The 70,869-nt window shown below is 33.6% G+C and overlaps 9 protein-coding genes across 13 annotated transcripts; 7 read left to right on the plus strand and 2 right to left on the minus strand.

Annotated features, from left to right (window-relative positions):
* The first annotated feature begins 3,971 nt into the window (after positions 1–3,971).
* On the plus strand, positions 3,972–4,670 carry LOC115695342 (extensin-like). Its single transcript, XM_030622415.1, has one exon. It carries the CDS (start codon positions 3,972–3,974, stop codon positions 4,668–4,670), a length of 699 nt encoding a protein of 232 aa, XP_030478275.1.
* An 8,865-nt stretch (positions 4,671–13,535) lies between these two features.
* Positions 13,536–19,388, plus strand: LOC115725011 (uncharacterized). Of its 2 annotated transcripts, none has more exons than XM_030654412.2 (11): positions 13,536–13,850; positions 14,707–14,767; positions 14,882–15,257; positions 15,369–15,502; positions 15,945–16,148; positions 16,237–16,404; positions 16,816–17,178; positions 17,583–17,662; positions 17,887–18,253; positions 18,377–18,589; positions 18,937–19,388. In XM_030654412.2, exons 2-11 carry the CDS (start codon positions 14,723–14,725, stop codon positions 19,264–19,266), a joined length of 2,280 nt encoding a protein of 759 aa, XP_030510272.1. In that variant the 5' UTR covers positions 13,536–13,850; positions 14,707–14,722; the 3' UTR covers positions 19,267–19,388. The 2 variants fall into 2 exon arrangements, with proteins under 2 accessions (XP_030510272.1, XP_030510274.1); XM_030654414.2 differs by having other exon boundaries at positions 13,554–13,850; positions 16,819–17,178.
* Positions 19,389–19,947: 559 nt separating this feature from the next.
* Positions 19,948–22,129, plus strand: LOC133039321 (uncharacterized). Its single transcript, XM_061118188.1, has 4 exons — positions 19,948–20,184; positions 20,292–20,360; positions 21,040–21,102; positions 21,209–22,129. The coding sequence occupies exons 1-4, from the start codon at positions 19,948–19,950 to the stop codon at positions 22,127–22,129; spliced, it is 1,290 nt and encodes a 429-aa protein (XP_060974171.1).
* Positions 22,130–22,184: 55 nt separating this feature from the next.
* On the plus strand, positions 22,185–22,964 carry LOC133038878 (uncharacterized). Its single transcript, XM_061117331.1, has 2 exons — positions 22,185–22,512; positions 22,592–22,964. Exons 1-2 carry the CDS (start codon positions 22,189–22,191, stop codon positions 22,832–22,834), a joined length of 567 nt encoding a protein of 188 aa, XP_060973314.1. The 5' UTR covers positions 22,185–22,188; the 3' UTR covers positions 22,835–22,964.
* Positions 22,965–23,945: 981 nt separating this feature from the next.
* Positions 23,946–25,273, plus strand: LOC133038876 (uncharacterized). The gene is made up of 3 exons (XM_061117329.1): positions 23,946–24,063; positions 24,207–24,697; positions 24,797–25,273. The coding sequence occupies exons 1-3, from the start codon at positions 24,016–24,018 to the stop codon at positions 24,990–24,992; spliced, it is 735 nt and encodes a 244-aa protein (XP_060973312.1). The 5' UTR covers positions 23,946–24,015; the 3' UTR covers positions 24,993–25,273.
* Positions 25,274–25,488: 215 nt separating this feature from the next.
* LOC133038877 (uncharacterized) lies at positions 25,489–26,214 on the minus strand. Its single transcript, XM_061117330.1, has 2 exons — positions 26,008–26,214; positions 25,489–25,914 (listed from the first exon to the last, which is right to left on the minus strand). Exons 1-2 carry the CDS (start codon positions 26,212–26,214, stop codon positions 25,489–25,491), a joined length of 633 nt encoding a protein of 210 aa, XP_060973313.1.
* Positions 26,215–26,352: 138 nt separating this feature from the next.
* Positions 26,353–27,164, minus strand: LOC133039322 (uncharacterized). Its single transcript, XM_061118189.1, has 2 exons — positions 27,044–27,164; positions 26,353–26,927 (listed from the first exon to the last, which is right to left on the minus strand). Exons 1-2 carry the CDS (start codon positions 27,162–27,164, stop codon positions 26,353–26,355), a joined length of 696 nt encoding a protein of 231 aa, XP_060974172.1.
* Positions 27,165–37,947: 10,783 nt separating this feature from the next.
* On the plus strand, positions 37,948–38,415 carry LOC115695343 (uncharacterized). The gene has a single exon (XM_030622416.1). The coding sequence runs from the start codon at positions 37,948–37,950 to the stop codon at positions 38,413–38,415; it is 468 nt and encodes a 155-aa protein (XP_030478276.1).
* A 16,014-nt stretch (positions 38,416–54,429) lies between these two features.
* On the plus strand, positions 54,430–60,677 carry LOC115725473 (uncharacterized). Of its 4 annotated transcripts, none has more exons than XM_030655006.2 (14): positions 54,430–54,688; positions 55,950–56,001; positions 56,083–56,437; positions 56,550–56,736; positions 57,251–57,485; positions 57,565–57,633; positions 58,120–58,221; positions 58,364–58,404; positions 58,796–58,929; positions 59,513–59,576; positions 59,668–59,764; positions 59,855–59,976; positions 60,057–60,079; positions 60,168–60,677. In XM_030655006.2, the coding sequence occupies exons 2-14, from the start codon at positions 55,956–55,958 to the stop codon at positions 60,259–60,261; spliced, it is 1,569 nt and encodes a 522-aa protein (XP_030510866.1). In that variant the 5' UTR covers positions 54,430–54,688; positions 55,950–55,955; the 3' UTR covers positions 60,262–60,677. The 4 variants fall into 4 exon arrangements, with proteins under 4 accessions (XP_030510866.1, XP_030510868.1, XP_030510867.1 ...); XM_030655008.2 differs by having other exon boundaries at positions 54,465–54,688; positions 55,912–56,001; XM_030655007.2 differs by having other exon boundaries at positions 54,466–54,688; positions 55,886–56,001.
* Positions 60,678–70,869: the final 10,192 nt, after the last annotated feature.

Below are 70,869 nucleotides of genomic sequence, written 5' to 3' on the forward strand. Positions count from 1 at the left end.
TTCAGGATTCACTTGCCAATTCGAGATTCATGGGATTGCTAGCTTGGAGCCAATCTTCAACCAATCTCACCAAAATAGGAATTTTAACTTACTTCTCCTATTTTCTAAGAATTAAATGTATTACCTTTCTTCTATAAATAGTGAGGTCATCTGAGGAAGGGACAAATTTTTTATACTTGGAAGAGCAATTACTCTGCAAAAATACATGTAAGCTTTCTTGAGATTATTAAGAAACTCACATAGTTAAACCTTGTGATCTTAATAATTCACTACTACATAAAGGGGTGTTAACGACGGTCCTAAAATGCCTTTTTGGGAGAACAGTCTAAAAAAATTAAGCGAGTGTTTAAAACTATTAGGAAAAAATAGAGTATTTTTGAATTCTTTAAACGACCGGGAGGTATAGGCAGCGGTTTTAAACAGTCGACAATTCCCATACTTAAATTTAACGCATTTTAGATCTTAAATTTTATTTTCCGCATCTTGAATTTCAAAATTTCACTCCCCCATCTTAAATTCATTTCCCTCATCTTAAGATATAATTAAGCGCCCCAAAAAAAAATCATATCTCATTTTTTCAAAGTCATTTGTAAATCTCATTTCATTTCCCAACTCTTACTCCTCCACAATCACGAGTTGCGCTGTCCCTCTCCTCCACTTTCTCTTGCTTCGTCCTTCTCCTCTGCTCTTTTGTGGCAGCACAAAGGTAAGCACAATATTTTCTTATTTATTATTTAAATTTATATTAGCCACGATTAGGTTTCTTGATCTTGATCTTTTTGTGTGCAAAAGAAATCCAAAGTTTGCAATCTGAAGAAAGTTTTGAGGATCGTCAAGTGAAAGCAATTTGAAACTTGTAGAAGAAAGTTTCGAGGAGGATGAGGACGAGCACAGCGACGGTGGAGGAGGATGAAGCTTTTAAAGAATTTGGAGCTACTGCGACATATGCGAGAAGTAGTTTCGAAGAGGATGAAGATGATAGTTTATGTGGGCATCCATTATATGCGGCAATTTAATGCCGTCAGCTATACTATAGGTTGACAGTTTTAAATTATGGCCTATAGTATCGACTATAGCCGATAGATTTTGCTGTTACAAATTCTTTTCCCCGACATTTTTTTGTTATTGCCTAAACTACCCAATTTTTGTGATAGTCGTATAGGCGACGACTTCATAGACCATCAGGAATTCTTTACCCGACAGTGTAAAGTTGTTAGGGATTCTGGGTTTTTAGTAGTGCTTCTCTAAGTAATTCAATAAAAGGGAGAGTAGGCTATTACCATTATCACGGGGTCGAACCTCTATAAATTTCTTATGCTCTTATTTGCTTTGTCTTATTATTAATTGATTATTCAATTCAATCGCTTTAAAGACTCAACGTCGTTGGCTAAAAACGAGGTAAAAAAAAAGATGTTCTCCCATTTGATATCCAGGACATTCCCTGTCATTTCATAGTACTATTCTTGGTTAGCAATTTAGGGTAAAAATTCGTTATTCTTACCCAAAAAATAATACTATCCAACTTCGCATCCCGCCAATTGCCAGACTCAAGCCACTATTCTCCAAGAAAAAGACTTTCATTAAAAGTCCAAGGCACTCTTCCTATAACTCTCTTACGAAGAAACTCATCATAAAAGGTAAATCCAACATAAGTATTACATTCCTCAAAGGCTAAAACACGAACATCCCATCCCTTAGTCACTTCCCATATAGTATCAAACACTATTTGAATAAAATTCCTTTTACATTTACGTTTATAGATGATGATCCTCCCAACTATAGACATGGCTTCCAAGTCTTCGGTCAATGAATCGTTGCACTCCCAATCATCCTCATCTTCAACAGACAACAGACCTGTTACATTAATATTTTCCTCCACCATAGTTTCCTTACTTGTAACAGAATCCATAATAACAGTACAAAATAAAGTTAGAGGAGTTACCGAGAACCACTATTAAATACAATGTTACAGAGAACCATCGTTATAGGTACTTTGTATTTTAAGATCGACATATTTCAAATTTAGTCACAATGTATAGAAAATACCATATATTGAGTTTCATGAATGATAGGACTATCATTTTTTATCCATTTTAAGTTATAATACTTAGGGAATCAGATTTATTATAATCATATTTATATATATAAATTTATAGGGGAGCTCTATTTGAATCCCACAAAATGATAAGTATATTTCAATATTTTTTTAAAAAAATAAGCTTAAAATAATTAATAAAAAATTTCAATACTTATTTTAATTTTATTTTCATAATTTTCAAAATCATGTATAACTTTTTTTCTAATAAAATTTTATATAATTTTTTATTTTATTTTTTTTGTTGTAATATTTAAAATAATTTATTTTTATTTGATAAGTATATTTATTAAGAATATGAGTTAAAAAAATATTTTAATAAATTCATATAATTAAAGATATATATTTTATATAAAATAAAAATAATTAAAATAGAGTACATTTATAAATTTTTGATGTGGAAATAAAATTCTACAAATACAATTTTATTTATACCCAGGGGCGGAGCCACATACACCCCAACAGGGGCTGTGGCCCCCCCAAAATTTTTTAAAAATTCATACTAATTAGACATAATTATATATATAAATACACTATTTTTAATAATATTACATATAATTTTATTATAAATGAATTTAAGTATCATAATTATATTATTCTTTTTCTATATTTAATTTGATTTGTATTAATTTTAAAAATATATTTAATAAATTGTTTAATTAATAATAATAAAATTAACCAATTATATTATTCTTAAAATCAATATGATTTTTTTTTCTAAAGAAACTACATATCATTATTAATTTTGGTAATATTAAATTGAACTCCATCAAATTTTAAACTATCACTCGTATTTTATTTTTAATTTAATTATTTGATTATTTTTTAAAATATTTATAAAGTTCAAAAATCATAATATTTTCCACAATTGACATACATCCTTAAAAGATATTTTAATCACCAAAATTTAAATTTGTTGTATACTGTGTTGTTCGATATTGGCCCCCCAACTATTTAGTTCTGGCTCCGCCCCTGTTTATACCATTTTCAAATTATAAACTACGTACTCGATAATTATTATGGAGACACAGAAAGAGGTATACCATTGCTACGACACAATGTACATGTTCCCATACTCATTTGACAGTTGACACACATTATTTCTTCTTCTTCTTCTTCTTTTTTTCTGAAAGGTGACAAACATTATTTCTAGTTAATTAAGAATTAAAACAATGAAATGTTGATTGTTCAACAAAAAAAATAAAAGAATTAATTTAAGCAAAATAATTTGTTGCATGCATAAGTGATTTCCTAATATAAATTCGAAGGTGGGGTAGTTAGATGAAAATAGTTATATAATATGCTAGTTTTATACAATTTTGGTGTTATTAATAACAGCTACGTCACTCACTAACTACATACATTAATATAGATATAAAGAAATCATTCAACTAATGATAGCTATAGGGAGCTTTATACAACCTTTATACAACCTTCATGTGCATTTTTCTGAATATGTACATATACTAGGATTTCAAATGTTATATATAGCAGCCCCTTGTGGAATATATATATAAATATATATCATCAACAACTAATAAGTACTGATTTTTAAATTCTCAAACAGTTGGATTCTGTATTTGTTTAATGCTTAGGTACATACATTTACAACTACTATAGACTCAACATTGACCCACGACAATTCCAATTCTTTTATATATTATTATTTCAATTCAATTTAAAAATATAGTAGATTAAATAATTATAATGACTCCTGGGTCATATATCTGGAGGCTTTCATGATTTGGTGCCCTCACAAACTAGTACAAATAGCTCCATATTACTCTCCACAATCATATCATCGATTCTAATCTTAATCTGTCCTCTAATTTCTACATAAATATACTTCATACATCACTAATAATCATTTGAAAAAATGAGCTACTCTTCCCAATCTCCACCACCGCCAAGCCCCTCATCACAACCACCTCAATATGGTTATCAAAAACCACCCCCACCACCACAAAAAGATACTTATTCTCCTCCAAAACCTTCATATCCACCAAAGTCATCACCTCCTAATAATGCCTCACCACCAAATAATTATGCAAACCCACCTAAACCAAGCAAGACTACTCCACCGGTTCAGCCACCAAAACCTCATTATCCCTCTAAGCCAGAAAAGAACTCTCCTTCGGCTCAACCACCCAAGCCCTATTCAAAACCTCCCCCTAAAACGCCTTACCCCGGCTCACCGATGGCCCAGCCACCCACCTTCCATGGCTACGCGCCAACTCCACCAACTTTTGGGTCGCCTTCACCTACCATTAGTGGCGTCCCGCCTTCCTCTGCCATCTCTACCCCGCCTTCGGGAGGCAACCACACAACTGTTATAGCAGTATGCGTGTCCCTTGGCGGTGCTTTCTTCTTGGCATTTATCTTGGTTGGCCTCATCTGCCTTGCTAAGAAGAAGAAAAAGCCGGTTATGATTCCGGCTGCAGCTGCCTGTGCATCATCATCAGATTCTGATGTAGAAAGTGGTCATGGAAGTGGAACTGCTCGTCATGGTGCTGTTGCGGGAGCTGCAGACCGGTCATCTAGCCATGGTTCAGGGCATCAACGAAGTAGTTACTAAGGGGTTGTTAAGTCATTAATTGTGGAAGGCATGCATGCATTGATTATTTGTTTTATAATTTGTTAAATTTTTTACGTACGTGTGTTTAATTTGGTTGAATTTTTCGTTGGTTGGGTTGGTTGATAATAATGATTTTTCTTGGTTAATTACTTACTTTGAATTATATATTATATGTGATTCTTTAAATTTTCTTAATAAAAATTGTTGAGTTTACATATGTGAATTGTCATTTGTCTATTTTCACTACTAGAGAAAAGGAACAAGCGGTTTATAACTAAAGAAGTTGAGATTAGCATTCAGTAAATGCTACTTTGTAGCTATTATCAAGGCTTAATATAATAGAGTTTTGATAATGGATAAATACTATTTTGTTGTGATTGAACCTGTATAATACAGAAAAGAGAGGATTGAATATTGTTGAATTGACACAATTAATTATCTCAATAGTGTTTGCTGAAGACTAATGATAATTAAAGAGATGATATGCATCAATTTAAGATGGATGCTACTACTTTTGAAAAGGTACATAATCACACAATCATATCAGTTAGAACTTGACACTCTTTTGTGTAAAAATTGCATTCTACAAATATTACTTTCAAACTTAACACTCTTTTGTGCATTGGTGAAACTTTCTCAATCTTTGGATTATAATATGTGCTATATATCTATACTATGCTATATATGAAATTGAAAATTATTGTAATCCAATAGAAATATCAAACTAACAAGATTACAACTCTATGACAAATAATACAAAGAACGAAAATCATAGATTAAATAATGTTATAACACTAAACAAAATATACACATAAAATAGATAATATAGAGATGAAGAGAAGAATTACAACTCAAAGCAATAAGTTACACATAAAATATAATATATAAATAGCATAAATATATATATAAGAGATGTGAGAACAATCTTAATACACCACAAGTGTATAATAGAAGAACCACTAAACTTGAACAAGGTCTTACACCTTTGTCCAAAAGTTTATTTCCTCTACCACAAGCACTTAGGAAAAAGAGAACTTAGGAAAAAGAGAAGAATGGAAACAGTTTTCTAGTTTTCTGGAGTTATAAAGCCTAAAGTGTTTCTAGTAATGTATTCTTTTGGCAGAAACTTGTTGTCACCCAAAGTGAACTCAAAGACTTTTATTTATAATATTTTGAGGATCGCATATAAAAATTAAAATTCCTTCACTACATGGCTATTACCAACACTTTAATTAGTGTTTATTAGGACAAAAACATTGGACAAGAGAGTTGGAAACGTGCTCAATAAATTCATGTATATATATGGACGTTATTTTAAAATTAGCTCCAGATGAAGGAGAACAACTATAAAACAACACATTATCAACCATAAAACAATTCTTTCCAGATAACTCAATATTGAGTTTTTGTAACTCCTCTCCGAGCTGAATCTTTCTCCAATATTCCAACACCTATTTAAATGATATAAATGAGTATTGTAACAGTTTCTAACAGTTAGAAACTTATCCCATTGATTTTATAACTTTTATATGTAATAACTCACTTAATTACATATAATCATATGTGATCCTTAGGTTAAAAAATTATTTTCAGATTTTGTAACTACTCTTATGCTACCAATCATGTGTATTATTAAACAATATATTATATAATTTAATCACTAAATACATTAATCCCATATTAATATATAATATATAACATTTAAATATTTTAATCTATATTATATTATAGCAAATAATATTACATTTCTCCTCTAGATTAAAATTTGTGATACACTATTGCAACATTATTCAATCAATTAAACATCACATATATCTCCCACTTTGATTAAATAAATCAAAAACTTTTTAGAAATCTTGCTTAGATGCATTATCACGATCCGAATTCTAGGCAGTGGCAGATATGTAATATTCATAACTCGGGTGGTCAAATGTCACACTTTGATCCTTGAGGAAGATAATACTTATATATGATCCTTTAATTTATATTACAAAATACTTATTTAAAAATAATAGATTAACTCCTATGTCTATAAGAAAATACTAGTAACAAAATCATGATCACTTATCAGTATAAAAGAACAATAATATCCTCATAGTTATGTAGTCACCGAATAGATAGATTTAATGAGTCAATAAAATATCAAAATAATATCTACAATCCATCATTTCTCATTTCTAACTAGTACATAACTAATTTAAATCATTCAGACCATTCATTCAACCTTAAATACAGAATCAGTTTTTAGTGGAAAGTTTGATAAATAAAATAAGACTAAACTAATAATGACTTTCTTCTTCAACGGTACCATCCTCATCCACTAGCATCAAACTGAGTTCCTATAATAGGAGAAAATAGAGGGTAAGCTTATAAAGTCTAGTAGAAAAAACAACTAATATAAAAGGACCCTTGGTTTAATAAAAGATTCTTGCATGGTTGGTTTTTTAAAATGAATTATCTCATCACCATTATCAAAATATATAATCAAAATAGAGAGAGACCACAAATAATCACAAAATCAAGTGTCAAATGAATATTACACCGTCCACTAGACCCCTAGCTCTCAATACCAATCATAGAAAATGATATCCAAAAACAAGGTAGTCGCACCTAGGGCTGAGCATCGGTCGGTTTGATCAGTTTTTTTACAAATGAAAATTCGAATTTCAGTTTTCGGTTTGGATTGGTTCAATCTGAAAACCGACCGACCAATCCAGAAATATCCTTAAAACCGACCAATGTGAACCGCAGTTTGGTCGGTTAAAACCGACAAAACTGATTTTTTTTTTTTTGTGTAAAATATTGCCATTGTCAAGGCTACCAATCACATAGAATACCCTCTAAAAGAACGCCATGTTCGAAGTGAGTGTTTTTTTAATGCATTTTTTAAAAAATAAGAAAAGAAAATGGTATGGTTTGATGATTGTATATGTATATACAAAATGCACCAATGGGTATCTGTCTAATTGAATGTTCAATTCAATATAGATGATCAGGCCATTGCATGCATTTAATGTCTAATTTGCATGCATTGATGTCTAATTTGAAAGTTTCATTAAATTTTTCATATTTGTTCGTTTGACCATTTCCATTTTATTTTTTTTCTTCTTCTTTCTTAATATATTTTCATAAAAATCTTTTCTGCAACATCGGTGGTTCGTCAGGCAGATGTAGCGTATTGCATCCATGCCCTGGCCAAGAGATTATCAAAGACAAGAAATTGGATTGTAATGTCCTTTTTCTATAATGATGTTCTTGATGTAATAGTAATGAAATATGAGAAAAAAGAGCCAAAATTGAATAGCAATAAAAGAACCAATGGATATTTTGGTCGGTTTCGGTTTAATAGGTCGGTTTACTATCCAAAAAAAAAACCGACCGACCATTGGTGGTTTTTTTGATTTTCGATTCCACTAGTTTCGGTTCCAACAGTGTTCGGTAGGTCGGTTTGAAGGATTTTTTCGGTTTTCTAGATTTTATGCTCACCCCTAGTCGCACCTGATAACCACCATATTGTTGGGACTCAGAATCAATTCACTTCTTGTATAGATTCTAGGTCTTTCACCTACAAGTGAGTGCACACCTTATCTACCTATGATGACAGAGACGCTAGGTTGTGAAACAACAATATGCATAAATCTTGATCAATATGGCTCTCATCAGTATAATTAAAATTAGGAAAATAATAAGAATAACAAAAGAACATATATCCTTTTTATTTTCTACAAAATCTACCAGCATAACGGTTATATTTTGAATAAATCCAAAATCATAACCTGCATAAATATTTGCACAAAAATATAATTGGGCACTCTGTGTCTCAAAGCAGTCCAGAAAAATATGTAAATTAAGTTTTCAATTTTTTAAAAAATTTACAAATCATAAAAATTAGAATATGTTTAATGTTATTCAACACATATAAAATCAAGTCCAATAATCAAGTTGAGTCCTTACCTCTCCCAAGTTGTTAAACTTTTTCCAAATAGAGGATCCTAAGCTCTCAAGTCCCGAGCTTTAATTGTTTAATCTAATTTTAGATATCACTTTCACATATACCATTAAATGGCTAAATAATTATGATCATTGCATTCTACATTCAAAACTGAGTCCAACGACATATAACCTGACCATATTAAATGTTTAGAGTTTCGAAACTTAACTAAGCGGCGCACATTAACTATCAGTGGCGGTAGAAATCAATGTATTGGAAACGTTATTAAAAATAAGAGTAGTATATATCAAAACGACCACCTCGACGAGTAGATCAAACTCATAGCAATTATTTGTCGAAACTGTACATGATATCACCAAAAAGTTTCCAAAAAGGGGCAGAGCTACAAAAATATCACCAAAAAAGGTATCAAGTTGGGAAAAATGAATTAGTACAGATTGTTCTCCTTGATGAGCTGATTCTAGTGTTGAAGACCAAGGCCGAACCTAGGTATAAGCGAGCTAGGCCCGCGCCTAGGGCCCAAATAAAAAAATATCTTTTAAAAAATATACATATATTTTTTTTTTAATAATTTTTAAAAATACTATTTATTTTTATAGTAAGGGCCCTAATTTTTTTTTTTTGTCTATGGCCCATTTCAGCTCAAGGCCGACCTTGTTGAAGACCGGTCGTCAAACGGACATCGGAGTTGATCAAAAACGTATTCAAAGTTTGAACCTCAAAACTTTGACTCGAGATCTCTCGCTAACGGTTTCAAATGAGGAGGCACTGCTTGAGGGTTAGGATCACCAGCGGGTGGGGAGTTCAATGCTCTGGTGTGTGGGTCAGGAGGTGATCGGAGTATGGTCGTCGACGGTGGTGGTTTTTTAAGTGTTTGAAGAGAGAGAAAGAGAAAGAGAAGTGGGAATGAGATAGACAGAGAGAGAGAGATGGTGTCAGGTGGGTAAGGGAGAAAAAGAAATTTAATAAATAATTAAGAAAATTGTTGGTCCCACATCCTTAATTATTATTTTTTTATTCTTTTTCTCGATTTTGACCGAGTCCTCACATTCTTCCTCATTAAAGAAATTTTGTCCTGAAATTTCAAAGTACAACCTCAAGTTAAAAATTAAACAAGTGTGAGGTTACTTCATATACATCTCAGACTCTAACTTCCAAGTGACCTTATCTTTTCTGTGGTTCTACCATAAGACCTTAACTACTAGGATCTCCCTGTTCCTTAATGCTTTTATCTCACTAAAAAGAATAACCTCTTTTGCGAGCGCATTTAATGAAATGTGCCTACAAAAGTTGATTTTTTTTGGAAAAGTTAAGACACTTTGCCAGTAAAAGGTGATAAATTTATTCGACCAGGTTCAACTTATGATGGCGAGTTACCTCGTCAGTAAAAGTAGCTTTTATCGATGAATTATACTTATTTCGCCGGCAAATGTTGGTCAACCAACTGACAAAAGGTGAGAATTTTTGGCGATTTAGTTTCACTTTTACCGACGAAGTAGAATGCACAAGCAAAAGTAAATTAATATTAGGAAGTTTAAACTCACTTTTGCCAGTGCGTAAATGCACCAGTAAAAATGTTGAAAATTTTGGCGATTCTTTTCCCGCTCAGTGAAAACGTGCACGAAAAAGTAGGTGAAAATTTTGGTTAAAACTTTTGTCGGCGCACTATATTGCGCCGGCAAAAGGTTCCACAATTAATGAAATGATACGTTTCATTTAGAGTTTATTTTAAATACTTTTACCGGTGCACGTAAATGTGCCGGTAAAAGTTTTTGGTCAGATTTTATTTTTGTCGGCGATGCATATAAATGTGCTAACAAAAATTAATGCTGAATATAATCGCACCCGAAACCCCCACCCCCCATTTTTCTCTTTCCCTTTCTTCTTCTCTTCTTCTATCTTCTTTATGCAAATCACCACCCCACCCACCACTTTAAATCACCACTACCCACCACCATTTTCTCCACCCTCACTACCATAATCACCACCGCCTCCACCACCATTTCATCTCATTTTTTTTTTTTTTTTGAAAAATTATAAAAAAAATTGAGCCACCACACCACCTTCGACGAAGAATCACCATCGCACATCTGGCGACCTCTGCCCGAGCCTCCGATTTTAGTGTCGCATTTCTCACTTTCAGTCAAGGTAATCTCTAATATTTATTTAAATTTTTATTTGTGTATATAAATTTGGGTATTATTTTATTTATTCAGATTCGGGTTAAATTTTGTGTATAGTGATTTAAGTTTACTTTTGTGTGTAGTTAAAATTTATATGTATATTTATTTGTGTATATTTGAATGTGTGTGTATTATTGATCATATATATGTGGTTGTATATATATATATGTATTTAAAATATATATGTTTATGTATGTATATATATGTGTATGTGTATATGTATGTATATGTGTACGTATATGTATATATGTGTATATATGTATGGAACACTTCTCAATGAGTATTATTCATTGATGAAAATTAAACAAATTTAACTATAAAAATTTATTTTTTAAAAAATTATTTTTATTCTATTTAACACAATTTTAAGTCATGAAACATCAGCTGTATTTTTTTTAAAAAAAAATGATAAATAATTAAAAAATTCAACTCAACTTAAAATACATTATATACTTTTTTAGTAATGTAAAATTTTAATTAAGAATAACCATGAATCGAAGTACTGTTTTTATAGTAATTATTATTATATATATTTTTGACTAAAAATCAAAAGCTTTATTAATTAAGAATTTCGTTCAAAACAACAGAACGTACTTCAGCGGAACAATCCTCCAACTAAAGCACACAACATGTAGAGAAACAAAAGTCTCTTGTCAAGCAATGAGCCAACTTGTTTGCAGATCGTTTAATAAAATACAACTCAATATATGTGGAAACTAAAAGTAAATTACGGACATCTTGAACAAATAAACCAAATTGAAAAATCATAGAAAAATTACTTTGGATAGCTTGTACACAGACCAAGCTATCTGTTTCCAAAATAACGTGGCCCCATGGATGATATGCAATCCAACTTAAATCTTCTTTGATGCCTATTATTTCTGCAATTTCAGGTTGAGCACGGCCAATCTTCCCCTTAGTGAAAGCTTCTAGCATATTACCATGATGATCCCGAGCTACGCAACCCACACCAAACCGATCCTCCTGATCAAACAAAGCCCCATCAACATTAGCTTTGATCTAATGTAACATAGGTGCATTCTAATGCTCAGAATGTCGCCTCCCTTCATTCAAAGGAGACAAAGAAAGACCATTTCTACCTTGAGCACACTTATACTGATCAAACATATTTTTCGCTGATGCAATAATATTTGATACAACCCAACTCTTTTGTTGCCAAATAAAATCATTTCGTGCACGCCAAATAGCCCAACTCACCACAGTTCTTCCTCCATCTCACTAACACGTCCCCTGCCGAATAACAACAGTATCCAGCTGCTAAATGTTGCAGAGCCACCCCCAACATCCACCGAGCTGCGATTCCAGGCAGGAGTAGCAAACTCACACTCCACCAAGGCGTGATGCACAGTTTTTGCAGCAACATTGCATAGAGGACAAGCAGCATTAACAAGGACATGATGTTTTTGAAGCTGAAAACATGTTGGAAGGACACCCGATGCAGCTCTCCATAAGAAGTTACTAACCTTTGGAGGAACATTTAACGACCATAAAGTCTTCCAAAAACCTGCATTGCCATCCACACTCTAAGCTCCTTTTGTTTCTTGCAAGAACTTATATGCACTTTTAATTGAATACTGGCCACAAGACTCAAACTTCCAACTCCATCCATCTCTAACAACCGAGTCACTAAGCTGAATGCTAAATATCAAATCTTGGTCACGAGCCACAAAGAGATCTCTTATCACATCTTCAACCCAGGCCCGAGTATCCATCTGAAATAGGCAACTAAAATGAATATTTTTAAGATCTAAATCTTAATTTGATTATCAAACTATCCTTTTAAGTTTTTTTTTTTTTCTTTTTTCAATATGTATTAATATTTATTTAGATTAATTCTTATAATTTTTATTTGAAATTGGAGAGTTCTATTTGCACCCTATAAAATGATAACTACACCCTATTATTAAAAAAAAATATAAACTTAAATAATTTTTAAAAATTACTCTAAGTTTTTTTTAAAAAATTTGTTTCTCACATTATTTTATGTTAATTTCAATGTTTATTTTAATTTTATTTTAATAATTTTTTCTAACTCATGTATGTATTTTTTTTTCTAAGAAAATTTCATATAATTTTTTATTTTAATTTTTTTTCCATAATATTTAAAATATAATTTATTTTTGTTTGATAGATATATTTTTTAAGAATATGAATTGGAAGAAAAAAGTTAAAAAACTTAATACAATTAAAAATATAAATTTTAGGGAAATTCTATAATGCACTCCCTTAAAAGGGATATACCGATATATTTCTATTTGTTTTAGTATCCGAAATAATTTTTTAGTCAAATTTTTTCTCATGGTCATGTAAATTATAGTTATTTAAGACATCCTGCAAAATTTTAAAAAATTCAAAAAAGTTTAACATGCCGAAAATTACATTCAAGCAGTGTTATTGCTTGCGTGACTATTTTATTTTATACGCATGTAAAATAAACTGTTTAAATATTATTTTCTGTATTGTAAATTATTTTAAATTTCTCAAAATTTTGTAAGATATTTTAAATAACTATAACAAACATGAATATGAAAAAAATTAAACTAAAAAATAAATAGAGAATTCATTAATACATTCTTTTTAAAAAAATATATTTGTAGAATTATCTTAAATTTTATATAAAATTAAAATTATTAAAATGAAATGTCTTAAAAAAAAAAAATTTAAGTTGTAAATAAAATTTCCCTTAAAATTATATGAGCATGTGCCAATATACAAGTGTGCTAAAGAGCCATCATTAACTCCCAAACAAAACGATACGCTTTTTAGTTTTAGTTATTTTCCTTATCAACCTCGTTAACCCAAGACACCATAGCTACCTTTTTTCCCCTTCCTATTCCTTCACGCTGCCACGCCTAATTCACTTCTTAGGGCTTGTTTCTTCTTCTTCTTCTTCCTCTTAAATCTAGGGCTTGCTTCTTGTTCTTCTTCACGAGGGTTTAGGATCATGGATGCAGCCCACCAAGCTTAGGATCAACTCGGAAGATCACTACAGAAGGTGTTGATTTTTCGAATTGGAAGTTTGAGGTACTCTACTGCGTGGTATCTGTAGCTATTGTGTCTTTTGATGCTTACAGAAAATGATTCACATTCCATCCCATAGCAGAATGAGAATTCAAATTTTGCGGATGTTCCAAACCTTTTGTTATAATGGATATACAATTATACATAGTTGAGATTTTTAATGCTTTTCGCTATGGCTGGGCTTATTGAAAAAGAGAAAGGGGGAGGTTGAAATTAAAAGCTAATTTGCTCTCTTCCTCTCTCTCGCTTTCTCTGTGCCAACACTTTCATAGTATTATTGTGTATCTGGGTCTGTCTTTATTGGTTCTGCTTTCCATTTATTAATCACTGTTTTAGTAATTTTTTTTTTCCTTTTATCAAGTTTTCCTCTCTGGTCAATTTTCATTCGACTATGCCATCTTCTGAAATTTTCATTTGGGTCATTCTTATTTTAATCGAAATGCAAGATTAACTTGTCTTTGATTTATTTAATTATTTATTTCTTTATCCTGTATAATGAGATCGTAGATTCTTGCTGCATTACGTGGTATCTTTCTATACAGTCAATTCTTGCTTTTTCTATATTCCTCAACCAAAAAATTCCAACCCCAACGCGAGTCTAGCAAATAGACAGGTTTTCTTGCTTTTCATAATACGTGAGCACGAGAGTGTTAATTGGCACAATCCTAGGCAGATCCCTCGAAGACCACTTAATCAAGTATTTCTATTAGAATTACTCACTTTACTGCTTTGTCAAGAAACTAACTTGTTTATAAGACAGAAATTCAATATTATTTAAAATTGAATTAAACACATGTTGTAAGTGTGTTATAAGTTGGAACTATGCTAAGTGCTAACCTCAATTTGTTTATATTTCTAGTCCGGAAGTTGGAACTATGCTTGGAGGTGTGAAGTTCATACCCCGTGATCAGATTGCTAAGGTATGAACTTTTGCGCATAGATTCTTGTTCTTTTGTTTTTGATCTCTTGGTTTTGTTCTGTTTGTTAAAATGCTTAATACACTAATGAGAATTTTTCACTAATTGAGTTCATAGGATGATGGCTCAGATGATTTGAAGAAAGAAAGTAAGAAATCGAGTAGAAAGGAGAAGCATAAGAGTAAAAAAAGACGTTCACGGTATAGTAGTTCTGATGAAGATCTTGAGAGAGTAAAGAAAAATTCTAGAAAGAAGAAATGGTACTCATCTGATGAACATTCGTCTTCGTATTCATCAGAAAGTTCATCTGAAGATGAAAAGAGAGGACGTAGTAGGAGGAAGGGAAAAAAAAGTTACGATGATAGCTCTGGGGAGGAGGCTAATGAAAAATCAAATAGGAAATCAAAAGGTAGAAAAGAAGGAAGTAAGGAACATAGAAGGAAAGTGGATAATAAAGGGAGTCGACAAGACAATGCAGAACAAGACATGTCTGGTATGATCCATGTTCTGTTTTTCCTTATGTGCTCATATTAACATGTAAACTCAAGTGCTCTTTATACAAGCTTATACTGGAGTATGATTTACTGCATGATATATTGTACAGATGACAGTAGAGGAGCTGATATTGTTAGGAAGGAAATTGGGTTAGAGTGGATGCTTAGACCAGAAGCAAAAACCGATAGAAGACATGAAGAAACCATTGAGAATGAGTCGGCTGTGGATAATAAGAGTGAGGAGGTATGACCAGGGTCTAACATTATAAAGACACATTGAAATCTTTTCTCTTAACAGATGTCATTTTTATGATATTAGTGGGCCGTTTGTTGTTTGTTATGAAGTATGTAATTTGTTGCTTCATATTGATATTTGTGACCCTACTCATGCCTTCCTCTAAATTAGAGTGAAACAATTTATATTGTTATGCTCTGAAGTCAAATGGCAATGCTGTAAAATATTTCTTGATATGCAGTAAAATTTGATAGCCAATGTTAAAACTAAAAACCACATAGGGTATATAATCATTCCTTGTTTTGTTTGCTTTAACTTTATTCTTGCACATTCGTTGTTTTCTTGACCAATTAGGACACCGTATTTGTTTGTATTTAACTTTACGGAGCACTTGTACTTTCAGTACTGTCTGTTTATTTTAGTATTAATACATTAGTTTCTTCAAACCCAGAAAAGGACAGTCAATCCCAGAGAATTGAATCCATATTTTAAGGAAGACGGATCTGGTTATCCTGAAGAAAATGATGAGCCTAAAGCTGGCGACCCAAAACTTTTATCTTCATCTCTTGTTGGAGACGGAGGTGCAAGTTGGAGACTTAAAGCGTTGAAGCGTGCAAGAGAGCAAGCAGCACGTGACGGAAGAAAGGTTGATGAGGTATGATGCCTTATCTATAGTCTTTACTATTTACCAGTATCACTAACCAACTTTGTTATTTAATTTTGGGTTTCCGTTAATTGTATAGGTCGTTGAAGAGCGTTGGGGATCTCTTGGTCAATTGGCTGTATCTGTAGCTTCTCATAAAGCTGCCCCATCTCGTGCACATCTGCATGCCATAAAAAGTAGACAAAGAGGGCATGCTGATGAAAGTAATACCGACTCAGAAAATCGGCCCGAGAAGGATACTGAAATGGTATTTTTAAGTGCATGAGTTTCCTCTACAAATTTATTTATCTACTGGCTTTTGCATGAATGTAAATTGATTATGGAAGCTTCAGTTGTTTGAGTCAGTTATTATAATGTTTCAAGTCTACAGGAACTTCATTGTGTAAGTAAGTCTGCGTCCTAGTAAATGTCTCTTAAAAAACCATTAGCTGAATATGGAAGCTTCGGTTGTTTGAGTGAATTATTATGGTGTTTCAATTCTTTAGAAACTTGAGTGTGTGAATCCTGTGGGTTTCCCTTGTTAATGTGTCTTAAAAGAGACATCTTTTTCCTGCTGAAAAATATGATAAAAGTTGAATATCAAACTTTGTTCAGATTTTGACTTCCTACTTCGTCATTAGCTATCTTTCTTATTTCTTTGTTCTTTTTTCCAAATTAGAAGCCAAATCGAGACTACCTGAAAGATGTATCTGTCAAGCGACCTAAAATGAAGGAGCCCAAAGTTCAAGATTCTTTGTCATGGAGAAAGCAAAGAAATCAAAATGTCTCTACCCAGGATGCTGGTCTTATTTCTGATACAATATCTAGCTTAAATAAATTTGCAGATGATGGAAGCTTTCTGCGTGGAGTTCTTCAAAAGCAGAGTAATAATTCTGGTAGAAGTAGTCCTGAAAGAGACAAAGTAAATTTGAAAACTGAGACAAGCTCAATAGTACAGGAATCATTAAGCGCAAATCAGCTAGCAGCCAAGGCTTTACAACTTCGCATGAAAGGGAAGCATGAAGAAGCTGAGAAACTTATGGTAAGACACTCTTTTTTTTTCTTATAACCTCTTATATTTAATTATTTCTCACATATGTGATGCATGCACTACTATGCAAATTTTCATATTGAGAATTACAACGCAAAGTCTTATTAGGAAAAATGAAAAAAAATGAATGATAAGGTAAAGAATAATGCTAAGTGTTTGGTATACACCTATAGTGGGGGTGGTGGGTGGTAGAAAGAATGAGGGCATCATGAGAATTTTATTGTAATTGAGCTTTGTTCTTATCCATTGATTCATTTAGACATCTATTCTCAGACTTGGTTTTACTCAATTTGCTTCAATCTTCGATTTGTTTATGTTTTTTCCTATTATCTATTGTTATTGGTTTGAGGATTTCTACTGGAGTATAACTGTTTTTTTTTATTTCCATTCTATAGAAAGAAATGGAGATTATCAAGGCTAAGCAGGATGTTGGTAATACTCTCCATAGGCCATCGAAGCCTGAAAGCTCCAGCCGGTAAGTTTGCATTTTATGATTGCTCTGTTTGTCCTTTTTTATATTGTGTGTTTGCTCTCTTGGAGAATTGCATTAATAGTTAGAAAGTAATTATAATTGATGTCCTTTATAAAAAATAAAATAAAATAAATTATAATGTCAAATTTGAGCCAACTTGTACAATTATGCTGTAATTGTTTCCTTATGAGTCTCACAAATCTAATTAGGTATTCCTTTTTGTCTAGTGCTGTTATTCAGGGTGTATCTCTTGGACGGAAGAAGAATAAAGAGGATGATGCTGATATGCATCTAGCTCAAAAGATTATGCAGAACAAACAATACAGTATGTCAGGTCGAGCAGATGATGAATATGACTTTGATGATGGCCCAAGAAAGAAGTCACAGAAGAAGCGGGGAGGTAATGATCAGGCTAACCAGAAAAATGTGATTGTTAATCGTTTCTCTTCAAACCAGCAAGAGCGCTGCATTTTCTGTTTGGAGAATCCCAGAAGGCCCAAACATCTTGTCGTGGCAATAGGAAATTACACATATTTGATGTTACCACAACAAGAGCCTTTGGTGCCTGGTCATTGTTGCATATTAACCATGCAGGTGAGCCTTTATAGTCTTTGCATAGCTTTATTGGACCATATTATATGAATGTAATAATTGACTTTTAGGGGATGAGGCTCCCATACTGATTTTCTTTTTCTTTTTCTTTTTCTTTTTCAACAGCATGTACCCTCCACGGTCAGTGTTGATGATGATGTTTGGGAAGAAATTCGAAACTTCAAGAAATGTCTCATTATGATGTTTGCAGAGAAAGAGAAGGATGTTGTGTTTCTGGAAACAGTGGTTGATTTGCCTCAACAACGCCGCCATTGTTTAGTTGAATGTATTCCTGTGCCTCGAGAAACCGATGAAGACCCTGTGAACTATTTTAAAAAGGTTAGTCAGCCTTTTTATATATTTTTGTAAGTTTTCCTTTTATATTCAATGCTTTGTGCTTGTTTTTAATGCTGGTAGATCCTCATTGGCATTGATGGAGAGAGTTTCATTTGATATGTTTTTTTTCCCTGTCAAATGATATGGAGTAAAATTGCTTGCCTTATCAAATATCTAAGTGACTTTATTACACATTTAGTTTCTCTTGTTTTGCTCACGAAATATCACTATTATAATTTCGATCTATACTATTGCATAAGAAATATTATGATATTTGTGAATTTTGAGATTAAAAATTTCTTATATCAATATTACCATCGATACCAATATTTTCATTTTGATCATATCAGGAAATACGTGATGCTGAAGATGATTGGGCTGTTGCCAAGAATGTTGACACTGATTCAAAAGGATTGCGCGGTAAAATTCCCAAGAACATCCCATACTTTCATGTTGAATTTGGTCTAAAGAGAGGATTTCTCCATCAAATCGATGATGAAGAACAATTCAGGAGTGGTTTTGGCCTGAATGTCATGAGAGGAATACTTGAGCTGCCCGAGGAAGATATGTACCGTCGCAGGCGCCAGAGGTCTGAGTCAGTGTCGGAACAAATGCAAGCTGTTCAGAAATTCACCCGTGATTGGGAGCCATTTGACTGGACAAAGCAGCTGCATCAATGATAATGTTAACATTTTATTTTGTTTTTGTAAGCAATGCTAACATTTGATTTCATTGTAACATAGAATAACATTTTTGTAGCCTTGGAAGGAAAAAAAGAAAATATGGAACATGATTTATTTCATGGGTCTTTTGCGTATATAATGCCCTTTGATGCCGAAAATAAAATTGAAAAAATGTGTATGTCAATATTTTTGCAATACCATTGAAGTTATACTCATATATGAAATGAAGAATTAGGGCAGAGAGAGAGAGACGTATTTGCCTAATCTATTCCCTTCTATGATGCTCAAGTATTGTTTTTAAAAGAAAAAAAAAAGAGATTTTTTCACCTCATGTCAAAATTGACACTTTTTTTACATTTTTATCCATACACGGTTTTTTAAACTTTTTTAACTTTTACATTTTTCAATTTTACTTTTCAAAAAGTTTAATAATTACAATTTTACCTTTTCCCTTCTTCCTTACACACGTACACGCACGCCACCTCATAACTCCTTTCTTATTTTTTTTTTTTTGAATTTTTCATTTATCTGATTCTTCCACTCTTCAAACCGAGCTTCCCACGATCACCATTATCAAGCCCTAACCAATTTCTTCTTCCCACGATCACCTTCTCCAAGCCCTCACCCACGTTTTCCTCAACCTACATTGTCATCCTCCACTATATTTTCTCTATATAAATGGCAACCACTAGAAGTGGTTCGAAATCACCATCTCCGGCGAAGAAAGTTTCTAAAAAATCGAAGAAGGCTCCAACTGTTACTTCCAAAGTCGAACCTAAGATGGGGTTAAAAAAAATTGCTAAAAATTTAGTGGCTGATGTTCCAGAGACATCGGGCACTAAAAAAAGAGCCCCTCCTGTTAAAGCCGATGCTCCTAAGACTAAGAGAGCAAAAATTTCCAAGTCTGCACGTGATGTAAGTTTCTCTTTGTTGTTTTTAAATTTTTCTTTAGTTTTTTTCTGGTTGTTTTATTTGTGGTGTTACATTTGATGATTTAAAGTTTTCCCCATTTTTTGTTCTAGGTTTCCTCAAATTCTGATTTTGAGGATGAAGTGCATGGTGAGGACCAAAAGCCCAAAGTTGAATCAAAGGTAATTTAAATTTGCTTGGTTTCATTTTATTGTGTTAATTTTTACATGAGCTTTTTAGGTCACTGGTTTAGGTGTTTATTAGGATGTTTTTATGTTTTTTTGGTGTTCTTTATGTATTTCTGTCATGTATTGTGGTTGATGTTGTTTTGTTGTTTTTATTCAGTTGTTGTTTGGTTGTTGAAAAATTGCCCAGTTCAATTCGTATTTTGTTACAGTTTTGAATTGTTTTTCCCCATTGGTTGGTTATATGTTTATTGTGAATTTGTTTTCGGTTGTTTTACACACTATTGGTATTGAGAAGCATTTTACTAATTTCAATTGTAACAAGATCTTTCAGTGTTGTTTATTCTTTAGTTTTGTATATGTTTATTGTCAGTTGTTTCTCGGTTGTTTGTCACACTACTATTATCGACTACCATTTTCGAAATTTCATAACAACGAGCTTGTACAGTGTTGTTAATATTTTAGTTGTTTTTTTTTTAAGTTGTGACAGTGTTGTTACTGTATTTTTTTGAAAGTTGTTTATCTCTTACATTTATCATACTGTAAGGGTTTCATAAACGTTGTTTTTAGGTTTTTTATTGGCTGTAATTTGGTTACTACATTTTTATATATTCATTGTTATTGTATCTAAGATTTGTTGCTTTTGTATTTCTTTTTTATTTCTTTTTTATTGCAGGTCCATGCTAGGACCTCAGTGAAGGTTGAAGGATTTGACCTACCAAAGAAAAATCCCCCTAAGGTGTCCTTTTTTTTTTTAAAAAAAATTATTTTTATTATTTGTTTTCTGTTTTTTTTTTTAGTTTTTTTTATTTTTGTCCTGATTTATTTTGTTTATATTGATACAGGAATGGGATTATATTTATGACCAGAAGAATCTATTCATTGCGAAAGCCTTTTCCACTGCTACTTTCCAGGTGATAGAGAACATTAAGTCTTGTCTTTCAGATGTACAGCTTGAAATGTTTTCAAAAACCTGTTTTGGTCATTTCCTTAACCTTCCCGATTTTAAAGTTCAACCCCAAGTGTTTCATGGGTTGTTGCTCCGGGAGGTTCAGCAACCTAATGATGCTGAGTTGTGGGTAATGATACGCGGTGTTAGGCTTAGGTTTAGCATTGAGGAATTTGCATTGATTACTGGGTTAGACTGTGAAGGTGACTGTAGTGTCTTAGATTTTAAGCAAGAGGTTAATAGTCTTTGTGAAAGATATTGGCCAACTTCGTCCTCTATCACTAAGGAATCTGTTAGGGAATGTTTTACCACCAAGAGGTGGGGTGATTCTGATGAGGATGCTGTGAAGTTGGCAGTTTTGTATTTCGTGGAGTGGTTCTTGCTTAGTGGCACTAAGCATAAAAATGTACCCAAGTCTATTTTAGATGTTGTAGATAGTGGGAGGTACAATGAATTTGCTTGGGGCCGGAGTTCTTTTGAATTGACTATTTCCTCATTGAAGGGTAAGCTTGATAGTTGGGTTGAGGGTGTTAGGAAGGCAAGGAGTTCGGGAAAGAGGCCGAGTGTTTTTTACACTTTGATTGGTTGTCCTCATGTTCTTCAAGTTTGGTTCTACGAGTGTTGTAAGTACATGAAAGGTAAGTACTGCCAAAAGGAAAGCTCTCGTATTCCAAGGATCACTCAGTGGACATGCAATAGTAAACCTACTTTCAAAGTTTTGAAGACTACTATCTTTGATGTTTCCAAAGATAAGGTATATCTGTTTGTTGTAATTTGGTTTTTCAGTAGTTGTTTTTGTGTTGTTTTTCATTATTAATAATCTTCATAATTGAAATTTTAATTTTGGTGTTTTTTGATCAGTTGCAACTTTCAAATATGAGGCCCACGGCTGGTGAGTTCAAAGCTTTGAAACTGAGCAGTTTCAAGTTCGACACCGACTACAACTCTTACAAGAGTCTTCCTCTTCCCGAAGAGCCAACTGTTGCTCAGAGTGACATTTCTGTCAAGCTTGATGCCTTTTCTGAGAAATTTCATGGGTTGGAGGTCAAGATCGATTCGTTGCATACTTCCCAACAGAAGATTTCATCTGATTTGGTTGAGTTGAAAGAGTTTGTGTCTGCACAGTTTGTTTCTTTTGGTGCTCAGATGGCTTCAATGCAGACACAGTTTTCTACTGTTTTTGCCGATTCCTATGCCAAGGTATTTTAGTTTTTCAATAGTTGTTTTTCGGTTTTTTTTAAGTTGTTTTATACTAATTTAATTTGTAATTTCAATATAGGAAAAAGGCAGTGACTCTTCCAATGATGATGATGGAGGTGGTGATGAAGCAGATTTTGATTTAAATGAATCTGAAGAAACTGATGAAAATGAAGAAGAGAATGTTATGGGTGATGAAGAAGGGGAGGGTAGTGAAGGTGAAGAGAAGGATGGTCAAGCCGATGAAGATTCTGACTCAAAAGAAAAAAATGATAATGGCAGTGATGATGAATCCACTGATAGTGAGGAGAAGGTAGATAAGTAGACAATGTAACTAGGTTTTAGTTACTTTGTGTGGTTTATTTTGTTGTAAGTCCGTTTTAGGTAGTGCTCTTGTAATTCTATGTTATTGTTATGTCTCTTGTTATGTTTTATTTTTCAGAAATTTGCAACTATTTTTCAGACTATTTATTTGTATTTATTATGTTATTTATATGGCTGTGTTTGTAGATTATGTTGTTCGCAATTTATTGTTGGTCTTCTTATTTTACTTGTTGTTTTTATTTTGTTTTTAAGTTGTTATGTAGTTTTTTTTTAGTTGTTGAAGTCTTTCACAAAAAATAACTTCACTTTTTTCCATTTTCTTTTTCCTTTATTTTCTGTATCAAGAATTTCGTTGATTTCAATGACGGCCCTACTCAAGTAGATGTTGAGGCTACTGTTTAGTCCGGTGTAAAAGCAGTTGAGATTATGGTAATTTTGCTTTTGTGTTGTTTTTTGGTTGTGTAAAGGTTGTTATTTTTTAACCATGCTCTAATTCCTTTTTAATACCATATATAAACAGATGTCTTCAGATGGAATTGGTGGTGATCCTTGTAAACAGATTTCAGTTTCTGAAAATGTTGAGGTTACGGATCGTCGTCTTGTTTGTTTTGAGGTATATTTTTTTTTGGTTGTTTTTTAGTTTCTTCATACTTTTTGTGTTTAACACTGTCTATTTTCTTTCATTTTTGTGGAAAAAATATATTAGATGGGTGCAACAGGTCTCAATGTTGATTCTAACATTGAACTTGAAGATGACCCAATTCCCGTTGAAGAAACTCCTCTTGTTGACAAGAGGATATCTAAGAAACCCATAGCGCTGACGTCTCCGTTTATGGAGTATGACTCTTCCATTTCTAGTTCTAAAGATGGTTCTGGTTATGGAGTTGTTAAGTATGTGGCTGGGTTGTGTCCTCTCGATGATAAGATTGGTGAAGATGTAGAACATAAAGACGAGATTGATTTTGACTTGTGGCTTGGTGAAGGACGTCGATCGAAGAAAGATCCGTAAGTGTTTATTTTCAGCATTTTTGTTGTGTTTTTGTATTTTTTGTTTTTTACTTTACTATTTATGTTTCATTTTTTTTTTAAAATGTTAGGCATGACAAGGAGAAGGTTTACTTGAAGGGTAAGGATAAGATTGTTCCCCCTTTTCGTTTTGGCGTGGAAGATGTTGCAACCAAGATGTGGTTCCACAAGCTTGCATATCCTGGCCAATGTTTGACTAATTCTGTAAGTTAAATTATTTTTTCTTTTGATTTTTTTCAAAAATTTCAGTCTATAGTTTTATTCAGGTTGTTTGTTGGTTGTTTTTTAGTTGTTGAAATATAATTCATTTTCTGATTTTCGAACATTTCTCATTTTTTATTGTTTAGCATCTGGACATCATTTTTTACTATCTACGTAAAAAAGGAAAGTATGCAAAGGAGCCAAAGGTTAAGTTCACAACCACCGATTGCTTATTCTTCAAAACCATTCATGCTTTGTATGAAAAATTTATTGCACAGAAAAAAAATCTTTCTTTGATAACTGCCCAGCATGCCATTGCTGATTATATAAGAGGTAGAAAAATGTTATGTGGTTCCCCTTGGCATTTGTGCGATCATGTTTTCTTTATCATCCATATGGAGACTGAATCACATTGGATTCTTGGTCGATTGAATATTGAGGAAAGGCGTATGTACATGTACAACTCCTTGTCGACTGCTATGAAAGATAGTGCTGCTATCAAAGCTTGTCAGCCATTTGCGGTGTTGTTGCCCCACTTTTTTGCTTTGTTTGATGAGTTCAAAAAGGAAAACAAACCGGTTTGTTTAGACCCTTTCGAAGTTGTTAAGGTTGATGGTTTGCCTCAACAAACCTCGAAGTAAGTTGTTTTTATTTTTTATTTTCAAATGTTTTTAAAATTTGTAATGTTATTTTCCTTTTTAAGTTTTTCTGCTGTTGTTTTTTGGTTGTTTTGCAGTGACTGTGGTTGTTTCGTTGCATCGTTCGCCGAATACTTTATTGATATGAAACTGATTCCTCCCATATTTGATGTTGAGAAACACCGTGATAGGCTTGCTGTGTTGTTCTATAAGTATGCTCGCATGAAAGAAGTGGAATTTATTGATAGTGAAGATGAGGCTCCTCCAAAGGGTCCAAAGAAGAATTTGTCTTAGTTATCTATTGGTTGTTGTTGGAAATACTACTTTTTTTTATGTAGCTTTTGTTTTTCTATTACCAGATTATGTTCATAATCATAGACAAGTTGTTGTTTCTGTCATGTTTTTTTCTTAATTGGAATTGGTTTTTAATTTGTTCATATTTTTGGATTTTTAATCTTTATATTTACTCTTAGTCATGACAGCATACTATTAACAACCTTATTACAACCATCTGACAAACAACTAAATTGCATTTGTAATCACTTTATGTAGTTTATTTTTTCTTCTTATTAATTTCAACCTTCTTCCACTCATTTAATTATTTAACTATAATATTTGATGTTCTTTTGTATATTAATGATAATAATACCAATTCCCTATTATCAATATCTCTCCACATAAAAAATCACAATAAAAAAATGTATGTAACAACCAATCGTAATATGCAGTATGTGTTTTCTAAATGTTTTAATATAGTTGTTTTTTGGTTGATGTGTAGTTGTTTCCACTTCTATGCTGTAATTCTTCTGCAGGTCTTTTTGTTATGTCCCTTTTGTCCACACTTGCCACACTTGTTTTGTTTCTTTGTTTCCCAAGCTGCTGCCATTCTTCTTTTCCTCGGCCTTCCAGACTTGATTCTCTCCTTTGGAGGCAACACTATGATTTCTTCAAAAAATTCTGGAAGTTCCCATTCTCTTACGTTTCCAACTGGGTATACTGTTTCTTCATATGTTTGCAGCCATGCTTTTGATGTGTAGTATTGTGCACAGTAGTTGTATGTGTTTATGTTCAAGTCCTTCATGACGGCGACTGCATGGTTACATGGCATTTCATCTTTTTGAAATCTATTGCATGTGCACGTCTTCTCCTTCAAGTTTACTATTCTTGTTCTGTCTTCATCTATCACCTCAAACAGGTTCTGGTTTGCTGGTTTCACCTGCATGTTTTAAACCAACTTTAAAACAACCAAAAAACTATGCAAAAACAACTGTTTTTATTTTACTTTATGCGAACGATAATCTGAACTTACTGTTAGTCGCAATGACTGTACATAGTTCCCTATGAGTTTTTTCTCAGATGATGGTGTCAGCCTTGTTGTGCATTTTTGTGCCTCCTTTCTATTATTGTATGTCCACTCTTGCATTTGTGCCCTCAAGCACTCCATTAATGTTGTCACTGGTGTTTCCCTTGCTGCTAAATTTGCTGAGTTCAGTGCCTCAGCTATGTTTGATGTCATGGTAGAGTACCTATAATTTGGACAGTTTCTGTCATAGTTCTACTTTTGAAAAAAAACTCAAACGCAACGCAAAAACAACGCAAATACAACGCTCTAAATAGGTGAACATATCATTAATTTTATCCTTCTTATTAGTTTTCACCTGTTGTTTTTTGAATGATACCTTGACCATTTTTCATGGCCAATTTTCTCCAGGTACGGTCTTATGCGCTTATCCAAGTTGTCTAGCTCCCTCATATGGAATTCAAACTCCATTTCTGTGTAAGCTTTTGCAGCTGCAAAGAATGGCACTCTGAAATGCTTTGTATTTTTCTTGAATTTTGTTTTGAGGTTCGACAAGAGGTGGAAGATGCAGTAGCCATGTGTTATTTCAGGGAACACTTTCCTAGTTGCTTTGATGATGCTTTCATGTCTGTCTGATATTAGGCATTGACATTCTCGAACCCCGAATGCTTCTTTTATTTTTTTTAAGAACCACTCCCACGATTTATCGTTCTCAGAATCAACTATGCAGTATGCTAGTGGAAAAATTTTCGATTCTGCATCTTGTGTGTTGGCAGTGAGCAACGTGCCTCCATACGCGACCTTTAGGAATGTACCGTCTACCACGATGATTGGTTTGCAGTTTGGCCAACCTTTTATAGCAGCATTCAATGCAACAAATGCATATTTAAAACTGTCATCATCATCTTTCTCTATGTCTATTAATGTTCCTGAATTTTAATCAAACAGGATTTTGTCAAACAACATGTACTCAACGAAATAACAACGCAAAAACAACTGTTTTTTCACAAATATTTTCAAAGTAAAATTTTTAAATTTTTTTTACCTGGATTTGTTTTCTGTAGCATGTACAGGTATCTTGGCAAGAGATTGTACGACTCTTTAGCATTTCCATGTAGCTGGGTTTGTGCTCGCTCTTTACTACGCCATGCTTTCATGTAATTCATCTTTATTCCGTATTTGTCTTTCATTTCTCTCTTTATGTCTGCAGGGCTGCACTTTGTTTTCAGGTTCAAGAATTTTGGTTTTACAAAATCTGCTATCAACTTTGATGTAGCTTGTCGTTGATCTCCAAATCTTATTGTAACTGCACATGTGTGTTCTTCTTCGTAGCTCTTTATTATGAATGTTTCTGTGTTTCCATTTTTTGTAGCCTTTAAACTCCATTTGCAGTTTGTGTCCAAACACACTATGTTGTATTCTTTTGTGCAAGATTTCACTACTTTGTATTGAAATGTCTTCTTGATTGCAAAGTAGCATAGTGTACTTATCAATGTTTCTTTGTCCTTGTAAATTTGCCCCTTCTCTATTGTTTCATGTCGTTTGTCATTGATGATCATCATTTCTGTGTTGTCCACTTCCTCTTCTTCTTCCTGGTTGTTTTCTAGTTGCTGTACCATTTCTGCAGCCACAAGCTTTGCATAGTCGGTGAAGTCGAAATCTTCATCTACTGCTGTAGTTTTTTCTCTGTTGTTTTCTGGTTGTTGTATGGTTGATTCTGATGACACTGTTACTGTTTCTAGGAAAAATGTATCAAATTTACCAGATCCCATCGTCTGCGCAGATAGTTGTTGCTTGGAAGTTGTTGCCGTGTTGTTTCCAGGTTGCTGCAAGTCTTCCTGTGCTGCGTTGTTCTCATACGATTCCATGATCATATTGTTCCACACCATTGTTTGGTTAGGTGGTGTCGTGTTACTGGTTTTGTTCGCACACAATGGGTACCTTGTGAAATCAACCTCCTTCGTTAATAGCTTTATGTAGAACAACAGACTTTTGTCATCCTTGATTTGTAGTGGTTGGTCTCCTTCCTTCAGTTGATATTTCAGTTGTAGTTGTGTTGATTCATGGTTGCATTGGAGTTCTTCCATCATTATTCTCATTAGTTCCTCAAAAGTGCACTTGGTCGAAATTAATTCTCCACTTGATTCATAATCAACATAGTTTTTGTTGTCATCCCAATGCCCATTGCTCTGCACCAATATTTGTAATGGTTCTGTTTCCTGAAATAATGTAAATTATTTACTTGGTTCAGTTTTTGTAGTTGCAAACAACTATTTAATCTGTCAAAACAACCAATAAACAACTCTTTCCAGCAATAACTTATGCATCTAACACTTTCAGCTGGCCGACTATTTATATAGCTTAAATCAACTATCAAACAACTATTTTAAAAGCAATCAGTAATTAATAACAATAGATTCATATTTTCTAGTTTGTAGATCCCAAACAACTATTATTCCACTGTAAAACAACTTGTAAACAACAGTTTTCAGAATAAAACACTGTAGCAATTATTTATATGCGTTAATGTTTATTTTCATGCAAACCGTTGTTGTTTTTTTCTCAGCTTCATCAATATTTCATTATTATTTCAATTTAATCCGGTTTTCATCAATTAATATCAAATTACTATTCATCTACACTAAAAGATGTTTTCACGTTCCTGAAAAAATTTGTTTACCTTCAATTCTCCTTCTAATTCAATCATGGGTGAGTTTCTTTGATTTCCAGCTCTCCTTCTACTCGGTTCTTCTCCTCTGATCGCGATTTCTTTGTTCAATGATTGTTGTTTTTGAGTTTTTTTGTACATCAATGGAGGTTTCCTGGTTTTTTTTTTTCCTTTTCGTTTTTGATTTTGGATTTTCGGGATTCAGCTTGTTTCCTAGGAGTTCTACATTTATTTAGATTTTGATTTTGCTGGTTTTGGAAGAAAGATGGTTGAGATTGGGTTGTTGGGGTTGGATCGCTGGGTCACGAAGAAGGGTGCGGCTGGGTCACGAAGAAGATGGTGTTCCGTTTTGCTTGGCCGGCATTTTTGTAATTAACAACTTTATAGTTTCTATTTTTGTTTATTTTCTTTTTTAGGGTCATAAATGTAAATTTATTACATTTTAAGTTTATAATAGAAAAAATCTCAAAAAAAAATCATATTTTATGCTGTTAATTTATTTTAACGTGGCAGATTGTTTTATACAATGTGTATTTCGAAACATAGAGGTTTTTATTTATTTATTTATTTTGTATGGTGGCATTTATTGTAGTTACGACAGTAAATTTTAGAAATTACTTGAATAGTTTACAAATACTAAGGTTTCGGTTTACTGTGTTCGAAAAAAATTTGAACTTGTTTTTAATATTATAAATTATTTATAATTTTTTTTCAAAATTTACAAGAATTTTGTAATTACAACGGACACTATCATCAAAAATATATATAAAAAAATTATTCTGCATATATTTTTTGTTACAACTGTTACAGTAACTAGTGTTGAATTATTAGTTACCAGTAGGGGTGTTCATCCGATCCAATCCGCACTTTTTTGGTCAAACAACATCCAATCCGCACTAAGTGCGGATTTCATATTTTGGATCCAATCCGATCCGCATAATAGTTTAAATCCGATCCGCATAATAGTTTAAATCCGATCCAATCCAATCCGCAATAGTGCGGATTGGATCGGTTATTTTGGATCGGTTATTTTTTTAACAATAAATTCTTTAATATTTCATAGAAAAAAAAATTAAAATAAGACTATTGTTTCTTAATCTCCAATAATAATCTATTTCCATCTCCATTTATATATATATAAATCAAACCCATATACATATATGTCAATATATAATTTACACTAAAATATATATGTATTTATTACTAAAATAAATAAGTTAGTATATATATATATATATTTAAATTTGTGTGTATGTGTCTATGTGAATAGAATAATTTTTCTAGTGTTTTGTATTATAAAACAAATAAAATACACTAACTCAATATATTACTAAAAAAGATTAATAAATTAGAAGTATGTGTTTTTTTTTAATATTACTAGAAAATTAATATATATTATATATTATAATTTTTTAAAAATATATATAATTAAGTGCGGATTGGATTGGATCGGTTACTTTTTGAGGTCAAACAACATCCAATCCGCACAAGTACGGATTTTAGATTTTTCAATCCAATCCAATCCGCGCAAGTGCGGATATCCGCATTTTGCGGATTGGATTGGATTGGATCGTGCGGATTGGATTGGATCGGATACTTAGTGAACACCCCTAGTTACCAGTATTGCAACACCAACAACTAGATGCAACAAGGCTTCTAAGTGTACAAGAATACGACATCTTAGATTTGGTCATCAGAAAAGTGTTTAAGAGTTAGAGAAGCAAGCCATTTTGAAAGGGAAACTAGAAGCTTGAGTTTTATGAAGCGTGTACACATATGGCAAGAGCTCCAAAGTCAAGTTTAGTAACGGTGTGCATTACTCACGTGAACCATTATCTTATTTTTTCCATAGATCTTTAGGGCCCTTTGAAAGTGAAAACTCTAGCTAGAGCTCATGAATATTATTGATGACTACTCAAGAAAAGTTTGGATATATTCTTACTCAAAAATAAAGATGAAGCTTTTCGCACCTTCGTCAATTGGAAAAAACTGATTGAAAATCAAGTTGGAAATAAAATTAAAAAGCTAAGCATAGATAATGGGCTCTAGTAATGCTCAAATGAGTTTTACATTGTTTGTCTTAAAGAAGGGATTGCAAGACACCACACAAAGACTAGAACTCCCAATAAAATGGGTTTGCAGAATACTCCTAGAAATAATGAGATGCATGCTCAATGGTGTTAGTTTAGAGAGACATTTTTTGGAAGAAGTTGTTAAAACTGCATGTTACTCGATAAACAAATGTCTGTCGATAAATATTAACTTTGCAACATCGCTAGAGAAGTGGATAGGTAAAGCTCCTATCATAGTTTGGAGATAGTTCCATTTACACAAATAGTTTCATAAGAAGAAATAAGGAAAGCAATGTCCCAAATGGATTTAGATAAAAGTTTGGGACCAGACGGTATGACTTATGCATTTTACCAAAAGTGTTGGTCCATTGTGAGTAAGGATGTAGGTGGGGTGGACCAACATTTCTTTGAGATTGAGGAGTTTGAGAAGGGTTGTTGTAATGACCGCATGATTAGATTATGGATTAGCGAATGCAATTGGTATTAATTGTTGATATTTAATGATTATACATGAGTTTATACCTATTGTGGGTCCCATTTTTAGAAATGGACATTAGAATTGTAATTTCTCAATTATGGTAATTTTGTTAAACTCTAAGTGTATTATTTATGTTATATGCAAAATTTACAGTTTTTATGATTTTTCGTTCGGCGACGATAGAAAATGCGACAGATGGCTGATTTAGTCACATGAATTAGCTTAGAACCTTTTTATTTAGCAAGGTATTCATAAGTTGATATTTAGAATATCGGACCTAAGCCATTTTACCATTTAAGCACTTAAGTGAGGACATTTTAGTCATTTTAGTTTTGAGGCTAGGTGGCTGATTTTCTAATGGACGGCTGGCCAATATGTGTTGTTTCATCCTAATCCTATTATTAATTAATGAGATTAATCAAATTTTAAAGAAAAAAAAAAAAAGAAAAACCAATTTTTCCTTCTTCTCCCTCATTCCCCCCCCCCCCTTCAAACCTTAGACGGAATCAGCAACAAACTGAGATTTGTTGAGCAAATTTTGTGGAGTTCTAGCAGAATTCAAGTAGTAAGGACAAAAGGTAAGAACCCTAGAGCCTATATCTTTAAGTTTTGTTGATTTTTTTTTTTTTTAGTTTCAAGCATGCAATTGTTGTACTTTAGTTCTGTCTGAACCCTAGGAGTTAGGGGATGTTTTCTGAGGTTTAATTAAGTTGGTTTAGGCTTATTTGAGTTAGATTTAAAGGTTGATTATGGTGTTGAGCAAGTTTGAGTTCAAGAACTCAAACTTGGCTCAATTATGGTGGATTGTGTGTTTTTGTGTTATATACCTTGTTTTACCACTTGGAAATGGTTTATTATGTTGATTATAGGTATTCCAGAACTTATGGCAAAGTTTGGGGTTGTTTTAAATCAAAAAGGAAGGTTTTTGTTTTTCAGGCAGTTTCCCCGTTTCATTGTTTTTCTCGTGTTTCCTCGATACTTAGGATTTTACCATGCTATTTATTGATAGGCAAACTCTTAGTTTTGAGTTTTCATTCCCAAAAAGGTTTTAGAAAGTTGATTATCTATTTTACGTGATTGTGACACAGGGCCTCTGTTAGTACGTGATTTTCTAATTAGGTTGACCAATACACTTAAATTTGGAAACGAGGTAATATTAGCATAGAATATATATGTATATGTGTATGTATGTTGTATGCATGTTCTTATATGATTCATATGCTATCAACACTAGTACGGAAGCAGTAATGAGTGCATGTGGTATAGCCTGTGATATTAAAGAGTACAATCCGATGTTATTAACACTAGTACAGTTGGGTACGTAGTACGGTTCAAACCCTACCAACACTAGTACAGTAGCGGTACGTAGTGCATGTGGTACAGAGGTCGTACCATAGTTAAGAAAGTTCTTAATCATCTGTTAAGTTTTGTGGATAGGTGTATGGGTGCCTAAATACAAGTCAGTAATATATTGTATGTTATATGCTTTTCTTATTAAGTTTGTCGACTCACAGTTATTGCTCGCATGTGTGGGTAAAAGGAAGGCTAAGGCTGAGAAGCAATAGTCCAGAGCTCGAAGATGATTGTACATGTCAAGATGGTGTGACCTAGAGAGTTTGGTTTCGGGATGACTTAGTCTTATTTTGTAGTTGATGTGCAGCATAATTGTAATGTTTATTTTGAACATGTAAACAATTTCAAAGTGGGATCATGACTTATTTTTATGATTATATAATTATAGTTATTAAAGTTTAATATTACTCAAAAAGTTTTAATTTATCACAATTTTTGAGAAAAATATTTTGATTAGCAAAGGAATGAATAGTAATCAAAAGATCACTGTATCGTGTCTAATCATTAGGGCGTTACACTTTTTGGTATCAGAGCTGCCAGGTTGTCTACTGTAGATCGTAAATACATGTACAATCATCATCAGATATAAGCTTGACTCACTGTTTAGTAAGCCTTTATATGTTTAGTAAGTTATGTGATTAGAAAAACATGTTGGGAAGCATGACAGTCATATGCTATTCATTTGAATGCATTGCCTTAAACTGTTGGGTTTTATGCCCTAAATAAAACTCTATTTCAATGTATTATCTATCTTTTAAATATCAATAAAGAAACAGAAGTATTTTCATCACTTATTGTGTCATTTGGTTCATGTTATCATTTATTTGTTTATTTGATTTATAAATTCATCTAAATCCTTATCACATTTAGATTCTTGTTTATTGTGTCGTCAACACAGTGGAAAGTAATCATGATTATGTGATTAAATATATATTCCTAGATTTATCAGTACACAGGGTTTAACTGATATGATAACCTACAACATAGTTTACTTGCACCTTGGATAAGTACTATGTTCTTTCCAAGGCATTGGTTAAAGTAAAACCTGGGTTGGATGCATGGAGTATGCATCGGAAGGGACCGATATTGAACTTTGAATCAGATATGATAAACATACCATAATATATATTCAATTCAATATCACCTAGTTGATCCTAGATCAAATGATCTTAATCCTGATATGGTTAGGTTCGATCTCAAGAGTATCATACATGTTCTTTGATTTGTTAGTTAAGCCTACTTTTTGGTCAGGGTCATACGTACATTTTGGGAACATGGTAGTGCAATTGAGTGGGAGCGCTAAACATAGATATGGAATCTATAGCTTCTATCAGGGCATAGAAGTGAAATGATGATTTCCTTCGAGCTTGGCTAAACAGAGATAAATGGTTGAGTACTCATTTCAGTGATTATGTTTAGTTCACTAAAATATCATTTATAGGTGGCTAAGTGTTTTAAGGATAAAATGCATTGAAGGGTGTAACGGTAATTTAATCCCTATACAATGTAAATCATCTATAGAGGATCATTGATTATGAGGATCATAACAATGGATAACTGATAGCGTATCTATATCGTGGAACATATAGAGCGTTCTATATAACTGAGAGTGCAATTCCAAGTTCTATGGTGGATGCAACAAAGAATTAATAAGTCAGTGAATTTACTTGGTAAATTCTGGGTCTTCTTATTGGAAGCTCAGATATATAGGCCCATGGTCCCCATACTAGTTGAGACAATACTACTTGTAAGACTCAGTTAATTGATTTTGATTAATTATAATTCTAAAATTAGACTATGTCTAGTTTATGAATTTTCACTAAGTAAGGGCTTAATTGTGAAGAAAGAGTTTCTCAGATTTATTTGTTAATTAAGAGACTTTGATTAGTCTAATTAATAAATATATTAAATGACAATATTATTTAACAATTAATTTTTAGTTATTAAATAATTATATTTGGCATTTAAGTAGTTAAATTGGAAAATTGGCATTTTTGAGAAAATAAGATGAGAAAATGGTAAAATTGCAAAGTGGGGCCCAACATCCAACCTATGGTTGCCCACTTATGTAGCATATTTACCATTTATTTTTTTTAGTATTTTAATGCCAAATAAATCTAACCTAATCCTAGGTGGTTTCCTATAAATAGGTAGTGATGGCTTAAGGGAAAAGATGATGCATCTCATTCCTTCAGATAAAATTTGAGCCTCCTTCCTAACCCTAGCCGAAATCACATTCTCTCTCTTTCTTCCTCTCTTCTAAACCGAGCCTATAGTGAATGAGTGAGTGCCCACATACATCAAGTAGTACTCAATCATAGTGTGTAAGGCTGTGAAGAATCCAGATTCAAGAGAAGGAGATTCGGACTCAGATCTTGGTGATACTCTGCTACAGAAAGGATACAAGGGTTAGAGATCTGAGTGGAAGGAGACATTATATTCCGCTGCAACCACTGTAAGGTTTCTTATACTTTATATGTGTTTATTTCATATCGTTTTAGAAGTTCATATTTAGGATGTTAAATAACATACTTGTTAGTAAATCTAAGATCTTGGTAAAACAATTCCAACATAAACTCCATAAGTATGGAATTTAAAACACATGATCGATGTCTAACCTACCTTACTTATGGGTTCTTAGGCTAAGTCTTATAATATGGGTGCCAAACACAAGAAGTCGTGGTAACATGGTCGAGACCAGGGGCGATCAGGGAGGTCGAAATCCTCCAAATCCTCGTGGACGCAGTAGAGGTCGTGGAAGGTGTCAAGGAGGTGGACATGAAAATCCACCACAAGCTCCTCCAGATTAGGAGCAAAGGTTTGTAGAAATGCAAGCCCAAATCCACCAATAAGACAAAGAAATTCAGAGGCTTAGATAGTAGGGTCCTCTTGCAGTGCCTCCCCTGTAAGTGCTTGCTGCTTTGGTTCCAGCGGTGCCAGCAGAACAACCTATTGTTGGCAACCGTAGGAAACCTTTGTATGAGTGGTTTTGCAAACAAGCGCCTCTAGTTTTATTGGGAGGTCTAGACGTCATGAAAGCCAAGTAGTGGCTCACAATAATTGAGAGGATCATGAACTTTATGGGTGTCACCGGGAATGATCAGGTGACCTGTGCTACGTTTTAATTCCAAGAGGACTCTCTTGTGTGGTGGGAGTTTGTATCCCTCCCCCGGGACGTCACCGCATTTACTTGGGAAGAGTTTTGAGACATGTTCAACACCAATATTACAATGAGGTAGTCTACAGTACTAAGCGAAAAGAGTTTACTGAATTGGTTCAGGGAGAGACAATGTCAGTAACAGAATATACAACAAAGTTTAATTGACTTGCTAAGTTGGCTTTGGGAATTGTGCCTACAGACTTCAGTAAGAAAGAAAAATACTTTGCGGGTCTAAATGCCAAGATTAGGCACGATCTGGTGATTACAACCAATGCCACAACTAGTTATGCTAAGATGGTTCAAAAGGCTCTCTGAGCTGAGGGCGTAGTGGAATTCCTTCGGGAGCCCCGAGGGTCTTCAAATATTGGTGGAACCACCACTCTTCCTACTTCGTGTTATAGTAAGGATGGTGCTGATACCAATATTGACCAAAAGAGGAAGAATGTTCTAACCTCTAGTGGTTTGGGGCAGAGCATGAGGTTCTATGGGATCCAAGGTATAGGTGGACGTTAGGGTTATTCCTATCCTAAATGCCCACGTTGCAAGAAACATCATCCTGGAGAATGTACTCGAAGGCATGCTTTCAGTGTAGCATGGTTGGGAATTTCAAGAAAGACTGCCCTCAGATGAAAAAGGAAGAGCAGAAGTAAGACCCAAAACCTGTACCCACTCAGGTGTTTTCCATTACACAAGCGGATGTTGCAACCAGTCCTTCAGTGGTAACAGCTCAGATTCTTGCTAACAACTCCTTTTATACTGTGTTGTTTGACTCTAGGGCTACACATTCATATGTGGCGTCGAGAGTAATTAATAAATTGGGTAGGCCTTATTATTTTATAGAATTAGGGTTTGGAACCCTACTACCCAGCGGAGAGTTAGTTATCTATAAAGGTGGATTAGGTCTATGCCATTTAGAATTGAAGATAGAGAGTTGAGTGTTGACCTAGTGGAATTTGATTTAACGGAGTTCGATATTATACTTGGAATGGATTTTCTATCCAAGTATTCGGCCAGTATTGATTGTAAACGTAAAATGGTAACCTTTTAGTCAGAGGGTGAGGATTCATTTATTTATGTTAGGATGGTTAAGGGTTGTTGGCTGTAGTGTTTGCCTTTGGCAAATTCAGATATTATCTTGTTGGGACCAAGGTGATCATTTACACCAATCATTTAGCCATCAAATATTTAATTGCCAAGATATATGCAAAGCCAAGACTCATTTGTTGGGTGTTACTTCTTCAAAAGTTTGACTTAGAAATTCGAGATAGAAGAGGGAGAAAAAACCAAAGTGGCTGACCATTTATCTTGGCTGGAAATAGGTGGTGAAAGGCAAGATGAGATACAAATTCAAGAGACTTTTTCAGATGAGCAGATGCTGGTTGTAGCTCAAGAAAATACTCCTTGGTATGCTGATTTTGTGAATTACTTAGTGAATGGATTGCAGCATCCTGATCTGAATAGGCAGCAACTAAAAAAATTTGTTCATGATGTAAGATTCTACTATTGGGATTAGTCTTTCTTGTATAGGCAGTGTGCAGATCGAATAATGGAGCGTTGTGTGACAAAAGAGGAAGTTGCAAGCATCCTAGAACACTATCACTCATCTTCCTATGGTGGACACTTTGGCGGGCAAAGAACAGCTGCTAAAGTTTTTCAATTGGGGTATTATTGGCCTTCCATCTTCAAGGATGCTCATGATTTTGCAAGAAGGTGTGATCGTTGCCAAAAAGTTGGCAATATTTTAGTAAGGAATGAAATTCCATTGAATTACATTATTGAAGTAGAACTTTTTGACATTTGGGGAATCGATTTCATGGGGCCATTTTCGCCATCTTATGGCAATCTCTACATATTGTTGGCGGTGGACTATATCTCTAAATGGGTTGAAGCAGTAACAAGTCCTACAAATGACTCAAAGGTGGTGATGAAGCTTCTCCAAAAGCAAGTATTCACTTATTTTGGAACACCTCAGGCATTAATAATCGATGAAGGTACTTATTTTGTGAATAAAATTCTTGTTGCCTTGTTGGTCAAGTATAATCTCAAATACAAGATTGAAACTGCTTACCATCCTCAAACCAACGGGCAAGCCGAACTTTCTAGCCGAGAGATCAAGGGCGTACTTGAGAAAGTTGTTAATCCTAATCGTAAGGATTGGTCTCATAGGTCACTCTGATTCTCTTTGGGCTTACTAGACAACGTATAAACACCTTTGGGTATGTCCCTTTATCGATTGGTGTATGGCAAGGCTTGTCATTTGCTGGTAGAGCTGGAACACAAAGCTTTTTGGGCTATAAAGAAGCTGAACTTTGATCTCCAAGCTGCTAGAGAGGCCCGAATGCTTCAACTAAATGAGCTTGAAGAGATGAGGTTTTTCTCCTATGAAAATGCCAAGTTGTACAAGGAGAAAACCAAAAGATGGCATGACAAGAGGATTCAACATAGAGTGTTTGAAGAATTGCAGCAAGTTATGTTGTTCAATTCAAGGTTGAAGTTGTTTCCTATGACGTTAAAGTCTCAATGGTCCAGACCATTCACTATCAACAAAGTGTATCATTTCGGAGCTATTGATGTCAAAGAAGAACAGTTTGGGAGGGTATTTAAAGTGAATGGACAACGACTAAAGCACTATATTGGAGGTGAAGTCGATCGGGCAAAGACCTCAATCACTTTGGAAGATGCATGAAGAGGAAGATTGCCTTGCATTTGGATTGTTAATTTCTTTATGAAAACCTAATGTTGGAAGAGGAACACGTTTTGTAAATATTCTTTGTGAAAAAAAAAAGAGAGAGGATGTTTAAAATTAATTTTGGGGTGTACCACCCCTTTTTGTATAAGAAAAAAGAAAAAGAAGAAAAGAAAAAAAAAATATATATATATATATATACACATACTTATATAATTACATATATATATATATCTCTTTTAATTTCCTACAGTTACTAATGATTTTGCAATGGTGGGTGATTTTTATTGCAGGTGCAAGGCAAAGAATAACAGAAAATGGAGTTGTTTTAATGTGGTGAAAAGCAGGATTTTTTTTTTTGAAGCAGTAAGTCCAAGGAGATATAGCATTGCTTCAACATTTCGAAACAAGGATGCATAAGAAAATGAAATTTTGAAGCAATGCTATAGCAAAACTGTAACTACTGGAGTATCAAATTTTTTTTGGAAAAATCTTGGGCATTTACAGAACCACTCACACTGGGGCGTGAAATTTTCTAAAAAAAAAAGAGGGGGGCTGAAGTAAATATTCACTTATTAATAACCCATATTATTTCTCTTTAACCCTAACAACCCAACCTTTTCCATCATTTTTCTTTTCCTTCTCCAGAAAAACATAGCCGCCCCCACCAAAATCCCCCATTTCCACCATTCCCATTCCACCAGCTCCATCCACCACGAGCTGCAACCAGCCACCCTAGCATTAGCTCTGCCTCCATCAATATCAATTTCACCAGCATCGTTCACCATAGTTGAAACCCAGTGGAGTTCCAATCATCACCTAACCACCACAAAACGTACCTCGCAACAACAGCTCCATCTCCACCATTTCGCATCACCGAGTGAATTTCTCCATCGCACAGTCGTGTAGAGCCAAAACTTGAAAAATCACCATCAGTGCCAGCCATAAGCATATCTCTCGCCATTCTAACTGCTCACAAAAATTAAAAGGAGCAAGATTAGCCATTGTTGTGTTGTCTTCAAGCTTCTTGCGAGTCTGTTGACATACCTTTAATCATATTTGGGTGCTAATTCTATTTGGACACACTCAGTTTGGTGGAAATTCACATTTGGCTTTAGGTAACATTGATATTTCTATTTTGGTGTGACTTTGAATTATTGGTGTGAGATTTGTGCCTGATTATTGTGTGAATCAAAGAAAGATGCCAAGAACCAAGCAAGTGGCTCAGAAGAAGAAACAACCTAACCTGGATGACATCAAGCAATTCGTAACTGCCGCAGCTAAAACAAAGTTCAACCAGTTCATTCGGCATAAAGAATTCTATATTGAGCGAGGGTTGATGGTTTAGCCCACTAAATTTGGAAACTTGCCAAGTTGGTTAGTGGAACATATCAAGGCAAGAAATTGGGAAGACTTTGTTGTAGCTCCGGAACAGCTTTGATTGAAGTTGTTAAGGAATTTTATGCAAAATTTTTAGATCATCAGTGGCCAACAATATTTACTGTTCAATGAGTGGATGTCCCATTTAGTGCTGAGGTTATAAACGAATACTTCCATCTCAGAATTGTAGAATGTGAGTACTCTAAGTGTAGTGAGAATGTCACTGACAAGCTCATCCATGACATTCTGCCCAAATTAGCCAAACTAGAGGTTGATTGGGAGATTGATGAAAAGGGCACCTTTTGGTTTAGAAGAACTGATCTCCAACATGACCTCAAATGCTTGTATAGCTTTGTCCAAGCAAGTGTCCTCCCAACCTCACATGACTCCACTGTGAGTAGGGAGAGAATGTGGATGTTGTATTGTTTTATGAAGGGGATGAATAATATTGATTTTGGCAGAGTGTTGGCTAAAGAAATTTTTGACTGTGCACACTGGGAAAAAGGCAAGTTATTCCTTCCTGCACTAGTCATGGAAATATGTAAGGATGCCAGTGTCACAATGCAAACTAATGAAAGCACAGTTCCAAAGAAATTGATCATTATTTTGGGCATGCTCGTGTCTCGAAACGCACCCCATAGTCGATTCCACTTCTAATGATCAGTTGTTGAATTGATTGACCAAGCAAGAAACTTTACAGCTTCAATTATCTCAGCGGTAAGCGCAAATGAGTGAGCGTATGCATGCTCACTGGGCCTATGAAAGGGAAAGAGACATGTGAATGAGGTGTGCACTGTAGATCAACCTGCCCAAACAAGTTTTTGGATTTCTAGAATTTTCGGATCAAATTCTTGAGCCGTGGTTACCGGTTAATGAAGTGGACGAGACTCTTGTGGTGAAGAGTTTGATTCTTGAAGGAGTTTTTCTTTTCTCTTTAGTTTAATTTTACTATTATTGTGGTTGTTTGTGTTTGTATTATTGATTGTGTGTTTTTAGTATCTTTTGCTGTTAAATATTGTTGCATTTTTATTTTATGTGTTGTGTTTTGTTAAGTTGTAACTGAGAGGATTAGTTGCTTGTTTAGCTAGGTTAGCGTAGCGCTCGATGACAAAAAAAAATCTATTTTCCTCCATTGTGGTGTGCCTTGGTTTGGTGTGTTGAAAATGCTAGTTTTAAGTGTTATTTTTGTCTAAATGCTAGCTTAGGAGTAATGTTTTCAATAGTTGTGTGCTTGTGTTATCCCACTATACCTTGAGTTTCTAGAATAGCTAACACCTTAAGAGAGTTTAAGCATCTAGAGTTGGTTAGTGTAATTCTTGAGGCAAAATCCTAGCTAGCTTTACAACTTAGAAATGATCTAGGCCATTTTTGAACGATTTAACCTTTCAAACTAACCCAAGAATATTTAATTGTCAACAGTCACCCCTAATTGAGCGAAAAAGCCTAGTTTTTTTTCTCTACACCAATCAAAGTTAATAGACCCACACACACACATAAATTTCATCCTTCACAACCTAAGCCTAATCGGTGAAATTTATCAAGGACAAATCAAATATTATTTGAGATAAGGAAGTGAGGATACAAGTTTACAAAGTGTGGTGAAATAATTTACATTAGAGATGATGATGGGGTGTGAGTTTGGGGTGGTGAAAGTTTGATTCACATTACATAAAAGTCCCTCTTTTGCTACATATAGTTATATTTGAGAAAAAAAATTATATATACTTATGTGAAGCTACTGTTGCTGTTCAAAAGAAAAAAAAATATAAAAAATGATATATATACAATAATAGTAGTAAATAAAAGAGAGAGAAAGAGACAGTTTAAACTAAGTTTGGGGTGTACCACCCCTTATCCAAGAAAACGTAGTAGCTTTTGCTCTCCTTATCTAGTTTGCTTTGGAACTAAAAATAGCAAGAGAGTTTGAGCTAAAATTAGTTAATTATTGCGAGTTGAGAATATATTTTTGGGTGAGTGCTTAAGAGGAAGAGAAAAGTCCTTGATAAATTGAGGTGGTTAGGTTATAAGCTAAAGAAATATTATCTTTCATCCTACCCGAACCTAAGCCTCACATTACAAGCCTAGTAAAGTCCTTTTGAGCTAAGGTGTAAAGCTAGACTACATTAGTGGAGAAGGTTGCACCGATTCAACTTATGGAAGCAAACCTTTTAAACTTGAGATCGAGGGTAGTTGTTATATGAATTCAAGGTGTTGGTGGGAAGCATTTGTATATACTCTAGTGATTGAGTTACTTTTGTTAAATATTGTGGACATAAATAACATGCAAAACTTGATTGAAACACGCAGGTTCAAGGCATATTCACTACCATCATTTCACTTCCATTCCATATAACTCTGAGAGCATTTTCTTCACTAACTAAGTTTGAATGAGTGATATCCTCTCTGTTTCTAGTGTTTTGTTATCGCTATCATGTTTGTCTTTGTTGTTTTGTTCTTTCTATTTTTCATTACTCGAGGATGAGCAATATTTTAAGTTTGGGGTGTGATTACTCTATGGTATAGAGTTATTTTTATCACATTAAACTTCAATTGTGATAAAGAGAGTAGTGAAAGAGTGTGCTATTTGTTACTTTTGTTAGTTTTTATCTTTCTTTTTAATTTAGCAAGTTAATTTTGGGTGTCTATTAAATTTTTAGTCTTAATTATAATTATTTAATTAGTTGTCTATTTTGTTGTTAGAAAGAACCCTCTAAATCAGCCCAATGAAAGGATGCAAGGCAGGAGCTTTACACTTGAAATCTGAGAGGAAATGCTGCCAGAATGCTATAGCGTTCTGGGCAGTGACATGTCAGAGTTACAAAGGGAGTTTTCATCCATCCACATCAGCAATCATATGGCATCCAATCAATTTTATTCCAACTGGCTGTTGTGAAAATAAAAATAAAAAAGAGACCAAGAATAGTGGGCCAACGTGGAGAGAAATGGGCTTCTAATTAGGTTATTGAAAAAAGCACCCTATAGACCTAACTTTGAGGAGTACCAGCCACTACATATATATCAATACACACAAAAGGGTCTACCATTATTGGAGAGAAGTTGTAGAAAAGAAAGAGCATGATGATGAAGAAGAAGAAAAAGAAGGAAACACAAGGAATTGAAGGAGGAAGATAAGGACAAGAAGATCCAACCTACAACACCATCAATCTAGGCTTTGTTCTCATTTCTTTCTTTCTTCTTTATTTTGTATTTTCTTATTTTGCATAGCTATTCTAGCACTCATGGATATTAATTTTCTATTTTGGTTTATGTTTGCTACTTTAGTTATGAGCTAAACTTTTGAGACTTGAATGGTTAAAAATCTCTTCTGTCATGTATTTTAAATTTGAATGCATTACTTAAGCTAAATTATCATTATTCATTCAAGTGAGCTTCATGTTTATTTACTATTATTGTTTAAAAATCAATGGCAAGTTATTAAGCTAGATTTAATACTGGAAAGGTTAAATCTAGTAGTTGGTACTTGAATGATGCAATGTAAATTCTTAGGTTTAGGTTTTTCTTAGTAAAGGAAATAGGGATATTTCATAACTTGCATAACTTGAGAATTGATGTTTTACAACTTGATTTGATATAGAAATATATTGAACTAAGTGGTATAGCTGAATTTGTGAGTTTTGAAAAAATCTCATAAACATAAGAAAAATTCTGTTAACTCTGTGCAACTTTGCTAAAGTAATGCTGAAAAATTGGTCTGATTTAACATAGGGGGGATTTAGCTATTCAAGTCTATTATTCCTTTGATTACTTTTCCTTGCAATTAATTTTCCAGCATTTGTAGCAATATTTCAATCTTAATTCCAGTTCAATCAATTTTATTCTACTTTACAACATCCAATCAATTTATTTTCTTAAAATCCAAATTGTTAAATAATTGGTTTTGCATTAAATTTTACTTGCTATCCCTATGGAGACGATCTTACTTACCACTTTATTATTTGTGTGACTATGTATACTTTCATATATTAATTTTCACAATAACAGATGATAACATGCGAGCTTTTATTTGTCAGTTTCCCCATATGCGCTCTGCAGAGGAGGGAAACATTTATCTTGGACTTCCAAGATCCATGAGCCATGACAAGTCAACTGTTTTGGGGTATTCGAAAGAGAGGGTTCGCAAACATTTTAAAGGTTGGAAAGGGAAACTCCTCTCGAGAATTGGAAAAGAAGTTCTTGTTAAAACGGTGGCTCAATCTTTACCAATCTATGCTATGAGTGTTTTCCTACATCCTTTGGAGATTAATCAGTATATCAAGCGTATGATGACCAAATTTCATTGGCAATCCTCTAATAGTTCTCGTCAAAGGATTCATTAGATGTCCTAGGATTGAATTTTTTTTATCAAGAAAGGGAATTCATTAATCAATACTAACAAATTACATCAAATCCGGGGAATACCTCTCCAAACCCAACCACTCTTGCAAATTCTTAACACATCTACAATTTTTTTGGACAATTTAGAAACCTTAACAAATAAACCCTTGTCTTAATGTTCTCTTTGAAAAGTAGATCAATACAATAAGGTGACATATATCTACCTTCAAACACACATAAGTTTCTATTCAACCATGTGACAGTCAGTAGTCCCGTGATCCGTAAGGGGAAATACTGGGTAAGCTGTGCAATCCCACATCGCTTGGGGAAGGTCAAGTGGGATGATTCTGAGACTGTGTAGGTATGGGACTACACAGTTGAAGAGAGCTTAAATGGATTGATTGGTACTACCTATATCAACAAGGTGGTTCGTGTTTTTCGGTAGCCCATCATGAAAGAACTCTTGAAGCGGGGATGTTACAAAATGGTATCAGAGCCTTGACCCAGATGGAAGTGTGGTCGACGAGGACGTCGGACCCCGTATGGGGGGGTGATTGTGACAGTCAGTAGTCCCGTGATCTGTAAGGGGAAATACCGAGTAAGCTGTGCAATCCCACATCGCCTGGGGAAGGTCAAGTGGGATGATTCTGAGACTGTGTAGGTATGGGACTACACATTTGAAGAGAGCTTAAATGGATTGATCGGTACTACCTATATCAACAAGGTGCATCTTGTTTTTCGGTAGCCCATCACGAAAGAACTCCACAGTTAAGTGTGCTTGACTTGAGGCAATTTTAGGATGGGTGACCTCCTGGGAAGTTTTCCCAGGAAGCGTGCGAGTGAGGACAAAGCATGCTCGAAACACTCGTGTTGGTCTGTAGGGTCAGTAATCAATCTATGAAGCAGCTAGAGTGACGTACTTGTGTATAAGAGCCATTCATTCCGTGGGTGTAAGGACCCAATGGAGGCTTAAAGCGCGGACGTTACAAACCATATGCCATATGTAGCACCCGCCACTACTGCATAGAAGACATTGTTCAAAAGGTTCTTTGGATTCTTGTAATTCAACCACTCAATCCATTCATCATAGAAATTACGCCATTACATGCTTCCTAGCCATTGTCTTATGAGGCGCATAACTCTTCGCGAGAATGGGCATGAGAAAAAGAGGTGAGAGTGACTCTGAAACTCCAATTCACAAATAGGATAAAGAGGGGAATCAACTCTCATTTGTCTCCTAATGAGCTTGTCCCTTGTCAAAAGGTGGTCATTTAAGGCATGTCAAACTATGAATCAGTGCTTTGGGGCAGAAAGAGAGCACCACACGACACCCACATAACCAACACGATCATCATTATGTAGGAAGTGTTCATATATTTTACTTACTTTGAAATGGTTCTCAACACAGACAGCTTGGATCTCATTCAGGGAGAACGTCTCCATGAGCCTCATGAACTTTTTCCAATACTAGCTCACATATTGCTTAAGCTCATGAGACCACACATCCTGGTCCTTTAAGTATATGCAATGTGCTCATTTGACCCATAAATAATCTTTCTTTGAACTTACTGCCCAAAGGTACTTTGCAATAGCCACTTTATTCCATTTATATCCATCACGGAAGCCCAAACCTCCAAATAGTTTCAACTTACACACACAATCCCATGAAGCAAGATGCATCTTACAGGTATTACCCCTTTCACCCCAAAGAAAGTTCCTGGAAATCCTATCAATCTTTTTACAAATCTTTTGCGGGAGCATGAATATACTAATCCAGTAGCTCCTAATTTCAATTATGATAGAGTTGATTAAGAGAGTTTGACCTACAAATGAAAGGTGTCAACTGTTGGACTTTGTGCTCTAAATAAAACTCTATTTCAATGTAATCTTTTCTATTCATATCAATAAAGAAATAGATTTAATTTCATTACTTGATTAATGTGTTATTTGGTTCATGTGATCATCTATTTACTTATTTGATTAATAAATTCATCCAAACCCTTATCACACTGACATTCTTATTTATTGTGTTGTCAACACAGTGGAATGTAATCAAGATTATGTGATTAAATGTATTCCTAGATTTATCAGTACACAGGGTTTAACTGATATGATAATCTACAACGTAGTTTACTTGCACCTTGGATAAGTGTTATGTCCTTTCCAAGGCATTGGTTAAAGTAAGCTTGGGTTGGATGTATGGAGTATGCATCGGAAGGGACTGATATTGAACTTGAACTAGATATGATAATCTTACTATACAATTCAATATCACCTAGTTGATCCTAGATCAAATGATCTCAATACTGAGATGGTTAGGTTCGATCTCGAGAGTATTATTTGTGTTCTTTGATCTGTTAGTTAAGCCTACTTTTTGGTCCGGGTGATACGCACATTTTGGGAACACGGTAATACAATTGAGTGGGAGCGCTAATCATAGATATGGAATCTAGAGCTTCTATCCGGACATAGAAGTGAAACGATGATTTCCTTCAAGCTTGGCTAAATAGAGATAAATGATAGAGCGCTCATTTTAGTGATTATATTAGTTCACAAAAATATCATTTATAGGTGGCTAAGTGTTTTAAGGATAAAATACATTGAAAGGGTGTAACGGTAATTTTGTCCCTATGCAATGTAAATCATCTATAGAGGATCATTGATTATTGGGATTATAACAATGGATAATTAATAGCGTATCTATATCGTGGAAAATGTAGAGCGTTCTATGTAGCTGAGAGTAAAATTCCAAGTTCTATAGTGGTTCAACGAGGAATTAATAAGTTAGTGAATTTACTTGGTAAATTCTAGATCTGCTTATTGGAAGCTCAGTTATATAGGCCTATGGTCCCCATACTAGTTGAGACAAACTACTTGTAAGATTCAGTTAATTGATTTTAATTAATCAATTTTAATTCTAAAATTAGACTATGTCTAGTTGATGAATTTTCCCTAAATTATGGCTTAATTGTGAAGAATTGGTATTTTAGGGTTTATTAATTAAGAGACTTTGTGGAGTCTAATTAATAAATATTATAAATGACAATTTTATTTGATAATTATTTTAATTTTTAAATAAATAGTTCTAGCATTTATAGGGTTGAAATTGTAAAAAGTGGTATTTGTGAAAAATAGATAAAGTAGTTGAGAAAAATGGCAAAAACCAAATTTGTGTGGGGTCCATATCATGGCCGACCACTTAAGGGTTTTATGCTCCATTTTTTTATCAATTTTTTATTCTAAATAAATCAACCCTAACCCTATGGAAATTATTATAAAAGGATAGCTAAGGTCTCATCATCCAACTAATGCCTCCAAAGCTAAAAACCTAGCTTTCTGATGAGACCTCTTCCTTCTTCTTCTTCCTCTTGAATTTTCGAAATACCTAAGCCTTTCTTCACAAAATAAATTCAGCCATTAGTGATTGAGTGCATGCCCACACATAATAAGTTGATCCTTAATCATAGTGTGTAAGACTGTGAAGAATCCAATCAACAAGAAGGAGAATTAGGCTTAGATCTTGGTGATACTCTGCTACAGAAAGGATACAAGGGTTAGAGATCTGAGTGGGAGGAGTCATTTAATTCCGCTGCAACTATTGTAAGGTTTCTCATACCTTTTATGTGTTTATTTTCATTGTTTTAGAAATTCATATTAGGATGTTAAAAACATACTTGTTAGTAAATCTAGATCTTGGTAAAATAAATTCCAACATCAACTTGCCCAAGTATGTAGTTTAGCTTGGAGTTTTATGAGTATAGCTTCACAATTAGAGAATTTCTACTTTGTTGGTCTAAGTTTCACCCCCAAATATTTCATAGGGAAGGAACCTTCCTGAAATGGTAGCAACTCAAGCATGGTCTGTTTTGAACTACTTTGCACCCCCATAAAGTAGAAAAATTATTTGCTCTTGTTTGCAACAAGGCCCAAGCTGCAACTGAACTCCTGAAAGGCTGCCGCTATACATTTCATAGAGGGATCATTTCCTTTACAGAAAACTATAAGATCATCCGCAAAGCACAAAATTTACAAGAGTAAGACTTTTTACACATCGGATGATACCTGAACTCATTATTCTTAGTGTGGAAGTGGAGCAATCATGTCAAATATTCCATGGCCAAGACAAAGAGGAAAGGAGAGATGGGGTATCCTTGTTTAAGTCCCTTTGCACCATTGAATTTTCCTTGGATCTTACCATTCAATACTAATGAATAAGATGTACCCTAAACACACACCATGAGCCATTGTACAAACTAAGATGAAAGTGATAGGCTTTTAGCAGTCTTTATAAAAATTCCCAATCAATGGTGTCATATGCTTTACTCATATTAATCTTGAGTAAACATCTACAGGACATGAGATGCCTCTGATAACCCTTTAACAGATCCCCCAGAATCATAATATTATGAGCAAGCGATATACTTTTAACAAATACTCCTTGATTTGCATTCACTAATAATGGTAACACCTTAGCGAATCTAGTGCAAAGCATCTTAGATATGCATTTATAAAGTGTGTTGTAGCTTGCAATAGGCCGGTAATCAATAGCACTACTAGGATTATCATTCTTAGGTATAAGAGTGCGGCATTCATCTCATTAGGAACTCGACCTTGTTTGAAGAATTTCAAGACAGCTGCAGAAATCTCCCCTCCCAACTCACTCGACATGACCTTAAAAACTTTGAACCATATCCATCTAGCCACGGGCTTTTCAGGTTAGGGAATTAAGGCTTTTTTGACATCTTTAACCTGAAACGGTCTTAAAAGAAGCAATTATTAGTCTAAGGTAAGCTGAGGACCTTCCCTTATAGGATCCAAAGTCAAATTTTGTGAAACTGAACTCAGACTCCTCATGAACTTCCTAAAATGAGACAAAAAGTGGTCAACTACAATGTAAAAATTTACCACTTTAACCTACACCAAACAAAATATTATCAAGTTTTAATCAAGGTCAAAAATGACTTTTTTTCCTGAGTCAAAACACTTGACTCTACTTAACCCTGAGTTAAACGACACTTGACTCAAACCAAAAATAAATGTCATTTTGGTCACAACCTTAACCCTTTAGAACAATCTAGAGCTAGTTCATTTCTACCTCGCACAAAACGTAAAAAGAAACCCTAGCAGAGCTTCGAGTTTCTTCTCAAGAAACTCAAAGACTGCTATCTCACAAGATCAAGCCTTGTTCCTTCCCAGATCAAACCATAACCCTAAATCCACACATAAGAACACACAAAGCAATAAAAGTAAAGAAAAACAATACAGAGATAGCACCAGATTTATAGAGGTTCCCCAAAAATGTTGCTGGGTACTTTCTCTTGGATTCCACTATTGGATCTTCAAGACCAATAATTTACACACTTGGATTCCAAATCATGTGTATGATTGCTTATCCCTTTTAATTTTCAAGTGTTTATAGTATTTTTCTTCTCTCTCTTTCTTTCTCTCTCTCTCTGTTACTAACTTCTTCTTCTTCTTTGTGTATGGTATTCCCTTGAATGGATCTCTGAACCCTAACCTTAGGGCTCTAAGACTTAGTTGCAACAGTTTTAACAAACTTTGCAACTAACTTTGGTTTTATCTCAATAGGTTGTTAAAGGCCAAATGCCACTTGTAGGTTTGTATATTTGCTTACTATTTTTGTGCTAATCTGGATAGTGTATGTGGGGATTTATTCCAACATACAAGTATATAATCATCCACTACTTTTCCTTCTGAGTCAACAAAGGTTGCTATTTGGTTCTCCTCCCTTCTTTTCATGATGCTAGCATGAAAATAAGCCGAGTTTTCATCACCAAATTGCAGCCAGTCTATCTTACTTTTCTATTTTAGATAGCTCCCTAAGGAGTTACTACTCTAAACTAGCAAATCTCTGGCCTCAGTTGCTTATCTCTAAATTGTAACTGAATGGGGGTTTTGTTATGACTCAAGTTGAGCTTGATTGAAATTGATTCAGGCCAAATCATATTTTTCATGAACATCTCCAATCATACTCTTATTGAACTCCATTAAAACTTTCTGCAATCTTTTAAGCTTAGTTAAAATGGAAAAGAGATCATTACCATTTACTTGCTGCCTCCAACTTTCCACAACCTTGCTCTTAAACTCTTGGGATTCACTTTATCGTCACAAAAATGGTGGCGAAATGGGTTTTGAAGTTTGAGATATTTTAATCTTGCTCTTTTGGGAAAATAAGAGTAGAGACTCTTTACAAGGCCTAATTCTTTAGCATCTTGCTTATTTAAAGCTAGGTATTTTCTAAATGGGGATTTTTAAAATGCTCCACTAGGAAATAATCTAAGATTTATATGGTGTAGCATATGGGAGTCACAACAAATGGTGAAAAATAGATTTTAATGATGTGTTGGTGAGCATTGAACCATTGATGTGCTGAGAGAATCGTCGCTACCTGATAATGAGAACCCTTTGTTATCTCTGATGACCTTAGTTTAGCAACTGCCAAAGTGTATAATTTATTGTGTGTTGATAGTGAAGGATGAGATGTGGAGCTTATCACAAATCTATTTGGAGAGAGAGACAAGAACATGATTCTGCAAATTCCATCACAATTATCTTAGGCTGGTGATCATTATGTTTGATCCAAAGAACCATATGTTTTATACACTGTTAAAAGTAAATATAATCTCCTTCAAAAACTTCATGGTAGGTGGGTTGAAATGGAAGAATCTATTTTTTGGAAGAAGAAAAAAATGGGGAAGATAAAATTACCTCCTAATGTTAAGAACCTGCTGTGGCGTGCTGGTATGAGTTGCTTTCCAACAATGGTTCAACTTTGATCTACACATGTGGAGGTTACCTCGTTGCTTCCTCTTTGTAACTTGAGTGATGAATTAATTGTTCATGGCTTGGTGACATGTCAGAAGGTTCAACTATGTTAGAATAGGGTTGGTATTGAAACAAATGTGGCACCAGATGCTAAGATTTTTGGGTGGTGTGTGGAGGTCTTCATTCAAGTGGATAACAAGATGAAATTGTTGGGATTTTATGCTCTAAATAAAACTCATTTCAATATAATCAGATTTACTAATTAATAAAAGATCAAAAAATATTTTATGTTGCATGGTTCAAATGATTATTTTCATGACTATATGTTTAATATATAAATTCTATTAATTTCCAAACATATAGTTATTCATGATTATAGTGTTGTCTTCACATTGGAAAATAATCATGATTACATGCTTCAAAGTATTTATTCCCATGATTTATCAGTGCACTAGATTTATACTGACGTGATAATCATCGATAAAATTTACTTACACAATTATATGTGGAATATCCTTTCCAAGGCATTAGCAAAGTATACTAATATCGGATGTATTGGGTATACATCGGACTGGAACGATATTGACAGTAGAAAATATATCATAAACTTATCATTATATCTTTTCTAAGTTAATATCACTTAGTTGATTTTAGATCAAAATATCTCAATCCTGAGATGGTTATGTTTTGGCTTAAATATATTATATATATATATATTCTTTGACTTGTTCGTTAATGCTGACCAAATGGATCGGCCCAATACTTACATCTTGGAAATATGATAGTACAATTGAGTGGGAGCGCTAATCGTAGATATAGAATCTATAACTTCTATAATTATTAGAAGTGAAACGATAGTTTCCTTAGAGCTTCACTTAACGTGATAAATGATAGAGTGCTCATTTAATAATTATATTAGTTTACTAAAATATCATTTACAAGTAGCTAAGTGTTTTAAGGATAAATACATTAAAGGGTAGAACAGTAAATTTGTCCTTACTCAGTGTAGATCATCTATAGAGGATTTTTGATTATTTGGATTGAAATAATGGATAATTTATAGCGTGTCTATTCTTGGTGAATAAAGCGTTCTATGTAATCAGGAGTGCAATTCTGAATCTATAGTGGAGTAAAGAGAAATTAATAAGATAGAGAATTTACTCGGTAAATTCTAGAACTACTTATTAGGAGCTTACTTACACAGACCTATGGTCCCAGCACTAACTAGGATAATATTGTTTTGTAGTCTCAATTAATTTTTTTTATTTTATCAATTAGAATTCTTAGTCTTATTTATGAGTTTTCACTTAGCAAGGGCTTATTTGAGAGAAAAAAGAGATATTAGAGTTTATTTATTAATTAAGAGACTTTGTAAGGTTTAATTAATAAATAACTTAAATGACAATTTTATTTGATAATTAATTATAATTATTAAATATATAGAATTGACATATATATAGAGTTAGAATTAAAAGATGACATTTGTGAAAAGAAAGATAAATTGTAATAAAATGGCAAAATTGAAATCCACTAGGTCCAATAAGATTTCAACCAAGGAGGATTAAAAAAGCCATTTTTTTATCTTTTTAATTCCATTTTAACTCTAAACCTAACCCTAATAGAAAATAAAGAGAGCCTCTTGTATTTTTGAATTCCTTCTTCTTCTTCTCAATAATTTTGAAGCCTATAGTGATTGAGAATATGTCCACGCATGTCAAAGTAATACCTAGCATAGTGAGGAAGATTGTGTAGTTCATACTGTCAACTGAAGGAGAATTCAGGTTCAGATCTTGATCATACTTTGTGACAGAAAGGATCAAGGGTTAGAGATCTGAACGGAAGAAGTCGTATTATTTTGCTGCAACCAATGTAAGGTTTTCTATAAACTTTTATGTGTTTATTTTATTATTTTAGGGAATTCATATTTAGGATGTTAGATTATAATTTATAATCAAACATACATGTTAGTAAATCTAGATCCTGATAAAATAACTTCCAACAGAAATGTGTGGTGGCTACTGTATATTAGGCCATATGAGGTGCATGTAATGAACTAGTGTAAAAGGGAAGGTGTTTCAGGCTAAAAACATTGTTGCATATGCAAAAATGTATCTTAATCAATGGAGGTATACTTAAAACTCTGAGATAGATTTATCATGGTCTGATTTTCAGGCGGATGATGGGGCCGAGCAGTGGATTTTGCCAAAAACTAATAGTATCAAGATCAACGTAGATATTTCTTTGTTTGATGGTGGCCACAACTTTTCTTTGGGATGATTGCTAACTTGCAAAAGCAATAGGAGTTTGAGAGGCTTCTAGTTGGATCAAAGAACATTAACGATAGCAAGTGATCATCAAAACATATTGCTTAAGTGTTGTACAAGCTTTAAGGGCTCTATTGTTATGATTTCATTGTTTAGCCATGTAATTTAAGATTGTAAAATTTTGCTTAGGGTGCGTTTGGAAAGCCACAATGTAATTAGATTTGTGTGTAATTGGAGATAATTACACAATTTGACATGTTTGTCTGACCATGTAATTACACTGTAACTGTGTAATTGGAAGTAATTGAGGGGTTCTAATTACACTCTCCAATTCTCATGCCCCCCATGAGAATTGAATGTAATTACACTATGTAATTGTTAAAAACTTTCCATATTAAACATTAGCTACTAAAAAATATTATTTTCCCATGTAATTATTAATTATTTTACCAAACAAGATATTAGGAATTCATATGTAATTACCACCTCATATCCAAACACACCTTGCATTTTAAAATATAGTGTAATTACTACACTGTGTAATTACCACCCTAGTAATTACTCTACCTAGTAATTACACAGTTACTTCCAAACACACCCTTACTGAATTGAGAAGTGTTTTTGTTTCTTTTTTTTTTTTTTTTTTTTTTTCATTAAACGATATGTTAATTAATGACGGAGATAGGGAGGGGCCGGAGGGTGCCGTGCCCCCTCCCCCTGCATTTTTTTTAAAAAAATTACACGTGAAAAATAATTAAAATTAAAATTAAAAATAAATTATTATTTTTTTATTTTTTATATGTATTTGGCATTCAATTTCTATGCTAGCTCTGTCATTGATGCTAATATGGTAACTCATAATTTTGGTAGAGCCTCTAATTTATATGCTGATCATCATTCTAGTTTGGAGTTTATTCCAATTAATTTATTATCTAGTTTAGTAGCAAAAGTTACGGTAATTATCCTATATATTATTTTTTTTTCATTTTTTTTTTAAATTTACGGTTTGAGTTTCTAAAGTAGTTGCAGTGCTAGTTGCAATAGGAGTTTCTATACAATTTTTTGTTGCAATTTAGATTACAGCGCTAGTTCCAATAAGATTTTTAAAATGCCAAAAAAAAAAAAAAAAAACTTTTTTGAAGCGTAAAGATGAAAAGCCCCCAAAAGTTAATGGTTAATAAAATTTAATTTTCCATTAAAAAAATAAAAAAAAATAGCATACCAGAGTTTAATTTTGATAATATTTTGTTTATTATTTATTATTGGATTTATTATTTACATTTTTTAAACATTTCTGTTTCATACATCTTCCTTCCAAGTTCGAATCCCTTCCTAAGAAAAAAAGCTCAAGCACAGAACGGTCTTCACTTCGATATCGTCTCTGCCGAGCTGGTCCTCTCGTCTCTACCCTCTCTCCACAAAGTAATACTCACTTCGATCTCTTATCTACTCAATCTCTACTCTCTGATACAATCCCCAGAAAAGCTTCTTCTTCTTTTTTTTTTCAGGTAAACTTACATAATCTCTGCACTTTCAATACTATATGTAATTTCTTTTCTATTGATTCCAACAACTCTAGTTGGTCGGACATGGGGTTTTATGATTTATTTGGTCTTAGTTAACTGCATTACACTCTCTTATTATGTTTACATCTTCAGAAAATTAATGGAATTTTGTGAATGGCTGACAATCGTTGTGCGCAGAAGGTGTTAGACGAAATTACAATTACAAATTACTTAATTGTTTATCAATGTTTAGCCTTTCTTTTGGGTCTTACTCTTATCTTACCCCAACCAATATATATACACACACACACACATTACATTTAAGCAAATGCGACTGATATTTGCTACTGCAAAAGTTTAACTGGTCTCTAACTAAATAATTGACTAAAGGCCAAAACTGTCAAATAAAGTCTTAACAGAATCGGTTCACTTCACGGTTATTCTTCTTTGTTGTATAAGTTGTATCTGTGTTACTAAAATGGAAGACTTGAAGCTCTTCTTGCATGTACTGAATTGACATAAATTCTTATGACTACTTGTTTTATTCTTTTTTTAAATGTGTCTTTTGAAAATCAGAGGACTTGCATCTTGATTTGAAAAATAAGAAAGCATTGAACTTTCTTTTTGTTATCTCATTTCTAGGTAATCTAAGCAATAAGTTTCCATCCCATGCTTTCGTTGCTCTTTGTTTATCTTATAGACACTTGTTTGATATATGCCTCTATCTACACTTGTTAGATAGTAGTTAATTTTAGAGCTTTCCTTCACTACCTTGTTACGATTGTCATCACCACAGCTTTGAACTTTGCTATTAACTTTTGAGTGTTGGTTAAGGAACCTTTAGTACAACAAGAGTTTTGATTACATATGTTTATTGTTAGTCTGTTTGGTACTACAGTTATCTCTTTCTCTCTCTTCATTTTCATATAATTAACACTAGACATTCAGATTGAATATTGCTGCTTTTTGATCCAAGGGAAAACAGGGCATTCTACTATTGTTTTTTTTTCTTTTCTAAAAATGGTTGATCTAGAGGATCCTTTTTTTCTTACCTATACTAAAGCTCATATCTTTGTACAAAATATTTGAGAAAAATGTTTACATTGAAGGAGTTTATAATTTTACTTAATGCCGTATTTGAATTTTGAGTTAGGGCTGTTAGCCAATACTTATTTAAGCTAGGTTTAAAATGTTATATAGTCACAGTTACTTCGACATTTTTGAAGGGTGACAATTACCTTGTGTTTGACGTGTTCATCTACAGCTTCCCATGGCAGCTGTTGCATCTGCCCCTCCCCCTTCTCTGGAGATTTTAGGTAATTGCCAATTGTAGCTTTGTCTTTAGTCTTAAATGTGTGTGTCAATTCATTTTCTTATTTGTCTTTTATTTGTTTAAGTTCGAGGACCGGAAGGGTTCTCAATCTGGAACGGTCCCCCATTCACCAATGGTCAGCCGGGTGTCAAGCTTGAAACAACTTCTTGCAACAGTTCAAAGTTCAGTGAAGATGGTTCCAGGCTTATGGTGGTGAAATCTGATTCTGTGATTACCATTTATGATTGCATCAGCTACAAAGAGATCAGGAGCTTTCAAGTGCCGAATTCTCTTGCAGCCACCTTGTCTCCACGCGGCACTTATCTTCAAACTTTCCAAAAGTCCTCAACTCCCCAGCAAAAGAATGTAACTGTATGGAACATAGAGACGGGTGACCCAGTTTATCATCAATTCCAAAAGAACATGACCAAAACCACTTGGTACTTGGTATCTTATGGGGCCTTTTTATATTTTGTTGACTACACATGAATAATTTGAAATTTATGTAAAATTATGACGTTATGCTTATGTTTGCAATTTTCTGCTCATCAGGCCCTCCATTAGATTCTGTTCCAATGAAGCTGTTGCTTATCGGCATGCGACCAATGAGATTCAATTTTTCGATGCTGGGGATTTTTCTAAAGGGATTGTCCGCCGGATAAGAGTTCCTGGGGTAGCAGCAGCTGAGCTTTCTTGGGCACCTCCGTCCTATGTTGCCGCATTTGTTCCTGAAGCCAAGGTGTCTTCCTCATCTCACGAACTTGAAGATTGGTTAATTATTATTATTATTTTAAAATCTTGCTACGTGGGCTTACATGCTAGTTTCAAAATGGAAGTTTTTAGATCAATTTTTCTTCTCGTTTTAACAAAGAATTTTTGGTTACAACTATTTCTTCATGTACCTTGGTTTCTGTTTGTTACTGTTACCTGCTGATAGTTTGCTGAGCAATGTGGCAGCAAACTCAGAAGTAAGACTTATAAATTTAAATCTGGGTGCTAAAAATTTAGTAATAGAGCTGGTCAAAATTATTTTTAAATAGTTATAACTTGTCACAAAATCAGTTGACGTTTAATTTTGGCAAGTAAATACTTTGAAGTATAAAGTTAAAACAGTAAGTTTGTATTTTGTAGAAGGATTTCTTACTTAACAAGTATTACATATATGATAGAATTTGTTCGCTATTGATATCTTCATTTAATTTGAAAAGAAAAAGAGACACAAATATAACTTATTAGTTCAATCTTATATTCAGGGAGTTCCTGCTAGTGTCCAGATATTTTCTCGTGAAGAGGATGCACAGAGTCAACCCGTTGCTCGAAAGAGTTTTTTTCGATCTTCATCTGTACAGTTGAGTTGGAATCAGGGCTCAACTGGGCTTTTAATTGTAGTTCAGTCAGATGTTGATAAGACCAACCAAAGTTACTATGGGGAATCAAAGCTCAACTACCTGACAACGGATGGGAGCTATGAAGGGCTTGTACCTCTTCGTATGTTCCTAGTGTTTTCTAAACCAAAAATATGTTCTTTATATCTGCCATCAACTAACTCCTCATAACACTTTTGCAGGTAAAGAGGGGCCTGTTCATGATGTACAATGGTCACACTCTGGTTCAGAGTTTGCAGTGGTTTATGGATGTATCCTTTTTCTCTTTTCTTCTAGGTGTTTGAACAGATTTCCATGGATGTTCAAATTCTGCATTTGGAATCCATCCATTCTCATCTCAAATATTATTACATACTTTTGCATAAGTTTATGAGTTTTCTTATAAATTATATTGAACTTTATTTTTTTCATATAGTGTTGAAAAACATTTTTTTGGATTGGAAATAGAAATATTTCACACCCATGCTTTTGGCAGTTCTGTATATGATAACTGTTTGATTATTTCTGAGGGAGGCTTTCACTGCCGCCAATCTATGCATGTTAACCTTTTATGATGTCTGCGTATAAGTGTCATAACATATATTTGGTATAATACTATGATACCATTGTTTATGCACGCTTCTTGCAGTTTTGTAGGTGCATCTAATGGGATAATTTTGTTGCATTATAACTATTACCATTGAATACTCTTTCCTGCAAATTTAATGTTGATATGTAATGTTCCTTGATTATCTTAGTCATGCCTGCCAAGGCAACTGTATTTGACAAGAAGTGCAATCCTCTACTTGAGCTTGGAACAGGCCCATACAACACAATCCGATGGAACCCCAAAGGAAAATGTATCCTTTAGCAAATAGTTTGATTTACTTTTTCAGATCCTCTATTCTACATTGCTTGGGTTTTAAAACAGTAGTTATCATTATTTCTTGTGTCCTTGTACAATTACAGAATTAATGAATTTGTGAACTTAACTCTCAATAGTCCTCTGTTTGGCAGGATTTGGCAATTTACCCGGTGATATGGTATGTCACAACTAGATGGTTATGCCTTTTTTTTTTAATAATTTATTTGTTTACTTATATTTTCACTGCTCTAAAGAGAAGAAACAAAACATTGATTGTTTACTGCAAGAGAGAAGTTGAGGCCCTAGACCTTTATGAATTTATTACACATTTTTGTATTCATTCTTGTTGAGGATTTTTTTTTTCAATCTGTGTTGTTTTCCACCTTTGGGAATACATAAACATAGTTTCATTCTCTTTTGACCTTTATGAATTTATTACACATTTTTGTGTTCATTCTTGCTGAGGATATTTCTTTCAATGTGTGTTGTTTTCCACCTTTGGGAAAACATAAACATAGTTTCATTCTGATTCCCATGTTTAAGTTCATTGTGTATGCTTGACCCTGTAGGTATTTTGGGATTACAAAGAGAAGAAGCAGATAGGAGCATGCAAGGCTGAATGTTCCGTGACAAGTGAATGGTCTCCAGATGGATGTTACTTCATGACAGCCACAACAGCTCCAAGACTGCAAATTGACAATTGGTATGCTAACTTGGTCCTCATATTGTGGGCTCGGTGGGATTGGTAAAAGAGGCTGAGGTCACAGAAAGTGCATTTCATCTAACAAATAATCCGCCTATATGCCGACTTAATTGAGTTTTTTTGTTTCTCCTTTGCTCCCAAATTGGCCTAGTAAATTTTAATCAGTAAATTACTAAATTTAGAAAAGTTTTTTCTAACCATAGATGCAAGACTATCTTTTATAAGGCACAACTTTGTCTTTTTTTTCTTTGATAACCGCCACAAATTTTGTTTCTATTGGACTATTAGTGTTCTTAATGTCTTCAAGTGTACCTATCGGTTAGCATTTAGTACTCAGGTAACTTTGGTCAAAGATGAATAATCTCGAACTACAGTGTAATTCCTAACAGTTTCTCTAATGTTACATGTTCATGGTCAGGGTTCTTTTCACTACACAGTTTTTTTCTCTAATGTTGCATATGTTGCAGTTTGAACATGTAATTTCTCGCATAATTGCATATGTGATGGTTGGCCTTCTCTAATGTCTTCTCCTTTATAATTATTTTGCAGCAATTGATTTTGTTATCTCTTGTTTTCATTACAGCGTTAAAGTTTTCCACTACAACGGAACCCTTTTCTTTAAGAAGATGTTTGACAAGTTATACCAGGTCAAGTCTTGTCAGGATCCATCTTGAAGCAGTCTTGAGTAACCTTTCTTTATACAATGTTTGATTCTGTTTGCCTCTATCAATTTTTCAGGCTGATTGGAAGCCAGTGTCACCAGAGAGATATGGTGACATTGATGAGCTTATAAAAGTTATTGACACACTAAGAGTTGGAGAAGCCAAACCCCAAGGTCTGATGCCATGTTCTTTGTTTTTAATTACACTATTTATTTTGGATTAGGAGGTTATTTTGCTCATGGGTAAATCTGGAAATTTTTTAGGGGAGAAGTCTAAAGCTTCTCAAACTTCAGGAAAAAGTTTGCCCACCACTAATCCTCCGGCAGCGAAGCCTGCTGCTTATCGACCCCCACATGCTAAGACTGCAGCTGCTGTTCAGGCAGAGGTATACATGATTAATATTCTGTTAATATTATAATTGTTTATAAGATGGTTCTGATGATTTCTGTGGTTTTCTCATTGTAGTTGTTTGGACAGAGCTCTACCAAGTAAGTACACTTCATTTTCTTTGTTTCTTCCTAATCTGTTCGATTGTCAACTGGACTAAATGCTTGTCTTACATTTCAACCTTTTCAGAACACCAAGCAAGAACGCATTGAGAAACAAGAAGAAAAGAGAGAAACAGAATGAGAAAAAGGCTGCCGAGGGAGCCGGAAGCATCGGTGAATGACTGTCATCCCGGATATGCTCTAAGATGGATGTTGAGGCTTCACCAATCAACACCAATTCATCTCTCCTAGTGTCGGTTTCTTATGAAATTAAAATTGTTTCTGAAGCAAGATCGTCTTTGTTCTCTAAAAGTTTTGACTTGATTGGTTCTCTATATAATAATACATTGCAAATGAAGAAAAAAACTCTAGTTTTGGCAGGCAAAGCCTTCCATTATGGCTGTCTTAGAAATTAGAATGGCAAAGTTGAGGTAACAATTTTAGAGTGGTTATAAAATAAATTCTTGTATTCTATCTGCTGTTCCAAACTTCAAACCAACATTATGTATCGAAACTATTGTGGCTACTGGCCATTTTCTACTGAATTAGTTCTAGTTTTAGCCCATTTTTGAACTTGGGTTTTCATTTGTTCTACCAATTTCGAGTATATTTAGAGGCACAATTCACACTCAAGGTGGTCAACCCATATAATACACATTTGCTGGAAATGTTATTTTTTTTTTGGTATTCTTTTTGATAGATTTTAATCATACCAAACTGAGCATTTACTCAATTACCAAAAGTATTTGCTATAATACTATTATACTTGTACTGAATCTCAGAAGTCATGTGTGCCACAGTCAACATTATTGATATGCAAATGTAAATCTCAGTCAATTTTTTTCCTTTTTTGTCAGAAAATCTTATACTCTTGATTTGGTAAATGTCATGTAAATATGTATTTTGTATTACTGTAATATCTTATATTTAACTATATACAGGAGCATAAATTGTGTCAATCTGTCATTTTGCTAATTGTGCTACAATCATAATGAGGAAATGAATAATTTAGTAATATTTTCTGAATTTCTTCTCCAACTTATAACATTATTTGCAAGTAAGAGTATGAAAATAAGAAAAATGTTAAAAATATCAATAGTGCTAGCACCATTTAAATTGTCATATTGATATTAGTATAATAAAATAGGATTTTTTTTTATATATTATTTTTTTATTTTTACACTTTAAACATTTTTTTTTTTCTTTTTTTGCATTTGTATGGAAATCCACATAGCAACCCACATAACAACAAACGGAGAAACCTAAATTGCAAACAAAATTTATATTACAACCCATATAGAAATTACCAAAGCAACCATCAGAGCAACCCAAACCGTAAATTTGAAAAAAAAAAGGTTAAAAAATGATATATAGGATAATTTCCCAATAAAGTATCCGGCCCCATATCATTTAATTTAACAACTTTAAGGAGTTTTCTTTTTCATTTTTACACTTCAAAACAATTTTTTTTTACGGATTTCCACACAAAATCTCCTATAGCAACTAACAGAGCAATCTAATTCTCAACCAAAATCCGTATAGCAATCCATATAGAAACCACCAGAGAAACCCAAACCATAAATTTAAAAATAAAAAAATAAAAAATAATATATAAGATAATTTCTCTAACTTTAATATAATATTATTCAACAATTACAAAATGCCACTTCTAAGTAGTGTTAGATACATTAATACTAATAACAATGCTCTTAAAAAAAAAAATAATAAGTGCACTTAATTTTCTTGTTCATTTATTATTGGGGAGTTTTTAATATTATACTTAAAATTGATTTTATTTATAAAAATACCTTTAAGAAAATTATTTGCACAAATACCGTTGTGCCACGTCAGCATATATACCGAAATTTAAAATAATTACCGAAAATAGAAATAGTTGAACTTTTTAGGAGTTTTGTGAAAAGCAACCATTTAGTTACTTTTGATGTGAATGAGATATCAATTAGTTACTTTTCTATTAAAAATTTATTTCAGAATTTTACACATATAAATAATAAAATAATTATTTTAATATGTGAGAAACATATATTTTTTTATCTCCTAAAAAGACGACTAATATTAAAAGAAACTTTTTTGTTTCTTTTTTTATATTTTTAGGCTATTATGTTATTTTATTCTTAAAGATACATTGAGGTTACTTTTTTTTTTTTTTTTTAATGTAACTCATACGATGTTTTAAATACTATTCAATTTATTATTAAAATAGTTTTATAAAAATAAATTTATATTGTAATGTTTAAATATAAATAAAAAATATATTTTTTAGTAATTTATTAAATTATTTGATACATTAAATTTTATTTAAATTTAAATATTGTTTATTCATTTATTAACAAAATATAAAAAATAAAATACTTTTAGTAACTTAATTATGAAGTTGTTTGATGTATACTGATTTAAACATTCTTTACTTATTAGTTAACTAAATATTAATGAGTAACTAAAGATTAAGAAAGTAAAATGTTCATCTTCTTCGATAATGGTAAAAAAATATATGCTTCCCGCATATTAAAATGATCGCATTAAAGAGTAGATTGCAGTGATGTAATTTTTAGACCAAAAAATTAGATGTGTAGCCAAAAAAAAAAAAACTTTGTAAATTAAAAAAATAAAATAAAAAAGAGAAATCTTTAAAAAAAAATTATTTTTTAATAATATTATTTGTTTTATTACATATGTGTGGAAAAAAAAAAAAGAAATAATTTGATGGCATGAGAAAATAAGAGTATAATTGTATATATGATGATGTGTCATATATATTGAGAGAGAAAAAAATGGTTAGTACACATGCATTGAGAAAAAGAAAATTAGTATATAAAAAAAAAAAAGTAAAGTAAAGAATATGCGTCAGTGTAATAGGAAAGAAAACATATGCATTTTTATAGGTATATACCTATTACAATAAAATTAATTGAAGAAACGGTATATGTGCAAATTAATTGAATAACAATATTGTGGCAATTAATTTCAAATTTTAGTTGTTAGATGCAATTTTTTCTTTATTATTTCCCATGTCCTCTTGAAATGACATTCTTGTGAGCGACACAAAATATTACAACAACAAATTCTTTCATTTACCTAAATTTCTCAACCAATAAGAAATAGGAGAATTACTTAATATATTATTGTTTAATTTTTTTTTTCTAAATTTACGGTTCGGGTTGCTCCGGTAGTTTCTATGTGGGTTGCAATACGAATTTATGTTGATTTATTAGTTGCTATAAGAGTTTCTCATTTCTGTATGGAATTTGGTAAAAAAAAAAAAAATGTTTTTTGAAGTAGAAAAATAAAAAATCCACTAAAAAATAAAGAAATTGTCCTAATAAATAAAAATAAATTTAAATCATAATTTCAATAGAAGGTTTGAAACATGTACATTAATGAATCAAGTTCTGGAATTGGAGTTGAGGAATTATTTTGATATCGAAAACAAAGAAAAGTAATTGGCATGATCTTATTTTGTTTGGTTTGCAGAAGTCAGTAGTACAAATGTACAATATTATGAGCAAGTAAAAGTGAAAATGAAGTTTGACTGTTTTATTATTTTGTCCTCAACTTGAGTAGAGTCTTTAAATGTTACATTGCTCTTTTCCAGTCCAAACCTGCTACGATAATTTTTATATACACATATGATACATTAATGCGTTACGATGCAAAGAAACCTCTGTTGTTTTCTTCTTCCTTTTATTACGTACATATGTGATCACCTCTTACAAGACCTTACCATTCCTCCTCCTGTTTCTTTCACTTTATCAAATGAGGAAATTAATTAAAGGTTTATTTTTATATGGCATTGATTGACATAATGGTTCTTATAATTTATATTATACTTATATATATATATATATATTTATATAAATTAAGGTTTAACTTTATAAAAATTTTGACGAAAATCCTTGTAAGAGTATATATAAACGATTCTTCATTAGAGTTAGTCCTATATTGTTAATGTGTGAAAATAAATTGTCATATATAAGAGAAATGGGCTACTCCTCCCATTGCCAATGGGTTTTGAGATGGAACCTCATTCATCTTATTCCCAAATCCTAACATGGTATCAGAGCCACTTATGATCTGTTGTAAGCCCAAAGTGCCACTAGTTTTGACCTGTTTCAAAATTGTGGCTTCTTAAAGATCGTTCGTTATACCTTCACTTTCTAGGCCCAAATGTGAGGAGGGTGTATTGGAATCTCATTCATCTTATCCTTAAATTCTAACATTCTTATTACTATTATTGTCAGATTCATCCAATTCTTATTACTATTATTGTCAGATTCATTCTTTGGCTTTCATAAAAAATGAAAAATATATATACAATCAATAAAATAAAATAAAAAAATAGAATTAGAAGATAAAAATAAAACAAGGGGCTTGCCTTTGATCTCTCATTAGAAAATTGGGGGCATTTAAATATTCTATTAGGTTGTGTTTGGTAAGAATGAGGAAGAGTCCAATGCATAGAAAGTAGATAGATGGTGAGAATTGTTGTTTAATGTTATAATTAAAATTGTAAGGATGAAGATAAAATTATTTGTTAAAATTATCATATTACTTTTTGTAACATATATTTGTTAACGAGTGAAATATTTAATAGTTGTATTAAAATCACTAATGAATTTATGAGACGTAAATCTCCTCCAACCAGAACTACTAATCATTTAAGTAAAAGATATGTTTAATCAAATCAAAGACCACAAACAAAAGGTTGTGAAGCATCGTCTGACAAAACTCTCATTGAAAAATTTAGACAATGCAATTATAAGGGCAACAATTAGTACGTTCAATGCAATAACATATCTTGATTAGTCCATAAAACATCTACAAAATAAAATAAAATGATGAAGGATGAATTATAGCTCCCTCTAATAATGATATTAATAAACTTGATAAAAGAACATTCTTGATATGTAATTATAGATTCTCAATAAAATCGACATACAAAATAATATAATAAAACTCTATTACTACACAATTTAATGATAATCATAAATAATTTCAAAGAGAGATAGTAAAATAATCAAAGTTATAATATAATAAAAAAGACTTAAAATATTTATCTATTAATAACTAAAAGTCATTGAGGTAGAAGCCATGAGCACAAAATAAATCACCTCTCTTAACTAAGACTTTTAATGGTCATCCCATATTAACATAGACTATATCATAAAACTACCCTAAATAATAAGAACAAGCTATAATTACAGGCACGAAAGCCTTTAGAGGCATCAAAGCCAAAAAAAACCATGGTATAGAAAACCTCACAATGCAAAAAAAAGTTCTAGCTCTATGCTACATTAAAATGGTGCAACTATTAATTGCAAAAATATGAATGGAATTCTTTTCAACCATATATAAAATAACTTTGCTTAGTAAACTAATTGAAAAAATCCTTTTAAAAAAAAGCTAATTGCAAAAATTAATTAGTAACTATAATAAAGTTTAATTTTAAAATAAAATTATTGTAATAATATTTTACAAGAAAATAAAATATATTTGTAACGCCCTATTCTATAAGGACGCTACGTGTGTGATTTTGTAAACTAGATTAATACTATTATATTAATTAATTATTAAAAATTGTGAGAATATTAAAAACTTGACTATAATAAAAGACTGAAAACGGACATTATAACAACAGTAAAAAGGTGTCCTAGAGATCCCTGTTATAAAATAGTTACCCAAAAAACTATAGACAATAGCAATTCAAACACAATTCAAAATACAGTAGATAGAACTAGTCCAAAACAACTCCTGGCAACTCGACACACAGGCCGGTGGGGTCAATATGTACATTACTGGAGAAGGTAGTCACCTCACGGCAGCTCTAACTTTTTATTGCCCTTCCCTGCACCACATAATACCCGTGAGTCACAAGGACTCAGCAAGATAAGCAATAATAATAATTATATAGTTTATTATTCGAATATTATCATTTATACACAATCAGAATCAAACCATTACGCATTGTTCATAAGATGAAATCTAAATCACTAATGGCATCTACCATGAATAAGCATCAATATACAAATATCTGGTAATACAAAACTATTATACCAATAATAGGAATCATATTCATTTAAAAATATAATTTATATATATGTTACCTCATAAAGTAACCATCTTTATTACATTACATTGCCTAATCAGGTAAGTCAATGCTTTAGTCTAAAAATCTTATATTGCATTGCCTAATCAGGCAAGCCGGTGCCATAGCCTGCACCCATATATCATATAATTACATCACCTAATCAGATGAGCTCGTACCTATGCTCAGTACTCATCATATATCACTGACGCATGTACTTACGCCCAGTACGTCGCCAGGAAAAATACATCACCTAATTAGGTGAGCTCGTACCTACGCTCGGTACTCATCATATATCACTGACGCCCGTACTTATGCCCAGTATGTTGCTAGAAAAATTGCATCACCTAACCAGGTGAGCTCGTACCTATGCTCAGTACTCATCATATATCACTGACGCCCGTACTTATGCCCTGGACAAAGCCAGGAAAATCGTATCAACTAACCAGGTGAGCTCGTACCTACGCTCGGTACTCATCATATTGTTGGATGTATTTTACCAGGATCTAGATTTACTACCATGTATGTTTCATTAACATCCTAATATGAATTCTAAAACAATGAAATAAACACATATAAAGTTTAGAAAACCTTACATTGGGTGCAGCGGAATATAATGACTCATTCCGTTCAGATCTCTAGCCCTTGATTCCTTTCTGTAGCAGAGCATCACTAAGATCTGAACCTGGATCTCTTTCTCTCCTTCCTTTGATGCTGAATCTCCTTCTTGTTGTTTGAAATTCTCCTACAGTCTTACACACTATGATTGAGATACCACTTGATGTGTGTGGGCACTCACTCATTCACTCAAGGATTTCAAAATTTAGAGAAGAAGAAAAGAGAAGAAGAGGTTTCAGCTATAAAGAATAGATAGAGGCTCAGTTTTCATCTGACAAAGTTAACAAAAGTTAAGTGTGAATGAGAGCCATCACTATCTATTTATAGGTAACCACCTAGGTTTAGGTTAGAATTATTTAGCATTAAAAAATAGAAAAATAAATGGTAAATGCTTAGTGTGGCCGGCCATAGGATGTTGGATTGGGCCCACTTTGCAATTTTGCCATTTTGTCATTTTTCCATCCCAATTTCTCAAAAATGCCAATTTTCCAATTTAAACATTTAAATGCCAATTCTAATTATTTAATAACTAAAAATTAATTATTAAATAATATTGTCATTTAATATATTTATTAAAGTCTCTTAATTAATAAATAAACCTATAATCTCTTTTCTTTACAATTTCGCCCTTACTTAGTGAAAATTCATAAACTAGACATAGTCTAACTTTAGAATTATAATTGATTAATCAAAATCAATTAACTGAGTCTTACAAGCAGTATGGTCTCAACAAGTATGGGGACCATGGGTCTATATATCCGAGCTTCCAATAAGTAGATCAAGAATTTATATCTTACATTCACTGACTTATTAATTCTTCGTTGAATCCACGCATAGAACTTAGAATTGCACTCTTAGTATACAGAACGCTCTATATGTTTCACGATATAGATACGTCATTAGTTATCCATTGTTATAATCCTAATATGATCAATGACCCTCTAATAGATGATCTACATTGAATAGGCACTAAGTTACCGTTACACCTTCAATGTATTTTATCCTTAAAACACTTAGCTCCGTATAAATGATATTTCAGCGAAGTGAAATGAGATCTCCACCATTTATCTCTGTTTAGCCAAGCTCGAAGGATATCATCGTTTCACTTCTAAATTCCTATAGAAGTTATAGACTCCATATTTATGTTAGCGCTCCCACTCAATTATACTATCATGTTCCCAAAATGTACGTATTACCCAGACCAAAAAGTAGGCTTAACTAACAAATCGAAGAACATGTATAATACTCTTGAGATCGAACCTAAACATATCAGGATTAAGATCATTTGATCTAGGATCAACAGGTGATATTGAATTGAATAGATATTACGGTAAATTTTAATATATCTAATCAAAGTTCAATATCGGTCCCTTCCGATGTATACTCCATACATCCGATGCTGGTAAACTTTGCCAATGTCCTGGAAAGGACATAACACTTATCCAAGGTGTAAGAATACCTATCGCTGATTATCATGTCAGTCTAAATCCAGTGAACTGACAAATCAGGGAATAAACTTTCAAACATATAATTAAGATTATATTCCACTGTGTTAACAACACTATAATCATTAACAAATATGTTCTGGACTTAAATAGAATTCATACATTATATATATAATCATGAAATAAATCATGTGAACCATGCAACATAAAATGTTATTTCTGATCTTTATTAATAAGTAAATCTGATTATATTGAAATGAGTTTTATTTAGGGCATACAACCCAACACATATATCACTGACGCCCGTACTTACACCCAGTACGTCGCCAAAGAAATCGCTTCACCTAATCTGGTGAGCTCATATGTAACGTCCCCGCTTCAAGCCTCCATTGGGCCCTTACACCCACGGACTAATGGCTCTTATATACGAGTACGCCACTCTAGCTGCTTTATGGACTGATGACTGACCCTACAGACCAACACGAGTGTTTCCACCGTGCTTTGTCCTCACTCGCACGCTTCCTGGGAAAACTTCCCAGGAGGTCACCCATCCTAAAATTGCCCCAGGCCAAGCACGCTTAACTGTGGAGTTCTTTCGAGATGGGCTGCCGAAAAACAAGATGGACCTTGTTGATATAGGTAGTACCAATCAATCCATTTAAGTCATCTTCAACTGTGTAGTCCCATACCTACACAGTCTGATAATCATCCCACTTGACCTTCCCCAAGCGGTGTGGGATTGCACAGCTTACCCGGTGTTTCCCCTTACGGATCACAGGACTACTGACTGTCACAATCACCCCCCTTACGGGGTCCGACGTCCTCGTCGACCACACTTCCGGCTGGGTCAAGGCTCTGATACCATTTATAACGTCCCCGCTTCAAACCTCCATTGGGCCCTTACACCCACGGACTAATGGCTCTTATATACTAGTACGCCACTCTGGCTGCTTTATGGACTGATGACTGACCCTACAGACCAACACGAGTGTTTCCAGCGTGCTTTGTCCTCACTCGCACGCTTCCTGGGAAAACTTCCCAGGAGGTCACCCATCCTAAAATTGCCCCAGGCCAAGCACGCTTAACTGTGGAGTTCTTTCGAGATGGGCTGCCGAAAAAACAATATGCACCTTGTTGATATAGGTAGTACCAATCAATCCATTTAAGTCATATTCAACTGTGTAGTCCCATACCTACACAGTCTGGTAATTATCCCACTTGACCTTCCCCAGGCGGTGTGAGATTGCACAGCTTACCCGGTGTTTCCCCTTACGGATCACGGGACTACTGACTGTCACAATCACCCCTCTTACGGGGTTTAACGTCCTCGTCGACCACACTTCCGGCTGGGTCAAGGCTCTGATACCATTTATAACGTCCCCGCTTCAAACCTCCATTGGGCCCTTACACCCACGGACTAATGGCTCTTATATACGAGTACGCCAGTCTGGCTGCTTTATGGACTGATGACTGACCCTACAGACCAACACGAGTGTTTCTAGCATGCTTTGTCCTCACTCGCACGCTTCCTGGGAAAACTTCCCAGGAGGTCACCCATCCTAAAATTGCCCCAGGCCAAGCACGCTTAACTGTGGAGTTCTTTCGAGATGGGCTGCCGAAAAACAAGACGCACCTTGTTGATATAGGTAGTACCAATCAATCCATTTAAGTCATCTTCAACTGTGTAGTCCCATACCTACACAGTCTGATAATCATCCCACTTGACCTTCCCCAGGCAGTGTGGGATTGCACAGCTTACCCAGTATTTCCCCTTACGGATCACGGGACTACTGACTGTCACAATCACCCCCTTACGGGGTCCGACGTCCTCGTCGACCACACTTTCGGCTGGGTCAAGGCTCTGATACCATTTATAACGTCCCCGCTTCAAACCTCCATTGGGCCCTTACACCCACGGACTAATGGCTCTTATATATGAGTACACCACTCTGGCTGCTTTATGGACTGATGACTGACCCTACAGACCAACACGAGTGTTTCCAGCGTGCTTTGTCCTCACTCGCACGCTTCCTGTGAAAGCTTCACATGAGGTCACCCATCCTAAAATTGCCCCAGGCCAAGCATGCTTAACTGTGGAGTTCTTTCGAGATGGGCTGCCGAAAAACAAGATGCACCTTGTTGATATAGGTAGTACCAATCAATCCATTTAAGTCATCTTCAACTGTGTAGTCCCATACATACACAGTCTGATAATCATCCCACTTGACCTTCCCCAGGCGGTGTGGGATTGCACAGCTTACCCGGTGTTTCCCCTTACGGATCACGGGACTACTGACTGTCACATCATATATCACATGCATAATATCATTACATTATCGATACTCAACCAATCAATCTTTTCATTATATAGCAATATTAACTATATCTCAATATTAATCAATTCATTGCAATACTAATTGTATTACATACAACGTACTATGCTATACAATGTACTTTTCTTACCTCAAGTTTCGATTCAAGTATGTTGGCCTACCTACTTGGAGTACGATCGATGATCACAGGCCTTAAGTCATAACAATAATAGACTAATAAGTGTTTATCCCAAAACACTACTTAAGAGTTGCAAAAGACAACCTAGGGTTTCCTACCAAACACTTGTTGGA

The sequence above is a fragment of the Cannabis sativa genome, chromosome 6, assembly GCF_029168945.1.
Source record: "Cannabis sativa cultivar Pink pepper isolate KNU-18-1 chromosome 6, ASM2916894v1, whole genome shotgun sequence".
In the NCBI taxonomy this organism is placed as follows: Eukaryota; Viridiplantae; Streptophyta; class Magnoliopsida; order Rosales; family Cannabaceae; genus Cannabis; species Cannabis sativa.

Bases quoted from the DNA above. Each gene is read 5' to 3' on its own strand.
- LOC115725473 (XM_030655006.2), top strand. From the start codon at position 55,956: ATGGCAGCTGTTGCATCTGCCCCTCCCCCTTCTCTGGAGATTTTAG. The intron at 56,438-56,549 runs GTACTTGGTATC...TCTGCTCATCAG, and splicing joins AACATGACCAAAACCACTTG to GCCCTCCATTAGATTCTGTT. The intron at 58,405-58,795 runs GTATGTCACAAC...TTGACCCTGTAG, and splicing joins GCAATTTACCCGGTGATATG to GTATTTTGGGATTACAAAGA.
- LOC133039322 (XM_061118189.1), bottom strand. From the start codon at position 27,164: ATGAATTACATGAAAGCATGGCGTAGTAAAGAGCGAGCACAAACCCAG. The intron at 26,928-27,043 runs GTAAAAAAAATT...ATTAAAATTCAG, and splicing joins GCTACAGAAAACAAATCCAG to GAACATTAATAGACATAGAG.
- LOC133038877 (XM_061117330.1), bottom strand. From the start codon at position 26,214: ATGACATCAAACATAGCTGAGGCACTGAACTCAGCAAATTTAGCAGCA. The intron at 25,915-26,007 runs GTAAGTTCAGAT...TAAAACATGCAG, and splicing joins TACAGTCATTGCGACTAACA to GTGAAACCAGCAAACCAGAA.
- LOC133038878 (XM_061117331.1), top strand. From the start codon at position 22,189: ATGAGGCCCACGGCTGGTGAGTTCAAAGCTTTGAAACTGAGCAGTTTC. The intron at 22,513-22,591 runs GTATTTTAGTTT...ATTTCAATATAG, and splicing joins TTGCCGATTCCTATGCCAAG to GAAAAAGGCAGTGACTCTTC.
- LOC115725011 (XM_030654412.2), top strand. From the start codon at position 14,723: ATGCTTGGAGGTGTGAAGTTCATACCCCGTGATCAGATTGCTAAG. The intron at 16,149-16,236 runs GTATGATGCCTT...TTAATTGTATAG, and splicing joins ACGGAAGAAAGGTTGATGAG to GTCGTTGAAGAGCGTTGGGG. The intron at 17,179-17,582 runs GTAAGACACTCT...TCCATTCTATAG, and splicing joins AAGAAGCTGAGAAACTTATG to AAAGAAATGGAGATTATCAA.
- LOC133038876 (XM_061117329.1), top strand. From the start codon at position 24,016: ATGTGGTTCCACAAGCTTGCATATCCTGGCCAATGTTTGACTAATTCT. The intron at 24,064-24,206 runs GTAAGTTAAATT...TTTATTGTTTAG, and splicing joins GCCAATGTTTGACTAATTCT to CATCTGGACATCATTTTTTA. The intron at 24,698-24,796 runs GTAAGTTGTTTT...GTTGTTTTGCAG, and splicing joins TTGCCTCAACAAACCTCGAA to TGACTGTGGTTGTTTCGTTG.
- LOC115695343 (XM_030622416.1), top strand. From the start codon at position 37,948: ATGTCCCTTTATCGATTGGTGTATGGCAAGGCTTGTCATTTGCTGGTA.
- LOC133039321 (XM_061118188.1), top strand. From the start codon at position 19,948: ATGGCAACCACTAGAAGTGGTTCGAAATCACCATCTCCGGCGAAGAAA. The intron at 20,361-21,039 runs GTAATTTAAATT...TTTTTATTGCAG, and splicing joins AGCCCAAAGTTGAATCAAAG to GTCCATGCTAGGACCTCAGT. The intron at 21,103-21,208 runs GTGTCCTTTTTT...ATATTGATACAG, and splicing joins CAAAGAAAAATCCCCCTAAG to GAATGGGATTATATTTATGA.
- LOC115695342 (XM_030622415.1), top strand. From the start codon at position 3,972: ATGAGCTACTCTTCCCAATCTCCACCACCGCCAAGCCCCTCATCACAA.